This window comes from Prinia subflava, chromosome Z (genome assembly GCF_021018805.1).
Source record: "Prinia subflava isolate CZ2003 ecotype Zambia chromosome Z, Cam_Psub_1.2, whole genome shotgun sequence".
NCBI classification, from domain to species: domain Eukaryota; kingdom Metazoa; phylum Chordata; class Aves; order Passeriformes; family Cisticolidae; genus Prinia; species Prinia subflava.
Window position 1 is genome coordinate 77,241,584 of NC_086283.1, and position 72,089 is coordinate 77,313,672.

General features: G+C 38.8%; 1 long non-coding RNA gene across 1 annotated transcript; it reads left to right on the top strand.

Annotated features, from left to right (window-relative positions):
- The first annotated feature begins 28,035 nt into the window (after positions 1-28,035).
- Positions 28,036-29,351, top strand: LOC134564065 (uncharacterized). The gene is made up of 2 exons (XR_010083466.1): positions 28,036-28,279; positions 28,458-29,351. It is a non-coding gene; the product is annotated as an uncharacterized LOC134564065 (long non-coding RNA).
- Positions 29,352-72,089: the final 42,738 nt, after the last annotated feature.

Here is a 72,089-nt window from a genome sequence, read left to right on the forward strand (position 1 = left end):
CACCCAGACTAATACAGAGCTTTATCCTGTCTGATAGTGAGCGCCTGAGCTCATATATCTCTACAGCCCAGGAACCTTCTGCCTCAAAATATCTTTTTTCCCTTTAAAATCCAAATAGTTAAATGATGAGAGCTATATTTAAGACTCCAATTTCCTGGAAGGGTAGACTTTCCCTTTTGTTGGCTGCCTAATTAGTATGCTTTAAATTTAGATGGCTCGAATTAATTGCTTCAAGAATTTATGGAGAGAATTGGTATTAAAATGAAGTGCACTAAATAGTGAGGTTTTCAGGCATATGCTGGAGGTGTTCCACCAAGCCCTTCACACATCTCTGTGACAGAAAATGTGTAATGTATTATTTTCTTAATTATTTCCCATTTAAGTATGGAAATTATGAGTATAATTTTTATGAATAATAATACCATAGAACAAAAATAGCTAAATATCATGGAGGATTCAGATTTTTTTTTTCCTGGGCAGTGCAATGGGAATTGAAGTTGTCTCCAGCCGGGTGAGAGAAAATGGTCCCTTGTAGGAAGGTTCATCCTACCTGCTGAAGAAATTTCAGGGGGAAGTTCGACAATTCTGGCCTACTATTATTGAACTGAAGCCAGATTTGCAGGAATTGAATCAACATATCCTAATCAGTTATCTATATTTTTCACTGCTGAGAAGAGAAGAAGCCTGGGGCATCCACAAGATTTAGTGAGGTACTGGAAGTGAATTGTGATGAGTCCAGGGGTGTCTATATATCACAGTTACACTTACCCAAAAACACACTGCATGCCAAAGAACACTTCAAAAACTGGGAAGTGGAGCTCTGAGTTTGTTCCTTGAAGGGAACAAATGCTTTGAGAAAGTAAAGCCACCATCATACTTTTCAGCATTTCTAATAACTACTGTCACACTGAAAGTCATTATTTTTGTGAAGAAAACAAAAAAACAAAACAAAACAAAACAAACAAAAAAAAAACCCCAAACAAACAAACAAACCCCCAAACAACAACAACAACAACAAAAAGATTGCCTTCCTAAAATTTGGATGTGGTTTGAGGGGATTTTGGGCTGGAAAACATGTGATGAAGAGGTGGGATCTGAGAGAGAAAAGTTGAGGGGGCAAGCAAAGGAAGATTGAAAGCCTATTGAAGTGAAAGAAAAAAAGATGAAGAAATTCTTCCATCAAGTGTCCAGTATATCTAGGGTTATCCCTGTAGGCAGCTGCTCTATAAATAAAATATAGCTGTTAAAATGAGGATCTTGTGGGTTTTGAAGGCAGATGAGACAAAAAGGTTTCATTTTCTGTCTGACTCTACAGGAGTCGTGCTGCGCTTATCCCGGACCTGGAGGTCACTCTTTGTGTAGTTTGCATGCTGCAGAGTTATTGCAGATCTTTCCTGGCCATATCAGCATTTTGCTCTTTAAAGAGAACATTAGGAGTATCAGCAGAGTCACCAGTGTCTAACTGGTTCAGAAAAATACAAATTGGTTCTTTAGTAATTCATTATCTAATTTATAATGCATGGTAAAAGGATAGGTACTCCAGGAAGATGCTGGGGTTTCCCAGCATTGCAGCCTTCTTCTACCATTGTTGGGAGTAATGAAGGGTAATAAAACAAATCATACCGTAAATAATAAATAACCTCTTCATCCTGTATTTAGAAACAGAAAGCATGAAAGAAAAGCCTCTCAAAACATCTGAAAAGCTTTAATAGTTTTTGTTGCACCAATTGTTGATTTCTGTTGGAAAGAGCCCAGTTGCTATAGATTCATTTATAGATACAAACAACACAAATCATGGAAAAATATGAAAAGAAAAAAATAAAAGTTGTCAAAATAACAGACTAAGAAGTAAGGTAATAAAGCATTCATTTGATGAGGGACAGTGATTCATAGCATGTGGGAACCTCAAGGGTATGCAAGGGCACAGAGGAAGGAAAACTCAAGCAAACAGTCAGGAAAAAAAAAGGTAAAGCATTTAATAATAGTTAGAAATGTTTTTGCAGCTGGAGCAAAAAATTAGGGTTCCAAATACTTGTCACGATGGAAGATCTGTCCTTTTTCACAGGAAAGAATTTATTCCCTAAGCGGTTTTTGCAGAAGTGAGTAGGGTAAGGAAGTCTACTTGCAAAGCTAAATTGCCCTGGGAGTTTTCAGGAGAGAAAATTATTCTGTTATTCTCTTTCTGCCCCTTTCACTCAGTATCACTGCAGCTGCAATGCAAATATAGCTGCCGTGCTCCATTTCACTGGGCCTTCTCTTCACTGAATTGGTAAATATATTTTACAAAGAGATCTGGGATATCTCAGGCCAGCAGGAGTAGTTTCAATATTGGGGAGAGTAAGGTTTTGGAACACGTAGCCCATACACTGATTTCTTAGTTGATATAATTTTTGTATCTCTGAGCTTAGCTACCTTGGTGTGTTTAGCTTCCACAATCATATTTCTAGTTTCAGAGGTGGATCCAAATCCTGATGGAGACCTACAGGCTCATCTTGAAGAAGATGTAACAGAACCGTGGAATCATAGAATGGTTGAGTTTAGAAGGATCATCATCTAGTCCAACACTTTTGCCAAAGCAGGTTCACCTAGAACAGGTTGCACACAATTATGTCCAGGTGAATTTTGAGACTCTACAAAGAAGGTAACAAAGATGTGTTTTCCAGAGAAGCTGTGGCTACCCTGTCCCTGGAAATGTCCAGGGTCAGGTTGGACAGGGCTTGGAGCAACCTGATCTAGTGGAAGGTGTCCCTGCCTGAGGCAGAGGATGGAACTTTGTGGTCCTTTCTACCCAAACTCTTCTATGATTACATGAAACACAAGGGCCGTGTCAGGTAACCCCAGAAACTGTATTTCCAGTTTAAAATATTACTGCCTTTCTCTGTGTGACTTCACCAGGGATAATCCCACTCTGTCAGAGTCACTAGGGCAATGCTATCATTATTTCACCTGGAAACAAATTAATCCATTAATCAGAGAAAATCTGTTCAAGGTATGATGCAGGACAGGAGAGTTGATGAGGTATGCTCATATTCTGAGCCAGGACTCTGCTACACTATACAATTATGAAGATAATGGCTGTTTAATCAGTATAAAGGGAATTTTCACAGGTTTTGTTTGGGTACCATAGAAGCTTGCTTTTAGGAAACAGCATCAGCCACTTTTTCAGGTTTAAAAGCAAACATTATCTGGTAGATTTCTCAAGTTTGAAATCCAGAAGCCCACTATTTCAAGTGAAATCATGTAAGTGTCATGCTGTAACTTCGAAAATGTGAACCATTGCATCCAAACAACATTTCTCTTGCCTTGGTTTCAAAATGCAAAATGAGTGAAATACCTTAATGGTGTTTGCAATCTCCTGCATCCTCTCCCCAGACTAGGAAACTAGAGACTGGCCAAGTGGTCATTATTTTTTCATGATACCTTCTCTACTGTCTAATTAGCAATACTAATAAGAAGTGGTTCTGTACTTCACTGAAGGAAATAATGTAACAGTTTCTTTTTAATTACAACTGAACTACTGCCACACACAACATTGCCGCCCCAAAATATAAAGTGAAGTAAGGTTCTCACTGGGCTCTCTTTGTTAACCTTGGTTCAGCAATATCTCAAAGGGCTCATCACTCAGTGGGTTTATTAACTCTGTGCAGGAGTTTTGTAGAAGGCTTTGTATAAACTGTGGTACAGCAATGAAAACTGCCATTTCCAAATGTCCAACAACATCATACATATTACAATGAGTCATCACTTAACGTGGAAGAGCTCTGTTGTTTTGCAGCTCACATAACATGCCATAGAAAACTTCTTTTGTACTGTGAATTCATACAGATGGGCGTGCCTAGGAAAAAATATAAGCAGACAGCAAACCAGTGTTGTCTTAAGCCAAACCTATTTTCAGACCTGGAAGAGTGTGGTGTTCATCCACCCTTATTCTAGTTATCTTTGTGATGGGCTCTGCCAGCTCATTTCTAGCTGGGAGAAAGTTGATAGCACCAAGGATATCTGGACTGAGAGCCTGGCTACTGATGGTGAAATCCAGAATCTGAGAATCACCAAGCCCACACTAGGGCAGAGAAATGGACTTTGAGACCCTAAGAACTGAACAAGCTGTCAGCATTGGCAAAAGTCTGATTTTTGGTAGTAAACTGACATATAGACATCCAGGTGTTTAGGTCTACTTTTATTTGTTTGTTTTTCCAACTTTTATTTGCCCAACTGCACGAGCTAATTCCCACCCAGTTTCTATTTATGTCCTCTCTCAGTAATCTTACCAAAACTGTTTGCCTTCCTGGTATCCAGGGAATTGGATGGGAAGCAATCCAAAGAGCTGTGCATATGGCTAATATATATTTGTGTAAACAGATTAACTAGCTCTGCTCATGGAGTTCAGCATTTGAAAAGAGGTTAAATCCCCATGATTACCAGATAAATCTTGGATTAAAAAGCAAGCTATGGAGCAAAGTATTTTATACTTATAATCCTAGATGGCATACTCAGAAAAAAACCCTAAAATATTCTTAAAGGATTACTTTACAGAGACAGAATAGTCTCTGAATCCAAAGACCACACCTGAATAGTGTATTTCTGCAAAAGTTGAATCAAATCTCAATCTCAGAGATCCACCAAAGTGTTGGATTGCCTCAGATCACAGAATAAAAAGTATATTCATCTGCCAAGGTATTTTCCATATTAATCAAGGTAACAGTGTATACCATCAGTACTCAATTTTCCACTGTGATTATAAAAGTTACCTCATTTGTACTCAAAACTTACTGTATCAGCAGTTTTCCATTGTGCTTTATTAACACTGTGCATTTCAATGGCTGGTTCTGCTAATGAGATTTGGAAGTTTTATATTAAGAGCACACAGAAGGGAAATCATTAACTGGAAGAAGGCTTTTTTCCTGACATATTCATAAAACTACACGCTAATAAAATACAAATATAATTTCAGTAATTGCTAATAAAAATTAATTTTCATATTAATAATTCCATACTTTTATTCTGGGAACAAAAGTTAAGAGTCAGTGTATCCATTCTAAGAAGTAAGGACAGATCACTGGCACTCTTGCTCAATGAAAGGAGTAGGAAAAGGCAATGGTCCATGATGGTGACCATTCTAACGTTAGACATGTTTACCCATGTTTTTATGCTTTACTCCTTGTTCTGTCAAGATGACCTCATGCAAAGAGACAAAGTGGAAATTCTGGTCACTGCTTGTGGCCATGATCCTGCCAAGTGCTTTCCTGAAGGACTATAGGAGATAATTTTGATGCCCTGGCCTCTCCCTCAAAGAGGTGACCAACCCGCTACACAGCGTCATGACATGCCAGGGACATGACTTATTTTACTGTCTATCACTGGAAACTCTTCAGTGTTGAACAAGTTTCAGATGCATTACTCTAATCCAATGCTGACATTAATCCTTTCATGTAGATATAGCAGACACTTGAGTGATTTCTGACAGGGACATACTTAAATACTTTTCACCAGAAATTGTTGATTTAATTAAATCAAAACATTTTGAGGCAATGTGTTAGATTTGTCAATAAAATTGATAGGAATTTAAGTATGCACTTTTACAAAAAAATTAAATAGTTAAGCATGTATCAGATCACATGGGCCTGAAATTTCTACTTTTTGTTCATATTTAGGCATGGCAGTTTAAAGACAAATGGACTATATAAGTGATTTTCAAGCTTCCCAGCTTCTGGAAAAAAAAAGAGTATTCCACAGATACATTCTAATAAAATCTTTATCAATTCACTAGCCAAGATTACATCCTTGTGACCCAGTCCCATCCTATCAGGTATTTGGTATGCCTCAATTAGGTGTGCATCTGACTACCGTGTCTCTGTAGTCAATAGAGAATTGCAGGTATCACAAGAGAGTGTTCCAAATCTTAGGGCATGTACTGGAAATGGGAATAGATATTGACCCAAGAATTAAAACGTAAGGTGTTTAAATCTGTATGAGTATATTGAAGGTTCTGGTGTTCTGCTCTGTGCCTAGCCAAAAAATACATTTTTCTTTAAATATGCAGCAGAGCTTGCAAATCTTCTACTAATAGAAGCTATTTATTAACGTGTTTCTCCCAGATTTAATTTTGACTAGATGGTAATCATCATTCAAAGAGATGTAACAGAAAATGGGTTCACCTGAAAAAAATATAAATGATTTGGTTTACTGTAACTTAAAGTTTTAACACAAGATCATTTCCTCTCCAGTCATGATTGGAGGAAGTCAGATTGGATGGCTACTCCAAGAAAGTGACCTGGATGACTACTCTATGTTCATGAACCATCTTCTCAGTGGCAGAGGGAGAGTTCTTTGCTTTCTTGCTCCTTACACTGCTCAATAGGGTGACTGGAGACTGTGACAACATGAGACTCAATTCAGGAAACTTAGCTCAAAAAACAGACTGTGTTGAAGATATTAAATATTGTTTTGCATATTTTCTCTGACTGAGACCTACCTTTCAAGAATTTGTTTAGGAATTTTCTCCCTCACACTCAATAATGTTATCATCTTTTTTACAGTTCTGTGAAGGATGCCTTACTGCCCTGAACAATATGCTAGCACCAGCAGCTTACTATTTCCTTGACTCTACTCCCATCTGTTGGCAAAAGTGAAGATTGTTCTTGGGAAAACTGAAATAATACAAATATTTGGTTTGGGTTTCCTGAACATACAGAACGATGAGTAGAAATCCTGAACACCTGGCATGTGTTGGAGCTTTCTCATAACTTGTTAAAATTTTTTATGGTAAACCCTTAAACCCTTTTAATATTTATTTAACTATTAAAACAAAACAAGCACACTATCATCCAAACTCCCAATGCATAAAGAAGGTCTTTCACAATTAAACACTGCCATTTCCCCCCCTTAAATACATACACTGGTGTAACAAAAAGCCAGATCCCCTTCTAAAAGTCTTACACCCTTTATTTCTTGAAACCACCACAGCTGTAGAGCAAATCTGCTGTAAGCTGTTGTACACCAGTTGCACAACAATCCTGTCTGCTGTCTCAGAGTTTTAGACAAGGGGCTTTTCTTTCATAAAGAAAACATAACTTTTATATAGAATTATCGGCATTGCTATATCAAAGTATTCTGCATCTATTCACAAGGTTGATACTAGTAAATTAAAAGTTTATTTTTACTTCATATTGAACAGATTGCACTGATTAGCATGTTCCAATTAAATAAACAAAATCATAATTGATAATTCAGTTTGTGGCATCAGAAAATCCTAAATTTGGATCAGTATCAGTTTGTCTGCTAATTTTAATCCTGCCTTCTTTAGGCAGATATTTCCCACATGGAGCTATTCCTGCAGAGCACCAGTAGCATTTGAGGTTTAGACAAAACTCCAGACTTTTCACTGCCATTCTCTTTGTACTTTCACAGACTTGTACACTCCTCAGGAGCTCTGGTCAGACCTCAGACTCTTCATTTCCCCTTTATCTGCTTTAGTGTTACTTTTGATGCTGGCAGTTAAATTGTCTCTGGGTTTTGCCATATTGTCTTGACTTCCTTGTCTGTTTAGTCTCTAGGGCATCTTTTCATGTCGGAAAAAAAATCATCTTATTGAACATAAATTTCCCCTTCAGTCTCTATGGAAATTTCTTTTCTTTTTAACCTCTGTATCTTACTGTAGTTAATCTCATATCCTAGCATGATCTCCATGGCAAAAAAAAAAAAAAATCCCTAAAATTCTATTTTTCTCATTCTTTCTGCTTTTATGTCTACAACAGGACCCTTCAATTTCAGACTAAATAAAAGATATTGTATATACTGACCTTCTTCAATCTTCTCCTAAACCATCATCATCCTTATTAACCATGGGCAATACCAAGGTCACACAAGGCAGCTGGGGCCCTGGAAAATGTCAGAGGCTCTCTTCACTCATCATAGGAATTAGAGGTACAGATATATTTTAGGTTAATGAGGTCCTCAGTTTTGTAGATATCAGCAAACCACTCCCAAAATATTGTTGCTTATTTGTCTGCAGCATTTCAGGGCTAAGCCATTTCTTCTCAATATTGTTAAAACTCACTTGTCCTCATCTTCTCTGCAAATATCTTACTTGCCTGATTATTTATGTAGTTTTTGGTAGTGTTTGTGTCTCCCAGTGACACTAGGGCTGTGAGCTCTTATTCAAGTTATATCACATCCTATGGGGGAAAAAAAATCAAAATTATTTCCTATCCAATTTAAGGAAAATAAAATATGATAACTCAGAAACACAGCACACAATTTGTGTCATCAGACTTGCAAATTGACTGTGGTTTAGCAAATAAATAGAAAAGCTTTGGTATTTTTCCAATTTGTCTTGGAAAGATGAGGCCAGTGATCACTGGATCACATTTCAAATTATTTTTCTTACTGCCTTTTTATGTGATTATTGTTTAGATATGATGGGCTGTTGTCTGGTGATGCTAACTATTTTGATCTTCTGGAGAGATTGCATATTAAAAGTTGAAAGCTGTTCCTTCTATTTAATATTTTCCTGAGATTAAGGAGCATTTACAGCAAAAAAAAGAATTGTAGAATTTGGAAATTGGGTCTGCTCTAATTGTGATTTAATTGCCACTGATGACTGCCAGCTGTCCAGTGTGAAAGCAAACTATTAGCAGGTCTGCCAGAAAAAAGGAAATTTCTGTCTGTGAAATGATGAGATTCAATTTTAGAGAATTTTCTTCAGCTCTTCAACAAAGAGAACAAACACATTTCATGCCTACTTCAATGGGTTCAGTTGCCTCTGATTGGAAACAGTGACTTAAATCTCAGTCTTTTCCCTTCATAAGAAGGCTCTGAGGAATTCTGTTGCAAAGATAATTTTTGATCTTGACAAAATTGACTTTTCCACTGGTGGATGTTTTAGGACTTATATTGACACTGTGTGAATGAATACAGCTGAAATTAACTGTCACGAGTAGCATTAATAACCTCAGAGGAGTCACCACAAAATGATTGCTATATCCTGACCTTTGAGAACATTTAAGGAGGCCAGGGTTCTGTCCCAAAATGAAACAGAGTAGGAGAAGACTGAGGCTGTGTGCACTGTCATAACACCCTTATTTCCAAAGTTTGCAGCCTCTTCAACTGGAACTCCAAGACACTTTGGATTAAATGGTCTATAAATGCTCAGTGGCAAAGCAGTCCAAACCTTGATCTGTCTTTTGAATCCACAGCTATTGAATAGGCCTGAGTACTGGCACACAGGAGACAAGAACTATGAAACATTTGGTTTTTATCTCAGACTCATTTTATTCCCCAAAGTTCTATGTTCTCAATATGTTTTACCCTATGTATGTAAGCTTTACAGACAAAATATAACCTCTCTTTTCTATCTGCTTACATTCCTGGTCCAAATTATTAGCAGACCTTATAACCAGAGAAGCAATGTTGCTAAACAGACCCAGATGGGGTCTTTTTAGAGTCAAAAGCTTACTGGTATGGAGAGCTGTTATTTATCATATCTGAACAACGGTTTGTTTAAAGAGGGCAGGGGAATGTAGGTAATCAAAAGATAAGAGGGATAGAGAGGGATAGAGAGTTCAGACTGACCTCTGTGCATCTCACAATTGGAGACACATTATGAGTTAAAATGAGAGGCTGTGAGTTAGAAAGAGAGGCTGATGCTACTGGTGTACCACAAGTAGAGAGACTGAACACATGATTCTGGTTTATACTAAAAAAAATTCCTCAAACCCTATCTCAATCCTTTGTCCAGTCTCTAAATCAAAGCCACCACTCCTACCCAAGAACAGTTTGTTTGTTTGTTTTTTTCCCTCACAACAAAACATCAGCTTACAGTTAGTCTTGTTTGTTTGTTTTGGTGGTTTGTTTCAGGTGGTTTTTTTTTGTTTGTTTGTGGGGTTTTTTTGGTTTGGTTTTTTGGGTTTTTGGGGGTTTTTTTTGGGTTTTTTTGGGGGTTTTTTTTGGGTTTTTTTGTGTGATTTTGTTTTTCTTGTTAGTACGTATGTATCTTCTATGAGGGTAAGAGTTATTACCATTTTGATGGCCTTTTTAACCCAAAGCTATTTCAACATTTTAGTAGGGTGAAGATTAGGATAGTGCCCTCATGGTGATGGATGCAGTTTTTGGCTTCAAGGGCAAGCCTCTGTCTTGTGGACTGCAGAAATCCTTCCCACTTCCTCTGAGAATGGAAAAGTAATTTTTTTTAAATTCCTGATCTGTATTTTGGTTTAATCTGCAACTATTTATTAACTAAGGCCTAAGATAATCTATTTGACTATTCTCTGAACTCTTACAGAAATATGCCATGTTCCTAAATTTCTCAGATTTCCCTTTACTATGAAATTCCCTGATAATTCCAACCTCCCTACTACTCTTTTGTGACAAACAGTCAGTAAAAACAGCCAAGGCATGCGGAGATTTTTCAGCTTATTTATTCTTGGATGTTGCTGATGCATCACAGATTTTATCACAGACAAATGTAATCCAGTTTCCCCTCCAGCAACTGAACTCAGAGGGGGCTTCAGTGGCTACAACATCCCTGCAGAAGCAGGGTTGTCCATGAACACGGTGCAGAGGATTGAATCTGGACAGTTCTGGAATACCTGCAGCTGGGGAGACTCCCCAGCCTCTCTGTGCAATCTGTTCCAGTGCTTGGTCACTGGACAGGAAAGATCGTCCAGAATCCTGTGATTCTGTGATATGAGCTCTGCTATGTCCTAGAACTCACCTGTGTCCTAGTGCAGGTCCCCAGCTGAGGCTGCCAGCACCATTTATTCCTTCTCTAATACTCTCTGCACACAGGCCCCCTTTCTTTCTCTCCCTTTTTTGTCTTTCCTCACTGGGAACTCTTAAGCCAGTCTGTGTTTGTGAGAGCTCCTCTTCTTCATGACAATGATTCTTGGCAGCAAAGATCAAAAATTTCACCACTCTTCTCTAATGATATGTGCCTACACATCATAAAGCAACAAAATCAAGAAATTGAAAAATATAGCTGTTAACTTTATACAACTATTGGTTTATATAACACTTTTACACAGTTTTTTATTATAATATTTAATTATTATCATGTAATTTCCGATTGAAGAAGTTCTTTCTCTTCATTTCTCTTTTTCATGCCTTCTGAATTTTCCTTTCTTTTTTTCCTCTTTTCCTTTTCTTTACTCCATGAAAAAAGAAAAGCCTGAAATCCCAAAAAAGGAACAAAAGTTGAAATCGTGTTCTGTGTTGAACTGTTCTTATTTGAATGCCACTATTATTTCAATTAACTGATTGAAATATCTACATATAAGAGGTTCAAAATAGTAAAAATACCCTTCCATGTCTCATTTAATTACATCTATTTCTTTCTTTCTTTTTATTTCTTTAATTGCTGGCTTACTTTATTTGAGTCCCTAAGGAATTTTAGTAGTGATCTGTTAAAAATTATTATAAATTTGATAAAGAGTAAAGCTCACATGTCTACTACAAAAGCAGAAACAGGCATACACACATTAAATGGGAGAATTACCAGATGTTTTCACTTCAGTGGGAGTACCCTTTTAATTGCCAGCAATTTATGCCTCATTTTTCTGGGGTCAAACCCAAATCCCATTTCATGTCACTCCTCAAATCCAGAAGGCCACTGTGAAGCTGATTCCTTTCAGAAGAAGAAAGGGCAGGGTGAAAAAGAGAAAATTGCAACACTGCCCTTGGAAGAAAATTAAAGTAGTTCATAAAATATTTGAATAAAGGACTATATCAATAAGATCTCAGAAAAAGACAAAATGTTCACCAAATCTATCTATTCCTAACTAGTTTAGATGATGTTGTTGACTTCCCATCCCTGGAAGTATGGATGGGCTAGATGGCACTTGGAGCATTGTCTATTGGCAGTTGGAATGAGGGAGTGGAACGAGATAAGCTTCAAGACCCTTTAAACCTTAATCGTTGTGTGATTCTGTGAATGCAGCATAGTGAGTTTACCACATGACACAGAGGTTTCTCCTGTGAGACTTCCTGGGAGGACTTCATCTGCAAGTTCCAGTAGACGCAATGTACAAAGCCCTGGAAAGTCAGAATTTAGTTTTTCCTGGTGGTGAGGACACTATGGTGTCTGTAAAGAAAGCTCTGCTGAGGCTGCCAAATTAGGCAGACTCTTCAAGATTTATTTTTGCTCATGTTGGTGCCACTCTCCCTGCCACACAGATCCTTCCTCAATTCAATCTGTAGCTCAAACCACCATGAAAAAGAGACAATCTCTGGCTGTTCTCTAAATTTTAAAGCTGACACCAGCATATTTAAAGCATGTCTTCTTCATGTACATGCATGCACAGGAGACAGATATCTAAAGAAGTGTTCATCCAGGAGCCAGCAGTGGAGTTTGCAGAAGTCAAAGAGAAGACCTCCTCTCACTTCAAACCTCAAAGGCAGGGTGCAATTGAAGGCAGCAGCAGCAGCAGCTGTCTGCACTTTGTGCTGTTAGGGACAGGTCTGAAGCATATAGCATGCATTTATTGTTGTGAAAACGCCTTGTATCAGAAACCCTGATAAGACCAGGATTGAATGTTCCTAACAAAACCCTGAATGATTTGATTTTTTGAATTCGCAGGATTAAAAAGTCTTCTGTGCCTGGGAAACTGTGCGACTGGAAGGACAGAACCAGATGTTGTCAAACCATCACTGATATTTTTCATCTATATATATATTAAAATGGGAGCTGAAACAGCTCACAATCTGGAAGTTTGGATTTGGATAATTTTATGGATGAGTTAAGCAACATTTTTCTGGTTTATTATATTGTGAAGCTACATAAAGCTCTAGTTAATTAGAAGCTGTGGATTGTATCAGGATCTCAGATGCTTTAGAAGAAAACAACAGCAGTAGCGGTTAAGGTGCTACTAATAGCAGTAGCTTACCCCCCTCTTGTATTGTAAATATTACTGCCTGGTGACAAAAAAAAAAAAAAAAAATTAGGGTTTTTTTTTTTTTTTAAATTATATATTTTTAGAAAATATAATTTTATATTAATTTTCTATCTTTCAAAGGTACATTTTGAGATCTTCTTTTGCCTCCTAAGCCTCCTCAGTGACTGTCCAGAAAGGATTATTCTATATTCCACTGAGATGAACACATAACAGTGTAGAAGACTTCAGAAGTGTAATCTCTTAATTTTCTGAGTTTGCTGTTAGAACCCTTCAGGTGTTTCTTTATAGGGTACACTTAGACATAGAAAGGCCACCACTGGGATCAAACTCTGTCTCTTCCCAAGGACTACATTGTTAGAAACCTTTTAGCCTAAATTTTTTGGAGCAGGAGTTAGTAGAGGTTTATCCTTTCCTTCCACATTACTCGGCCCCAGTATTTATTTATAATGCAAAAGTTTCCTGTGATTTAAAGGTTTACTGGCTCCCCTCCTATGTGAATAAGGATGTCTGAGGGAAGTTTATTGCAGTGTTAAACAGGACAGTGCAATGTGTTGGACTCAGTGACCTCAGAGGTCTGTTCCAACCTAATGGACCTATGATTCCACAAGTACATGGGTAGGAAAATTATTCTCTTTATGATGGGAACCATTAAGAGAATTACATGAGAAGCCAGGTGCTTTATACATGTGGCCTCTAAGTGTTTGCAGTTAATTGTGCCTGTTAATTTTGAAAAGAAATTTTTTTTTTTTTTTTTTTTTTTTTTTTTTTTTTTTTTTTTTTTTTAATGAAAGAAGAGGTGTGTTAAAATCAGAAGTACACACTGAGTCAGAGATGTTAATAAGGCAAAAGTGGAATTTTGAATAATTCTTTTTTTGTTGTTGTCATAAAGTTTTAAATTATTTTTATAATGTTTTAGTCTAATAAGATGTTTCATTTCATCTAAGACCAGTTTTTTCTATTTAATTTTTAAACTTCATCGAAATAAATTAAAAATAGAAACACAATTTCTGAGACAGCATAATTTCAACTGATAATTAGAATATTTTACTTGACTATGCGTTTCAAAGCAAAATTAGGATTCTTTTAAAAACAAACAAACAAAAAATTTTTTTGCCTCAAAGGGTTCAGCAGAACAGATGTTTATTTCCCCAATATTCTGATCAACTTAAATATACATTTCTGTGCTTTTATTTTTTGGTAATAATGTTTTGGGTAAAACCAAAAAGTGCTTGCTTTCAGCAACAAAACTTTTCCTCCTAATTTGTGGACAGATGGTGCATTTCATGTGTGCTCCATTTTCTACTTCTCTTTTAAATGAATTTGCTTTTATTTTTTTCCCTCTTGCAGAGTTCAATAAGTAGTGATACTCACCTTGGATTTTTCCTCCTGCTCTGATTAAGGCAGAGGCCCTTAGGAAATACTGTGGGTGCCAGAGTTCTGAGGGAAACACCCGCAGGTTTTGATGAGACTTGCAGCCACCTGCAGACAGATCTGACACACACACACGGGAGGATCTTTTTTATCCCTTCTCTTTTTATTCACAGCATCTTTTGCAGAATCTTTTGCTGCATTGGCTGTCGTTGTCTTTCATCTGCATCTTCCTTTATTTATAAGTTCAGACATAAAAGCGCCTGCCTTGGTGGTGGTCCTTGCCGTCATCCTCAGTGTGAGCAGAGGTAAATCCTTCTCTTTGCACTCGAGCTCTTTGCACAGACTAGTCAGATCTTTCATACTGAAGATGTTAATGGGATCCCACATAGCTGCAGATTTGTGAAGAGAGGCACTGCAATGCCTTATTACAAAGCATCCAGCACCATGATGAATAGTGGTAATTCCCACACGTGACATTATTCCACAGAAAATTGTGCACCCTGGCTGGACGGAGCATTCATTCCATCCCACCAATTGCAACTGAACTTCAAAGTTTACAGCAGGTATACAGGAATTTATCCTGAGGTCTGTAGAGCAATATTCTGGAGCATTCAGCATCTAAGCTTGTTGAAAGCTATTTTGAAAACCAGGAAAAAAAAAAACACAAACAAAAAACAACAAACCACCCCCTAAAAAACAACCTGCTGAAAAGCAAGTTGACACTTAACACTTGACACTAGACACTAGACACTGTTTATAGAATTCAGAATAACAAACCTTAAAAAATAATTTATTAAAATAACTTTGTAAAGGTCCTTAAGATCTGTCTGCGGCATAAGCCATCCCAATGTTTCCAAGAAAATCTGCCTGTAGAAAACACCTATTTATTGATTTTGCCCTCTATAACATCTTTAAATAAACAGCAAATATTCACAGAGTTGGCATCATGTACCCTGCTCTATAGTCATTATTGCTAATGTAGTGAATAAGATACAACAACAGGCAGTGGGGTTTGGGTTGGGGGTATTCTGGGCTGGCTTGTTTGTTTGATTTGACGTTTTGTTGTTTGGAGGTTTTTGTTGGTGATTGTTTGTTTTTTGTTTGTTTGTTTTTGTGGGGTTTTTTTGTGAGCTTTTTTTGTGAGGTTTGGGTGGTTTTGGTTTTGTTGGGGTTTTTGGGGTAGGGGTTTTTTTGGTTGGCTTTTTTGTGGGTTTGTTGGTTTTTTTTTTTGGTTGTTGTTTTGGTTTGGTTTGGTTTTGTTGTTTTGTTTGGGGTTTTTTGTTTGTTTGTTTGTTTTTAGTTTTTGAGAGAATTTGGTTGAAAACAAGGATCGAAATATGCACTCAGATAAAGAAGATTTCATTTCCTCACACTACACCTTACCCACTAAACTACAGGTTGGTGAAGCTCTCTAACATCTCTTTTTTTTTAAGCAGCACAAATATCTTATGGTCAGAAACTGTGCAGAAGAAAGTGTGACCCAGGATTTCACTGATATACCTGCAAAAGGAGTCACAGAGGTATTAATTCACTTACTGATCAAACTGTCCCCAAAGAAAATACATGACGATGACAGGCACAAAATCTGGCACATGAATCTCTCTATTCCTACCCTGAGGGTCCCTCTGCAATTCTGGAGAAGATTCGTGTGCTCACTCCTCATCACTCTTGCTAAAATAGACCCAGGCTCCTTAATTACCTCCCTGAACACAACAGTGAGATGCACAGCAAAGAAATTCTCAGGGCACAGGCTGCTGAACAAAGAGAGGGCTGTGTCAGTCATAAGAAGCTGTCAGGCATGGCCCCGTGCCACAGTTTGAGACTTGACACCCATTTTCTGACATTTCGGCTATTTGACCACAGACGGCTGGAGCAACTTGTATTCATTGTCTTTTAAAATAGGAGAGATTACTACCTCTAAATATCTTGCTGGACTCTGAGCCCCAACATGGTTCCATTTACTTTGGCAGCTGACTGAATTTCTTTAATTGCCTTTGGCTGAATTCCAGTTCCTCAGCTACAGGTGGCTTTTTTTGAAAGCAAGGTCTTCTGAGGAGTGAGCAACTGCTTTAGATTTCTAGGGCACAAAAAAGACATTTCATGGATAACTTGCAGATGTTTATCAAGCTTCAGAATTTTTACGATGCTTTAAGGTGATTCAGATTTCTTAAATGCTAATGGGAAGATGTTGTCGAACCCTGGAAAGACTGGGGACTAGAGTAACGTGAGACTAAACCAGTATGGTTTCTAGCACGAACTCCGCTTTATTTCGCGAGATGGCCGGTTAAGTACAGAGCAGATAGTTTACAGTAGCAGGTGCATTGTGATAGGCAGTGAGCATACAGAAGTATGTAAGCAATCTAGGATTAAGGTGGCTACGGAGATCTAGTGCCATTACCTCCATGCTGCGAGTGGCCATACCTTAACACATACCTAGTAGGAGATAAGTTTATCTGCTACTACGTATGCTGAACGTTCTGCGGCCTACTAGGCCCAGGCCTGAGGCCTAGTTTGGCCTAGTCTGGAATAGCTCAAATGGTATCTGTGAGCATATCATGCCCACGATACCTGAGAAACTCGGCCACAGGAAGAAAACAAACAAACAAAAATATCAAACCCCCCAAACCCCCATCACTTCTGTGTGGCTTTTTGAGCACCTTGGTCAATCTTACAATCTGACCCTATCTGAGACCTGCTCAAAAATAGGTTTCTGAGAGGCAGATCTGGATGAGGTCAGAAATTGGATCTCAACAGAGGCAGTAAGAGTTCTTATGGCAGGAAGTAGAATTACTCCTTTTAGGTCAGAAATGTTGCTGGTTCCAGGTCAGAGGAACAGAAAGTAATTTGGGTCAGGAATGCAGAGAATCTTTTTTGAAACTCAAAAAATTATAATAATCTTATTATTGATTTAATAATAAAAAGAAATATTTGGTAAAGTGGATCTGTTGAAGCTTTTTCCTAGAGTTGTTTTCATCCTTTAAGGAATTGCAAAGTGAAATAGTAATCCTCTATCAGCATGACTGATCTAAGTTTAGTGAAATTAAACCATAATAAAACTTATTGAAAAATATCATAATGACCCAGCTGGAAAACATGACACAAAATTCATAAAATATGGTGCAAGAGTAACGTTTTGGGATGTATTTTGACATATTTCCCACCCCCCCCCCCCCGTGCAACCCGCTGACATATTTGGGAATGTGACTTATTATGTTTCCTACAGGTGAGGTTAAGATAAACATGGTAAATAATCCCTTCAGTTTTGGAAAGAAGATGTGTTAACTCTGCCTCTTTAATTTTGGTTAATAGACCTGTGACTTCCTATAGTTATTCCAGGAACTATTCAGAAAGGGACATACCTGAGTTCAGTGTTTTGTGTTGACCAGGATAATATCGAGTAGGTGTGTTGACTCTTCCATAGATCTTTAGCAACCATACCAGAGTTCCTGTTTTCCTCCAGCTTTAATATCTGATCATTTCAAATGGGACAAAGATTAGAGACTCCAATTCTCCTGTGTTTTATATATGGCTACACTGTAGGGCCACATTAGAGAGAGACTCAGAGCAAGAGGAGGTCTTTATTTATTAATTATTAGCCAGACACCAAATAATTCTATGGTTTCCCAGAAATTTCAGGCTATGATTTAAAGAATCACAGCAGAGTTTGGGTGGGAAGGGACATAAAGCTCATCTTGTTCCAACTACCTCTCACAGGCAGAGACACCTTCCACTATCCCAGGGTGCTCCAAGCCCTGTCCAACCTGGCTTTGGACACTTCCAGGGACAGGGCAGCCACAGCTGCTCTGGGCAGCCTGCTCCAGGGCTTCACCACACCCACAGGACAGAATTCCTTCCTAATAGCTAATCCAAACCTCTTTCTGTCACTTTAAAGCCATTTCCTCCTTCGCTAGCCACTTCAAGCCCTTTCAAAAATGTCTTTCTGACTTTCCTGTAACCCTTTAAGGCACTGGAAGGCCACAATTAGGTAATTCTGGAGCCTTGTCTTCTCCCCTCTGAACAATCCAAATTTTCTCAGCCTTTCCTCATAGCCACACAAATAACTTAATTATCTTTTATTCTTTTCCTTTCCATTTTAGTTCCCAGGAAGCAAAAAGGGCATAGCACGTAGAAATCCTTGCTGCTCACCACTGCAGAACCCTATGCTTTAGAGCTGGAGCTGCAAGATAAGAGCCAGTGGATGCTCTCCGTGAGAAAACCAGCTCTGCCGTGGCACTAAACTTTGCTGTCTTGACGTGCGTGTTATGAGTATGTATTTATCATCCAGGAGCATGGCTTTCTGCCCTGCAGAGAAATATAAATTGTCGTGAGCGAGGGTCCATGAAATAACCTGCGAGATTAGGCACTTTTCTGTCGAGCCTTCGCGGCGCTCCCTGAGCCTCACACCGCTAGATGGCACCGAGCATCTGCTGCATCCTGCGCGCCCGGCGCCGCTCTCCGCGCCGGCCCGCCCTCCGTGCCCGCGGGGCTGAGCAGCAACACAGACACACTTTCGCACTCAGAAATAAACCCGCCGTGCTCAGTGAACGCCAAACCAATCCTCTTCCTTTCCCCATGCAGCTAAAGGGTTCCGGAGCAGTGGGCGGGGGATGGTGACAGCACCCTCCAGGCTTGTTGTCGCCCCTGGATCTGATATGCAGAGAACAGTGTTTACCCTAGCTGAGCAAGCCCAGAAACAACACAGATGCACTTTCAGAGTGCTCAGAAGAATGTTATATACAGGGAAGTGAAATAATACGTAAGACATATACATAAGTATAAAGAAACCTGACCAGCAGGTCAAGGAAAGTGATTACCCCACCTCCATTCTATAAGACCCCAGCTGGACAACAGCATCAAGCTCTCAGGTTCCCATCACAGGAAGGACATTGACCTGTTGGAGTGAGTCCAGAGGAGGCCACAAAAATGTCCAGAGGGCTGGAGACAGGCTGAGGGAATTGTGGCTGTTCAGGCTGGAGGAGAGATGCACGGAGAACTTAGATACCCTTCTAGTACCTTAAGGACCTCCAAAAGAGCTGGAAAGGCACTTTTGATAAGAACGTGGAGTGATACCATAAGGGACAATGTCTTCAGACTGTAAAAAGGTAGTATTAGATTAGATATTTGGAAGAATTTCTTCACTCTATGGGTGGCAAGCCACTGAGACAGGTTGCCCAGAGAAACTATAAATGACCTACCCCTAGAGGTGTTTAGGAGCAGGTTGGACCGTAGAGCAGTATGGGCTGGTGGAAAGTGCCACTGTCTATGGTATGGGGTTGTAACGGGATGATCTTTGAGGTCCTTTTGGACCCAAACAATTCTATGAGCCCAGATTTCCAATTACACTTTCTTTCACCTGCCCAGAAAGATCTTCTCTTTTCATAGAATCATTTTTTTTTTTTTTTTTGTCAGTATTGGCCACTGAGAGCCAGTAGCTTTTCTGTAGTGATGTGGGAATGTCTCAGCTTTGAAGCTGCTTCCTTGTAAGGGGGCAGCTGTTTTGCAGAGACCTTTTAAGATAAGTCCAATAAGACATGAGAGTAGTACAGTAGGATTTTATCTGTGCAAGCCCCTTGAGGATTAGAGGAATTCTACTGATAGCACCAAGTGAAGGGAATAGCAGTTTTGCCATGGAATACTGACAGATGTAATAATTGTTAAGAACGTGCAAAATGAAAATGGTTTGCATCAAGGTGCAGACACTTTCACCTCCTAATTTGCAAATCTGTCACTTGAAAACACAAGGTATGCTTATTTTGTAGACAAGATATGGAATCATAGAAGTCATAGAATCCTTTTGGTAGGGAAGGCATTTTAACATGATTGAGTCAAACCATTAACCTAAAAATGTCAAGTCCACCACTAAACCACATCAGTGAGAGAGAAACCCCATGATTCGATACACAGGTAAAATATTAAAGATGGAAAATAAGGTAAAAATAAAGTAAAAAATATTCCCCAGCTCAAATTTTAGTACTATATGGTCATAGATAACATGCTATAAAAACAGTCTTCCAGTATTACATGAATAAAACAGGATGAAAACTATTTGCTTAAAAGTGGGAATGGTCCACATTTAAGAGAGGTACTATGTGAGGATCAGTGAATAAAATGAACGATTAACACTTCTTTTCCTAACACAGAATCATCATAAAATCATAGAATCATAGAATCACAGAATGGTTTGGATTGGAAGAGATCCTAAACACCATCTCATTCCAGTCCCTTCTGCCATGGGTAGGGACACCTTCCACTACCCCAGGTTGCTCCAAGCCCTGTCTAACCAGGCCTTGGACACCCTCAGGGGTGGAGTACTTTCACAGGAAGGTAGGTTCCATTTTCAAGATTTAGCTTATGATGCTCTATTTTTTGCTTAGAATCTGTTTTGCTTCCCTCACAACTCTGCAGCTACAACCACTGCAGGCTGCTAATTATCACAGAAAACCCTAACTGCAACCAGCTTCTGTCAAGAAGAAAACTGGTGTTAATTTTGCACTGGATGATACCATTTAATTCCAATACAGAAAAAAAAAAAAAAAAAAAAAAAAAAAAAAAAAAAAAAAAAAAAAAAAAAAAGCTACTCATTATATCATTATATCTGCTTGTTCATGTGAATCAGTATTTAGGAATTTCCTTCATGCAAAGTATTTAATGAAATTATTCTGATTTCATACCAAAAATACACACAACAAATCTGACACTCACCAGCAAACAAGAATAACAAAAATGAAAATCAAATACAACCTGATTTCATACATCTCTTTCTCCCTTTCTCTCTCTCCAATTTTTTTTTTTTTTTTTTTTTTTTTTTTTTTTAGTGAAACCTCCAGATCTGTTCCTCAGAGGCTTTAAACAAGCCTGTTCACAACAATAGCTGGGTTTCTTCCAGGCATGCATTAAGCAACATGACTGTACTGTCACATATTGTTTCTCTTCCCTGAGGTAAAAGCATCATATGCAATGGAGAGACTCATTTTGCTCCAGTGTTCGGTACTAATTGGCTTTTCCTAAATACTGAAGGCATCATGCCCAGGAACATCATGTTCCTGTAGAACAGCTGAGAAATGACATGGACTATCTGAGGCCAGATCCCTTTTTGTCAGGACCAGACAGAGTCTCCAGGCATTTTCAGTTTTCCACCTTAATCTCATGATGAAACTGTACATTATTGTAGTCAAAACCAAGAACAATATTTTGATTACTTTTATATTTTTCTTTTCCTTTGTGGAATTATTCTGTGTACTCAAAGCCAGATCTGAAGTCCTTCATGAAATGCATTTCCCATGCAAGTGAATTTGTTACACATCACTTCAGCTCTATTATACTTGGCAGATGAACTTTTACTCACTTTTAACCGTAAATTCCTCAGGAGTTTTATAGACAGTACTTGAAATGGTAATTCAGGCACTCTGAAATGAAGCTGGTATGCACATGCAAAGAACTGGAATGATATATCATTATAAACAGACCAATTCAGCAATTATTTGTGAGAATAAAAGCACAAAACTGGGGTGTCAACACAGTGCTTCTTTTGAAAAACAGCCAATATCTTCCAGAAAAACATGATAATCCAATACTCTGTTGTACTTTTTCTGAGTCTGCTTTTTAAAACATCTCTGAGTCGGTTCCAGAGATATTGTGCCTAGATCTCTTACAGGAATTTTACCTGTTAAATTTATGACATTTAATTCTGTTTTTCTTTCTCCCATCCCTTGGATTTTCCTATCATCTCATGACAAATTTTCTGGATTATTTAACTCTTATCTTGATTTGAAAAACAAAGATAGTCATTATTTCTTACTTTCTATTCTGATCCAAACCCAACCCTGCTTATCAATCTGGTTTTTTCAGCCAGGAATGGATTAATTTTTCAGCTCTGTAAAGTGACAGACCTTTCATCCTTAATAGCTTGAAATGGCAGTATGAGAATTAAGTATCAATGTCAACAAAATGGGCTCAAGGTCTCTTAGAAGTATTAGCAAATATAATTTTGTGTCTAGTTTGAGGATCTAGAACAGACTCTCTGTGCTGAAGAAGAAAGAGGCAAAAAACATGCAGAGGAATTGGGATATGAAGCCAGCTAAAAAGCTTGCAATATCTTCATCAGCAAGTCTGATTTTCCACAGCTCCTTTATATACAGAGTAGAAAATTATTTGGTGGTCTCTCTGTTGCCCTGTGATCTGTTCCCTTGGGATTTGAGCTAAACGAGGGGTGCCAGAAGTATTGAAGGACCACTTAGCAAAGCGAGAACATATCTATCTAAAGTGCTACTAATCACTGCTCTGCTTTGTAGTAAAACCAGACAACCTTCAGCTCTGTGACATGAAAAGTTTCACTGGCAAGTTGGTAAGACAAAAAACAATTTCAATACCAATCTCCAGACACAAAAAATGTAAAATAACTTCTCTTTTTTTGTCATTTTTATCACATTTTTCCTATTCTGTAAATTTTTTATTACATTGATTTACTTTTTTCATGAACAACAACAACAAAAAATTGCTATGAAAGACTTCCCAAATTACATATTTCTAGAATGTTGAAAGAAACATGTACAATTTATAATATAGGAAGTCTGCCAGTTCATACCTTTATATCTTACCCATTACAAAGGTCTTTAGTATATACTAATTACTGCACACTGACCAAAACAGGCAGTCAAAGTCCTGCATCACAGGAGTGGCCTTTTTTCCTTTTATCAACATTTAAAATCCTTTACCCTTCTTTACAGGATGTGAACATGGTGTGCCCAGTAGCAAAATGTGTCCAGATGCAAACAAGGTATTAGACATGGTGCTAACTCATCTGGAAGAGGAGCTGAGGACCCACTGCATGTCTCTTTCTGTCTGCCTATGTTGCAGTCTAACTTCTTGGGTTTAAGTTCCATGCAAAGGCATAATTCATACTTTTCTAGTTACTCACTAGACTAAACAGAGAGATCTGCATCTGACTTAGTCACTCCACAGTCCCAGTTCTAGTAAATGGACCCCTTTCCAGTGTGGTCAGTGGAGACTAGATGTGATTCATTTCATTCTAAAATAAAAGATAAAAATAGGCCAAATGGGCCAAATGAGTCACTCCCAGAATTTCCCATTTGTCTACACAGACTAAAAATACGGTCTTTGGAGAGTAATTCTGATTGAGACAACATCTTTGTAGATTATTAATAATGGATGAGATTGGTCTTGTTGAGATGTCATTACACTCAAGGCAGGTTCATATTAAATCATATTTGTCCACTCAGCCAAAGCCTTACCCAGTATGTTCCACATCAGCATCCCTGTAGTCTGCACACAGACACCCAAGTGCTGGCTCAGGGGAAGGGGGAAATAAAGCTGTGTGAAAACTGTTTCTGCCTCCAGAAATTCTGATATCCTGGCTTTGTGCAGGCTTATGGCAGCACCTACAAGCCCAAGTACAGAGTGGTTTCAGTTGGAAAGGATCCTAAAGATCATCCAGTCCAACTCCAGCTGCCATGGGCAGGGGCATCTTCCACTATTCCAGGTTGCTCCAAGCCCCATCCAACCCCAATTTCCAGGGATGAGGCAGCCACAGCTTCTTTGGACAGCCTGTGCCAGGGCCTCAGCCAGAGTCTCAGGAAATAATTTCTTCCTAACATCTAATCTAGCCCTGCCTGTAGAGAAATTTTTAGAAGAGCGAGGTCATGATTTATTGATAGGGGGTCTGAACAATCCCTGCTACCAGGGAACAGTATGAGAGCCTGTACTGTTCCTGTGCTGGTCTTGTAGGCCTTGAATTAATAAGAAAGTAGTAACTGTAATGATTTAGTGTTCCTTTTCACGAATGCTTTCTCACGGATGCTGAGGATGTGTAACAACTTGTTAGGCCTTCTCATGGATGTAGAAGACAGAATGCTATTCATCAGGTAGAACAAAGACAAACTATATGCCAAAAAACGTGGACCAATGAACAGTCATTTAATGTATATACATATGTACTTTTAGCCAATCACCAACTGTTTAGCTCTGCTTGCTTTATTTTCTATAACCTCATAAAAGTAGAAAACAAGTAAAAAACTGGGAGATCAAACCTAATCATATTGATGCCTATTTGATGCTCGGCTCCTTTCTCGCAACACATGCCCTCTGGCATTCCCTCTTGTCCTGTCACTCTTGGCCCTCTCCAGCTCTCTTGGAGCCTTTTTAGGCCCCAGAGCCTTCTTTTCTCCAGGCTGAGCACCCCCAGCTCTCTCAACTCTTCCCCAGAGCAGCATAGCTACAGCCCCCTTGATCTGATCTCCAAAGAAATAAGCATGAAATTCCAGAAGAGTGCTAGAGAGCTTATAAGTCTAACAGCTGCAGAGTAGAAGTTATACTGGGAATGCTTTTTATTACCACATCTACTGATGGCCACAGATCAAACTAAAGTGCCTTAGATTCAGGGCATCTAAATTAGAAAAGCTAGAGAATTAAATATTTTCACATGACACCTTTTTTATTAAGCAGAATTATATTAGTGATCAGATGATAGAAGATCTTTGCCTTGAAGGAATGTTCCTCTGCCATTTTATTCCTATCCCTCCAATGTTCTCCCTTCTTGGCACATTTCATTCCTCATATCTACAAATTAAAATTTGGGGCAAAAATTGTCATGGGATAAAATATGATCACATTCTACTATTTTTTTATCTTTAAATCTCTTTTTCAGTATTAAAACTTATTTTTGTTAAATTTATAAAATTATACTCCTTACATATTCCATGAAATATTCAAATTGCTATTTTTTTAAAAAAAATCACTAGACAGTAAGTTTTATAAAATTTGTTCTTAGTTATCAGTTTATTAAAGTACTTTGTTTCTTCTCTAACTGCTTCCCTGAAGTCTCTCATCTTTTATTTCAGGAACAGTAACTTTTCCCCATCCCAGAGAGATAAAAAAAGTGATGCCCAAGAAATTTTAAAGGAAATGCATTTATACTTGCAAAAATGATGAAGTATTTCATTATTTTTATGGTTCCATTTTAAAGCTAGCTTTTGCAGAGCTTGGGCAGCACCCTACCTCATGAAATAATGATTTAACACCTAAGGGAATTGGGCTGGTTAATAAAGCCCAGTTTGCTTTCCAAGAAGTTTCTTTCAAAACTCTACAATGGAAGTGCAAAGGGAAACCAGGTCAGTAAGTTAGTTGGTAGAGTCCTGACACTAATTGAAACAGACTTGAAAGAGCAGAAGATCACATTTTGGTAATGGTACTGTAGTATTTAGCTGTATGAAATGTAGGTGTAGAATGAAGGCTGCCTGAAGAGTTAGAGAAGGTGGTAAGAATAAGTGGTAGAATAAATGAAGAAAAGTTTGTTTCAAACAAACATTAAGTGATTCACGTGGGGAAGCAAAACCCCAAAAGCCTAATCTTTATGTTAGAAGAAATGTACTCTGTGCTAATTATTACAGCTCAGAGATGAAATTGGAGTTTATAATAGACCATGAAACTACCAATGTAATGTTCAGCAGCATCCAAAAAAGCATGTCAAGAAGAGGAAAAGAAGGAGAAAAAGAGCAACAAACATTATTTGGAAAATAGTTAAGTATATCACAGTGTGTGTTGCATCCTGAGAAGGTGGGATTCTCAGTAGACAGGTAGCTGAAATAATCCAGGTCATAAATTAGTGAGGAACAAGACATGCAAGAGGGAAAAAAAATAAATGGCCCGTGGAAGGTACAATAAGATTCACTTTGGATTGCTTTTCCAGTTAAATCACTGAAAGCATCAGATGAACTTCATAGGCAGACAGTCCAAGATAAAAAAACAGATGTGGTTATTCAAACAATCTATACTGAAGTGTGCTGAACAGTCCTGAGAGGTGCTCCAGGTGCTGTAGTCTGCTTTGGTTCAAGGACAGAATGGACAAGACAATCCATGAAGGCAGCTAACACCACCTACAACACATTCAACATCTCTGGAAGCTCCCAAGTGACACATGGAAGAGTATTCAACAAAATTATCACTTTGTGTTTTTACTGGGCATCATTTTCCCCTCATACCTTTGACCCTTTGACCTACTCCAGATGCAGAGGTGGAAGCTTAACTGGATAAAAGGATGTGGTCTTAATTTGTGCAAAGGGAGGTTTATATTTAATATGCAGAGACTATTTCTTCAGTGAAAGGGCTGTCAAGGATTAGAAGATGTTGCACTGGGCAATGGTGGAGTCAATGTCCCTCAAAGTGTTCAAAAGTGGGTAGATCTGGTGCTTAGGATCATGGTTTAATGGAGAGCCTGGCAGTGACAGGTTGATGGTTGGACCCAATAATGTTACAGGACTTTTCCAACCTTAATGATTCTGCAATTATATGAATATATGGATCTTTGACCAAAATCAGTAAGGCCATTTCATGTTCTTTCTCTAAGCCTTCACCATCTGCTCCTGTACCTCTCAAAAGTGAAAAACTGGAAATGGGTCTTGCAGATGATACTGTGGCAGCCCAGGATGTAATTAGTGAAAAAATTTCTTTAGCAACAAACCCAGATGGCACTGGCACAAGTGAGAGGAAAGCAACCTGCGTCACGGGGACTAGACCCATCACCTGGTGTCAAAGGAAGCAAATCTCTTAAATGCCAAAAAAAAAAAAAAAAAAAAAATTGTACAACCCACACCCTCAACAGCACAGACTGAACTAAACTGACACACTCTTTACTTTATTCTCATTATTGTAAATCAGAGAATTTCAACAACAACAACAAAAAAAAGACATTAATTTAGGGAAAAAAATACAGATTTTGTAGAAATTTCAGTTCTGTTAAAAGCATCTCCTTACTCTCTCTCCTTCAAAAAAACCTAAAATTTTCAGGTGGAAGTTCTGAATAAGTACTCACCTGCAAGTGTGAGGGAGTTTAGGTTAATACAGAGAACAAACCCTTGCATTTGGTTCCTTATGGCACCCCAAGGTCTGAGAACAAGGCTGGCAGTTCCAATAAGCGGATGGGTGCTGGGTTGCAAAAACACTGGAGGAAGACCTCTGACTCCCTATCTCTTTCATATGAAAACAACAGTATTTCACAGGTAATGTTGAAGGTGTGGGAATCACTGAATTATTTAGGTTAGAAAAGATCTCTAAGATCATTGAATCCAGCCTTTAACTGATCACCACCAGACAAGAGCACTGAGTGCCATGTCCAATCATTTGTTGAGTATGTACAGGGGTGGTGACTCCACCAGATCCCTGGGCAGCGCCTTCCAGCAACAGCTTCAGAGAAGAAAATCTTTTTGACATTCAGCCTGAACGTCCCCTGTCACAGCTTCAGGCTGTTTCCCCTCCTTCTGTCCCTGTTCCCCGGGAGCAGAGCACCCCCCCCGGCTGTCCCCTCCTGTCAGGAGTTGTGCAGAGCCACAAGGTCCCCCCTGAGCCTCCTTTTCTTCAGGCTCAGCCCCTGTCCCAGCTCCCTCAGCCGCTCCTGGGGCTCCAGCCCCTTCCCCAGCTCCGTTCCCTGCCCTGGACACGCTCCAGCCCCTCAGTGTCTCTTGTCCTGAGGGGCCCAGAGCTGTCCCCAGCCCTGGAGGTGCCTCAGCAGTGCCAGCCCAGGGGACGGGCCCTGCCCTGGGGCTGTGTCACACCGTGGCTGGGACAGCCCAGGGGCCATCGGCCCCTTGCCCACCTGGGCACCCCTGGGCTCCTCTCCAGCCGCTGGCACCAGCATCCCCAGGGCCCTTCCCAAAGGACCCATTCCAGCCCCTCTGCCCCAGCCTGGAGCTTCTGGAACTGGTGAGACCCAAGGGCAGGACTTGGCACTTCTCCTTGGTGCCCCTCTGTCGTGGTTTGAAGGGAAGTGAGTTTTTTTTGGAAGTAGTGGTCAAACCAATCAGTCCTTAGGTCTGAGTATTGGCACCTTTGTTGGCCACTAAGAGGTTGGACACGCCTCTGAGGACACGAGGGGTTAAAAGCCGGATTTCCCAGCAGGACTCTCTCTTTCCCTGCTCTGCTTTCGGAGAGGGAGCGTCTTCTCCTCTCCCCTGCCTGGGCCTGGCTAGGCCGGGTGGGGGAGGGGAGCAAGGTGGGCCTGGCTGAGCAAGGTGGGCCTCGGGGTGGGGAACAGAGGGAGCTGGAGTGGAGCTGGTCCAGCTTCCATCTAGAATGGAGGGGTGGAGGGAGAACTTTGGAGGTGCCTTCCGCGTCCCCCTCCCTGTTCCATCCCGTTCCGCACCCCCCCCCCCCCCCCCCCCGGTCCCGTCTCTCTCCTCCCCCCCACAGAGAGAAGGTGCCGAGCTGGAGCTGCTTGTGAGAACTGCAGTGTCTGCGATCGCCTGTGCCTGACCTTGGTGGTGGGAGATAAAAGCTTTTAACTCTTTCTAAGGCAGAAGAGAGTTATCCCTGGACGCTGAATTCTCATAGTTGGTAGTTTTAGGAGAGAGAGGACAGCCTGGGACCGAGAGGGTAATGTGAGATGAAAAGAAGCCCCTTCGATTGCCGGAATGAAGAGGAGTGGCCTATTGGGCCAGACTTTTCCTGCATAATGATAGCCATAGACGGACCCTGGACCCTCCTGACTATAAATAAGACTGTGTTTGGGTGGATGTTTTTGGCTCAAACCCAGAGACGTTCTGGCCTGCTTCTTGGAGCCCCCGGCCCCAGGGGTAAATGGGGGGGACCTGAGTCCCAAAATGAGAAGATGGCTGGTTTTTGGTACTTGGCCAAAACATCCTTAAAAAGAGCCCTGTTGCAGTGCAGGTCCATGGACGGCAGTGAGAGTGCCGGACATGGAAAGGAGGGTGTCACCCTGGCAGACTCTTCGAGGCAGTGCCATGGGTGACGTGGGAACACGGGATGGTGGACCTGTGTTTCCTGTGGGGGGGGGGTCTGTGGTGCGAGAGAGACTCCTCTCGTCCTGGATGGAATGTGGATTGTCTGAATTTTAAAGGATGATGATTTGGATTAGGAACCCAGGGTTGTTGAGGGATTAAGCAAGTAGATGAAGGTAATGTGCTGGAGTCAACTGAGTGAGCATGTATGGAATGGAAATTGGGGGGAGGAGAAGCAGTGTTTTTGGGAGGTTTTCTCTTCTGCTTTTGGGTGGTTGGGTTTTTTCTTTCCTTTTCTATTGTCCATTGTTATGTAGTATAATAAATTGTCTGTCTGTTTCAAGTATTAGGCCTGCTCTGCTCTGTTCTTGACCACATCTCACAGTAGTTCATTAGGTAAAATATACCCTCATGGGTGCATTGGCATTTTGTCTAATGTCAACCCATGACACCCTCACACCACTGGCCTCAGCCCATGGCCAGCCTGTCCAGATCCCTCTGCAGAGCCTTCCTGCCCTCCAGCAGATCCACACTGCCACCCAGCTTGGTGCCCTCCATGAATTTACTCTGGGTAGACTTGATCCCTTCATCCAGGTCACCAATAAAGCTTTTAAACAGGGCTGGGCCCATCACTGATCCATGGGGACACAGCAACTGGCTCCCAGCTGGATGCAGCACCATTCCCACCACTCTCTGGGCTGGGCCATCAGCCCGTTCCTAACCCAGAGAGGATTGAACCTGGCCAGGCCCTGGGCTGCAGCTTTTCCAGGAGATGCCATGGGAGACAGTGTCAAAGGCTTTGCTGGAGTCCAGGCAGACACATCCACAGCCTGTCCCTCATCACCAGGCAGGTCACCGGAGACCAGGTTGATCAGGCAGGACCTGCCTTTCTGAAATCCATGCTGATTTGAGTCTCATCCTTTGTTTGTCCTGTACAGTGTTGTGGGATCACACTCAAGATGTTCCACAAAAGATGTTTTGTCAAGGAACAATAGGATGTGATAGATACTCAAATGAAAAGGACTCATGGATCACACACAGTCCTTGTGCCAGCAACTGAACCATGATGGTTTGACTTATCCACAGGAATAAAAACATCTTTCTTAGTTTCCAGTGCAAACTTTGCAAGAACTAGCCATGTAATTTTTATTAAAATTCTCAAATTCCAGTTAATTTTCAGACACAATGAATGCCTTTGCATGACAAATGATTCCCCTCAGAAAAACAGCTAGAAAATAGGTAAGCACTTCAAACACTGATATGCAAATAAATGGCAACTAATGTCAAGCAAGCTGAGATTTTGAAAACATTCCACCAGGCTACCTATTTTTTTCTGTCTTAGATTTGGATAAAACTTAATAAGAATTAATTCCAGAGCATTTAGGGAGGATTTACATTTAGAAAAAACTTAGTGTGCAAAAAGTTTTAGACAAGATCTACAGCTAATGAAATGTGACATCAATGTAATAAGGAAAAGTAAGCAAGAGAACATCTAGATGTTCCTGAGCCCTTCAAATTCACCTATCTGGAAATTTCAGCATGAAAATTTCAGCATGAAAGAAAAAAGACAATGTGAATGTCCCTTAAAGAAGGTAGAAAAGACGTCAGGCTTTCTAAGTGGAGGAGAAATTAATATGCATTTGCTACAGGCTGGGTCTACTGGGGCTAAGCTTATCAAAAATTGTTCCAGTACAGACCTTTAAACAGCAGAGGTGCTTAATGTAAGAATTATGTCAAAAAAAAAAAAAAAAAAAGGCAATTAGGGATTATTCCTGCGACCTGAGTTCTGGAGTGTTGCAGAATGAGGACTGACATCCCCAAGGCAGTATCCTGGTGCTGTTTGCAGTTAAAGTGTTGTTTTGGAAGACATTTGCTTCTCCACCAACAGATCTAGACCCAAAGGAAGAGTGTACTTTAAGTACCATTTTGCAATTTTTCTGTGCTGTAAAGCTGTTGCATTAGGGAGGGTTGATGTTCACTAACAAAGAGAAGGTCTATCCAGCACCACCAGCAAGCGGAGACGAAGACAAAAAGTACAGAGTTCAGGTGACTGCTGGAATCAATGGCAGTATAAAATAATTTTGTCTCTGAATGCAGAATGTTTATCATTTTTAGAAATGCAAAAGCTGGTTTTCATTGCTGATTTTAAATCAAATACAGAAAATGTTGTCTGTCGCTGTTTTAAATTGTTTTGAATAGTAAAGTACCCTGGGACCTTTGCTGCATGAAAGATAGTACCTCAAAGTGCTTTATTGTTGTAATTTCCATGGAAATTAACATTTACTTGCATGGTTATCACACTTTCTGTGTAATGTAGGGTATAACAATCTAAATCCCTTTGAAATACAGTTCCTGAGTTATCATTAATCTGACTCAAGATTTGTTCTACTTTTCTGCTTGAGTTTGCTGAATACTTTTGCTTTTCCTCCTGGAGTTCAGCTGTACAAGTTAATGCTGTTATGAACTTTAAAATTCAGCAGCCATTTGCTTCTGTTTGGTTTTATTCCCCCATCTTTTCTCTTCACTTTTTAGCCTATCCCTCTTTCTGTGTCTACTGCAGGCGGATAATAACTGTGTGCTGTTTACAGCACCAGTGGAAAGCCACCAGATGAAAACTCTCAGGGAATTTCACCCACGGTCCACACCCAGGCTGGCAGTCATCTCAAGTTGAACAGGGGAAGCTTAGAATAAGAATAGATATCAGGAAAATGCCCTGGAACAGGTTTCCCAGGGAAGCTGTAGAGTCATCATCCCTAGAGGGATTTAAAAGACATGTAGCTGTTGCTGCACTCAGGGACATTAGTGGTGGCTTGGTCAGTGCTCAGATGGTTGGACTCAATCATCTTAGAGATTTTTTCCAGCATAAATGATGTTATGATTATATGACCCAAGTTCAGAAGTAAGCACATGTATGACCTAACCTTCAGACAAGGTGATTCATCTCCCTGAATTTCTTCGGGCCTTCCTTCCCTGTGCTGCACCACAGGCACATGCAATACACCCAGTGTGGACGTATCCCAACACAGTGACTGATAAAATTTAGTAAAACACCTATGTAAAATTATGTTTTAGACTAGATGACTTTTACTGTGCAAAGAAGGCAGACATTGGGTGTGCAATTCAACAAACATTTTGTAAGTGAGTGTGAGGGAGAGAAGCTCTCAAACAGCACACTAATTTCTGCTCAAGTATCCCTTCACTGGGGACAAAGTGGGAGATATTTCCAGAGACAAGGAGGAAATTAAAGAAAGAAGCTGTTAAATACATCTCTGGAGCTCCTTGGAACAGCAAACTGATGGTGTAAGTTAGCTCAGTAATGAGCTAAAAATTTAACTAATACGTATCTAGAACCAAAGCTACTTCTGGTAAGTCTAAGTTTGATGCTGCATCACACTCTATGGTCTTTCTATAACTGATTGAATTTCTGTAAATCTGTATTATTGCTTGATGGAAGTGGATTTCTTTCTTTATCTTGCAGTAACAAAACCAACCTCCAGTTCCAGAACACTTTGTTTTCTATGTCTAGGATTACAGTCCAGAAGACCTAGTCTATGGAAGTCAAGACAACTCAAGAGACTGATGGTATATAAGGAACACAAAATACAGCTGGAAAGTTCAAGGTATTCATACAGCTGAGTTCCTGGTTATTAATTTTCTTCCTTTGTTTATATTGTCTTCATCTAGAGATTTCCATCTAAAATTCACTATTTTAAGAACATCCATATATGTTCGCTTTATCTTCCCTCTAAAAAATAAGTACTAATGATGATCCTTATGGAATAGCATGTTGTTTCAAAGTATTGCTTTAATTACTTTTATAACACACCAATAATCAACTTCGCCAAGGACTAGATTTTTTTTTTAAATTAATTTAATTGGTTATTACCTAGCTGTCAGTGAAGGTGATATATCTGATTAAAGGGACATTATTTGAATGCAAGTATTTTGAAATTAAAGAAAAGTCATGGAAAAATAGGATGATATCTACATTGGACAAAATAACATTAAACAGCATTAGCAGCAGCCAATAGACCAGAGCTAGGACTTCGCAGCTCTAAAGTCTACATGGTAAATGACATGAGAGACCTTGGACAAGTCATGCCTCCCCAGTGTACTTCACTTTTCTTGCCTGTTAACTGGGTGCTAATACTTAAAAGACATAACAAGTCACGATGAGTTGTAAAGTGCTGGAGAGCTGATAGACATCCTCATTAGTGACACAGAGAAATAAATTGGCAAGAATCCTGTGTCTCAATTGCTGTTAATCTGTACAATGAAATTCAAAATTCCCTAACAGGAGGTGTTATAAGTGGCCTTACCTAGAGCTGCTTTATGCATCTATCAAAGCATCAAAGGAAGAACATGAAATGGTAGTTAAATTTCTGCTTATTTTCTCTGGTGTTCTACTCTAAGTTAGTGCTAATGTCAATTAGGTATATTCATCAGCTTTGACATTTTGTACTTGACAAACTGATGAAGGTTTAGTAATGCACTACAATTTTCCTTATCAAAACTTTTTTAAAAAAGACTTTTAATTACTATGCATCTTAATCAATATGGGTTTCACTTCTGATTAAAGTAACTATTGAAATCATGACAATGCTTGACACACTCCATCTGAATTTAATTAACTTTTTTCTTTACTGGTTTTATTAGCTGCTGTGGAGGAAAAGAGCATGGAGAAGCAAGAAAATTCACCTATAGAGAGTATACAGAGTTAAAGATGCACTTGGTAGCATAACAAAATTCTGACTTTATTAACTTTATGTGACTACCCAAATTAATCAATACTTAATACTGAATTCACAGTATTTCTTCTAGAGCTGGTGGAAAAAGTAATGAATCAAATAATCTTGGAGTTAAAACAAGATTTTGGTTTGGAGGGACCTTAGATATTGACCTCCTCCCACAGGCAGGACACCTTCCACTATTCCAGGTTACTCCAAGCTCCATCTAAGCTGGCCTTGGACACTTCCAGGGATGGAGCAGCCGCAGCTGCTCTGGGCACCCTCTGCCAGGGCCTCCTGCCCACCATCATAGCCAAGAATTCCTTCCCAATATCCCATCTAACCCTGCCCTCTGGCCGTGGGAAGCCATTCCCCCTTTTTCTGTCAATCCAGGCCTTTTCCCAAAGTCCCACTCCAGCTTTCTTGGACTACCTTTAGGTACCAGAAAGGGCTCTAAGGTCTCTCTGAAGACTTCTCAACAATCCTCTCTTCTGAAAAGTCCCAATTCTCTCTCAATTTAATGATTATGGACATGGCAAGAGGAAATCCTTATGAAGCACAATTATTTTATTTATATTGGACGTTTCTAAAGGGTGAGGTTGTTCTTTCAATAACCATAACATTTCAGAGAATAAAAAGAATCTGTCCTGTATGAAATAAGAGCAATCACAGAAATGCAGAATAATGCATATAATAACTCCTTAACAAATTCTCCATCATACCCACTTAACTTTTAATTTAAAATACAGCTGTCAGAGAAGATGTAAGTTTCATGATTAAGAGCCAGAAAGTTTGTAATATTCATTCATATTTGAGTGTGGGATTTTAGAATCTTGACAAAGTTGTGGCTGTATAGTATGGCAGCTCTCCAGGGTTTCACCATACCAAATCATCATCAGTGAGGGATATACCCTACAATAAATTTGAATCACTTCTTTTGCCCCCTTTCCTCACCAATCACAGATTCAAGAAATAAAATGTTATTTCAAATTTTGAGAGTCATAAACAAAAGTAGAACGTTTCTTACTGTGTCTAGCATTCCATTTTTTTCAGGCTAGTATAATAGAATTTTTTATGTTTGAACCTTAGTATGTTTCTATTCCAGCCTTCTGCTTGAGGCAGGATTGCCCCGAATTCAGACAAAGTTCCTGTCCGCTTTCAGCAGTTCAGTGTCTTCCTGGCTGGAAAATTTCACTGCTTTCTTGCATAACCTGTTCTAATGTCTGACCATTCTTGTCTAGAAGAATATTTCTTTATGTCAAATTGCAACCATCCTCATTCTAATTTACAGCAATTTTCTTTTCTCCTCCTTCCACCAACCTCATTAAACACTCTCCACCTACTCAGAAACTCCTTGCAGGTAGGGAAAGGATGTTGTCAGATTCCCTCTAAGACATTTCTGCTCATGGTCAGTTCCCTCACATTCTCACAGGGAAAATGTTCTGGACCCAAATATTTTGTTGGCCCTTTCAGAATCACTGCAGTTTATCAATGTATTTCTTGTATCAAAGTTCTCAAAACTGGCTCATCACATGTAAAAAAATATATATATATTTATCTCTTTCTAATGCAATTTAAACTGGTCTTGGCTACCTTTCTAAAGCTCAACACTTTGCAGACTTTTAGCAATATATGATGAAGGAAAATATTTCTAACTTGAATTTACTTAATTTTGGTGCACAGTTGTTCTCTGATTAAACACAAGTTTCATGTTACACAGGAATTAAGTGTAACACAATTAAAATCAATATCAAATCCACAATATATCAACTTTAACAGAAAAATCTCAGTAAGATATCTCTGGAGATATTAGCTAACCCTATGCATATGTTATATGATTACTTATTTTTATAAAATACATGAAAACAATTGCTTGCTGAATCTTGCCTTCATATGAAAGGTGAAACCTTGCTTCCTATCAACATCCATTGGAGATTTTCCATGAACTTCAGCAGGACTCCTAACTCCTCCAAAATGTACAAATACTGCTTCTGTCTGAATACGAATTCAATCACTAATCTACAGATAATAAATGTAAAATTTGAATTGAAAAATGTGCAAATGTTTTACAAAATATGATGCCTGAATCACTTCTTAGATACTGTATGACACACAGCCCAGAGTGACTTAAACAACCATGAGATACTTTAGGATCTTCTTAATTTCTGTAGGAGATGCTGTCACTCATGCCTTGAATCCAGCTATTCCATTCTTGTCCTTGCGCTTCACATTTTTAAACATCAATAGTAGCACGGCTTCTGCAGTAAGGATGATGATTAACACTGCTGATAGTTGCTTCTGATTTACACTTTTATTTCTCTTCCTAATTACTGAGCACTATTAAAAATGCTGAGACCTCTATAAATGAAAATCAGACAGAAAACTTCACAGAGACCTGGAACTTTTGCAAAATCATATTAAAGTGAAACAAGGCTGCTAACACAGTGAGTAAATAGAGACAAAAATCTGAGGTTTTACTGTAAGAAACAAACCCAGCTATTACCAATTCTCACAATTTCTCCATTGAGCTACCTGTTCATCAGGAGGTGTGAAGGCTTTTATTCAATACTATTGTGTTGACTTTCTAAGAATCAACTACAAATACTTAATAATAACAATAATAATAATTATAGTGCTATTAATAATAATATAAAAGCAGCAGAAGTACTAGGACTGATTCTTGAAAGACAAAGCAGAAAACTGATTTTCTCTGGCTGTTCACTGCTGTTTGCACAAAACCTCCCCAGCTTTGTATCCCAGGCTCTGTTTTGTCCACTTCACATAGCTCTTCACTGAATTTTGGATCCCTGAATCTCAAGCAGGATCCCTGAATCTCAAATTTATTTGATTTAATTCTTACTCTTTCCTCTCTCTTGATTTCTTTCTGGATCATTCCTCAAGGCATTGAGTCATAGATGTTTACCCATGAGCAGGTCTTGACTGTTCTTGAAATCAGTATATCTGGGTGAAAAAAAATATTGCCGGTGCAGTGCTGTCAGCAGAAGGCCAGTGCATGAAAATGTGAATTTTTTCTTGAAACAATTCAGTAAGAAAGAAGCACAATAAAAGCTTTCTGACTAATTTAAGACTTTCTAAGGGGACCTATGTGAACCTCGCACCTCAGTTCCAAAAACAATGGGGCCATGGAGCTGCTAGTTGTCCCTGCCATGGAGGCCATGGCAAAGCCCTTGGCCCTGTAAGCTCCCTGGTGCTGTAGGAATCTCCCTGGTTTCTCCAGGCAGAGAATTCTCCATCATCACATGTCACTGCTGGGCTATGGTTCAAAAGCAATGCTCAGCCTCAAGGCTACACAGAGCCACATTCCCAAATCCATCTGTACTTTTTTCTGTAACCAAAAGAAGTATCTTTTGCTAGTCAGATACAGCATTAACAGCAGCTGAACAAGAAAAGAAGGAAGATGAATCTTATTTGACAGCCTAGTTCATGTATCCCAGTTGTTCCTGGCTGCCTCCCAGAAGCACCATAAAATGTCTTTCCTGAAGGATCCAAACATCCCCTTCCATTAAAGGCACAGAACACAAGAAGTTGTAACTAGCAAGTGTTACACACTCTGTGCAAGCATGATTGAGTATAGACATCAGGGTAATGGGTAATAATGAAAAGGAAAATCAGCAAGCAAGTCTCTGTAGTCATATAGACCAAACTGACTATGTGACATTTCAATTTTGAATGAATGTCATAAACCATAGAAAATACAGGTTTAATGAATATGCCTACATAAAAGCATAAACAAGACAAACCTCTTCACTGTGATGTTTATATTTACAGCACATAAGTCACAAATTAAATTTACTCTGGGATGTGCTTCTAAAACGAATGACTTTTTCGAATGACTGTAGAGAAATATTATCCGTAATCATCAGATCACTGAGAGCAGGAAGGATCCATTAGTGATGTTGGGGATGATGAACTGAAGTAGTGTTTAGTGGGTTTTAATTACGCTAAAAGATGAAAGTGCTCAGGCATTGGTATATGTCATACCAAAGGGAAGGAAATGAACTGACTTTATTTTAGTAAGTAGACATGTTTATTTCAAACAATTTTAAGCTGATTGCTTATTACATTAATATGTTTTAGGAAGCTGATCTATTCCAGTACTTTGCAGTTACATTGTTTAATATTGGCAGTCAAAATATTGAAAAACTATGAGTCTTGGCTATAAAGTTTTTAAATTATGAGCTTAAAAAATATGTACAAGAATTTTTCATATTTTAGCTGCAGAGATATACAAAATCCTCACTGCAATCAGAATATTATAGTTACCATTATTTTCCAAAGCAGGTTTCCTCAAAGGCTCACAAAATCAGACTCTAAAAATGGTGCCAGGGGTGAAATGCTGCCCTCTCCAATGTAAAGGGAAAATATACTATTAATTTCAAACAGATTTCAATTAAAAAATCATAGCATGTGGATTCTCTTCTGCCTTTAAATTAACAACATCTCTCTGGTAGCACATTGCAGCCTGGAGTTTGATATAAAACTGCTTAGAGTAGAGTGGGCTTATAAAGAACCTAGGCCTGGTTTCGTCACCCTGTACCCCTTTAAACCTCCAGTAATTACATTAATACGACTTTACAAGTGCCAGACTTGTGTTCCTTGTCAGGTCACCCTGAATCAATGTATTCTTCCAGCCTTCTGACAGAGACACAACTCCTGTGTGCCGCAGCCCCAGCACAATCCCTTGGCCATACATGTTACAAGAGAACATCTAGCCATTGCTAAGAGGGAGAAGAAGGTGATAATTATCCTGTGGCTGCCTCAGAAGGTTTTCTTCCTGCCCAAAGACCCCTAGGTCTTTACTGATAGCAGAATGACAATATACAGTATAACATTCATGCACACAAAAGGTCTATTTTACACATCGATACCTTCACAAACAGAACACCTTTTCCTTTTGTTATCATTGCTGAGGTTTTTATGGATAGGATTGTGCAGCTACTTGTTGAAACCAGCAGTGTGCCCGGAGAACAAACATTTCATTGTTACTTTGTACATTAGCTGACACTCTAACCACGAGGTTTTTTCCTTCCAAGGTGTCTCATGGTACTTACATGCGACAAATAATATTTTGCTCCTGTTCCTATTTCGTTCTTTAACCTCTGTTAAATCAAGTTCTAACTCATTCACAGCCCTGTACCACAGGTCCAATCAATTTTCTTCCAATTTTCATCGCCAGATCTCCCTCCAAAATGTAAATTACTAAGCAGCACTACTCATGAAACTTGACTTGGACAAAACTAGTCCTTTGGCTTGCAGAACATAGTGGTCATCCCACTCCATTACTTTTATCTGTATACCTGGACAAGAGCTTGCACTTGTTTTGTTGAGTTAGCAGCTTCTAGGATTAATGTGCTTTGTTAATATCCCATTTTTATAACCTCCCTTCAAAGGTTTCAATGAATTGTCCCAGTATGATTCTAATACTTCAAAAAGTGTTTTTCTGAAGGCTTTGTGAGCACAGGATTTTTTGCTTGGCCATTCATGCTAAGGTATGCTTAAATATTATGAAGTAATATACAGAATAAAAATATGATGTCTGAATTACGTGCAAAATAGAGTATTCAACCCTGGGCTGCAGTGTTATCACAACTCTAATAAGACAAATTTTTAATTGGACATTAAGCATCACTTTCCAGTCATCCACTAATTGAAACTCATTAAGGCTTTTCAATTGGGAAAATCCCATATATTTTCCCCAGAAAAAATCTCACCCTGCTTTTCTCCTACCTTTCAGCTTAACACCTGAGTAGGCTTTCTGCTCTGCAATATTGAATTTCTGATTACAGATAAGGGGTTTAAAACACAAATGATACTTATGAGTAGTGCATCTCAGAGCAAATTTATTTTGTTTCTGCTGTGCTGTAAAAAAAAGAAAAGAAAAAAGAAATATAAACTCAATCTTGTTTATGGTTTTATAAAGTCACATTCATTAAATCCACATGCTTGGCATTTCATGTATTTTCTCCACTACAAAAAATGTTATTTGTGATTAAGCCTATTTGATGATAGTGATTTACCTCCTAATTGTTGCTCTTCATTACCAACAGTTACCCAGGTCAGTTCCTAATATTCAGAGGTGTGTCTTGCTCAAATCCCTGTTGAATGTAAGGAAAAGGTTTTTAGCTGGAATAATACCAGCATGGTAACAGAGTGAGGGGACCAATCTTGTTTAATTGGACTGACGTACATAGTTTAATATTAAGACCTAATCTAATCCTGCTAATGGAAAAATTTAATATTCTGATAGAATCACTTAATGAAATAGAATATTATATCCTGTGTTAAGAAAGAGAGAAAAAAACTTTAATTTGCACAAGCTTGATAGCTCAGTATGTATTTTTCATTAGCAATCATATGATTCTAATCCTTAGCCCAATCCCAATGTTTTCTTTTATTTGGTGGTTTCAGATAAAGCCTCAGAAAATCTTGTCTTAAAATAAAGTCATATTTTGCCTAGATATGGTAAATTAAATAAAGTATTGTTTGCTACTTGATGGCTTTGCTGGCCAAGATGGTGCTGCAACCCCTTATATTCAGACATGCTATGGGGTTCAAACACAGACTCACAGAATCACAGACTCATCACAGAATCACAGAATGATTTGGGTTGGAAGGGATCTTGAAGGTCATCCTATCCAAACCCCTGCCATGGGCAGGGCCAACTTCCACGATCCGAGATCACTCCAAATCCCATCCAATCTGTGGACACTTCCAGGAATAAGGCAGACACAGCTGCTCCGGGCAAACTGTGCCAGGGCCTCACCACTCTTGCATATCTGACATAGTCATATATGTATATATGTATATATATATATATATATATATATATATATATATATATGTATACATAGTCATATATGCATAGTGAGTTAAATGTTGTAGGATCCTGAATTACTTTTTTGATAGGTTAATTCTGCTAGGAACACTATTCAGACCAGCTTTTGACTGCTCTAAAAGAGCTGATGGGTCCTCAATGTATAAAAACACAAAGAAATAAATGTTATCTTCTGTTTGGGCTTGGGATGGCACCTGGCATTAGTCAGCAGTGGTGAACAATTGTATTGTGCATCACTCATTTGTTTTTTCCTTTTTTTTTCTTATTATTTACTATTATTGTTATATTTTGTTTTGTTTTTAATGATTTAACTGTTGTTAACTTACAACTTATACTTTTGATTCTCCTGCTGATTCACTGGGATGTGGGGGAAAGTTGCCAGCTGAGCTTACACCATGACACCACCTCAGCATCCTTTGATCCTGGTGGTCAGTGCGTCCATGATTCCTTTAGCTCTTCTCTATTTAGACACAGAGACCAGTTGGTAGGATTCACAAGATAGAGAAATAATGGCTTGTGTTCAAACTTGGGGAAATCTGTCATATATATGAATGTCATAAATGTCAGCTAAAAAGCACAAGAAGTGAATGTTTTCAGTTTTTTAAGAGACAAAGCAGTTCAGTGTAAGAATGCCTGCTGGCAGTGCTGGTAGTTTCTAGCTGGTGGGGATCACACAGGTGGGTGCAAAATGCACCTCCAGCATGGTTTTCTGTTCATGATTTGTTTTCTGCTGGAGCATGCATTGTTTGTGCTTATCTCAAAGCACAAACATTTTACTAATGTAGAAAGTTTTTGTGGAAATGGACCCTCCATCACCAGGTAAAAATTGCCCATGAGCTCAGCCATAATGTGAGGATAGAAGTTTCAACCATCTGTTCCCTACCTAACAGGACTTCATTACTGTCTCATGTGAATCTTGAGAAAAGAGTTTTATTATATTTCTTCCCATTAATACTGCTGTAATTTTAGTGACTACCACTGGAACTAAGAATTGCTGGACAGAAGTAATTATCATCTGTCAGCAGAACATGATTTAAAAAAGAAAAAAAAAAAGGAAAGGACAGAGTGGTCATGTCAGTGTTTTTCATGTATGTCCATAGGTTCTGATAATTTTATGTTAAAAAACCTTAACTGAATATTGAGTCTCACAGAGAATTCTCAAGTGTTTTCTTTTCCACACAAAAAATCCATTATCACACCTTATATATACAGTTGAATTAATATTTCCTGTGAAAATGTAATGAAATTTAGTTTTCAAAGGCTCTATATCCCATCTCACTCCTATCCTAATATATCTTGATCAAGTCTTTCATGTAGACAGCTATGTTGGAAATTCTATCAAACATATTCATAGACCAGTTATTACAGATACAGTAATTGCTGCGTTACATGCTCCACAAGTTTTACAAAATATTAATTTCCTACTATTCCTATTGCAGGTGGAAACACTGGAAAGATGGCTCCCTCCTGTAACATCATAAACTCATTTTCAAGTTACTTTATTGCACTGTGAAGCAGAGATATAAGCACTGAAACCTAGCCCAGTCTCAAGCTACACGATGCCATTCTGAATTTCTATTGCCTCAAAGTTAAGATTTTGACAACTTTAAAGTTATTAAAATTCTAAAAACAGTGAGGTTTTAGTCTTAAGTATATCTAGATTGTGAGATGGGTACATGAGAACAGATTCCTCAGGCTATATACAGATTTTCCAGGCAAGAGACTATGGTCCTGCACATGTTTTTTGTTGTTTTTTTTTTCCCCATGGTAATAAGATCATGCATTCATGGTCTTCTTCTGCCATGTAACTAAGGTATATTCAGAGTTCATCCCTGTTGTATTGTGTTCACGTAAGAAAAACACATGGATTAAAAAAAGCCAGAAAATTCCCATGCTAAAGGACTTCATCCACATGTATTACATGGAGAACAGTGGTCAATAAAACATGTATGAATAGAAGACAAAGCTCATTCTGAAAGAGCCTGGAAACTGAACAGTTAGAAAAGGAAATAAATGTTTGTGTCCCTATTTGTTGATAAATACTTGAAAGAAGTGTTGGGAGGTTGGACTTTTGGAAGGAACACTGAGGTTGTAGATTAATTAGGGTTTTAGTGAGAAGCGATTTAATCTGTGAAAAAAACAAGTTTTAAAACAAACAAACAAAACTTTAAAAAACCTAACTCTTTTCAGCTGCACATAGGCATCCAGGCCCCTGTATTGGACAGCATTTACTCCACAGTAAAAATCTTCTAAAATTCTAAAATTTTTGCAGCAAGAGTATCCGGTCTCCAGGACCAACAACATCACCCTTCTTTCCACCTGCATTACTTCTAAATGTTTGAAAGCCTTGTGGTACAGTCCTTGTGGAGATCCTTGATTACACAGTTTTAATTCTTTCCAGAACACTAAAAAAGGACACCAACAATCTGATGATCTGTCTAAAGTATTATGTCCTATGGGCTGGATTCATGTACAACATCAGTTGTGGAAGTGTCTCTGAAGAAGACTGCAGAGATCTCAAAAAAAGAGATTACACATTTCAGAATTGTCAAGCAGCTGAAAGTGGATGTTGCTATCTGAAATCATAACCCCATTGAGGTAACTCTTGCAGCACACTTCCGTGAGATGTGGATATTTATGGTTACCTAATCTGGCTCTGGAGTTGCCAATTTAGGGACTGTCTAAATGCAGACACAGGGCCTAGTATAGAAAGGAGACATTGTTTATTCTGCTCAGGGTACAAGGTGGAGCACATTGATTGTTAAAACTTTAACTATATATGTATTTCAGCAGACAAAGAAATCACAGTTCATGGGCTACAAGTTACCTAGTTCTCTCGTAATTGATATTCTACTACCTGTTTTTTAATGATTCTCTCTTCTCATGCTGATTAATCTGCATACTCAATCTCCCTCTTTTTGGAGTAGGGGGTTTCTTGGGTCAGAGTTGATCTCCCAACTGCAGATTCGAGATGCTGTGAATTGGCTGTGATCCCTTGCATCACACAGAGCATGGGAACCTCTGGTGCAAGCCAGGCGACAAGAGACAGCAGGAGCTGGCACTCAGCAGGAAAACCCCAGGCTGTTCAATAAGACCCAGGTGGTCCTTTGTTCAGCACCCTTCCTTTGAAGTTATGAGGCCTGTTTCTTTGGAAGGCAAGAACCTATTTCACACTCCTACTCTTTGTAACTCACTGGGGGAATTTTAAACTATTTCTTACCTTCGAGATGTCGGCATCACTGGAAACAATAACAATCACAGAAAAAAAAATCTGTTATGTGGAAAATACAGAAATAAATCCTCTCTTCTGCAATCACAAAAAATTACATAGAGCACAAAATGACAGTGCAGAATTTAGGCAGTCCAAAATTAGACATTTCAGCATTAGAAACATGAGTCTCAACACCACCAAAAAAAAAATCAAAATTACCCTTTTATTATTAATGTATGTTTTATAAATTCTCTGGGAAGAATTTTGCTAAAGCAGAAACAATGAGACAAAACCCTGACTATAATCCAAATTCATAGAAGAAAGTAAATATGTCACTATACAGGCTATAGGTATGAAAAAAATTGTCTGTTTTCTCATTTTTAATTGTAGGTCTGGTGTCTGAAACAAAACAAATACTTAACAGTGCAAAATTTCTGAAAGTAATCTCAAAAGTTACATACAAATAATCTCTTGAGTTATGATTGATCTGCTGGTCATTAATGTTTATGAAAAATCAAAAGCTAAAGATGTAGCTGGAAAACTGTAGATACTTTTGGGATTTATTAAGAGTTTCTGTGTATTTAATGTTGCCAGAATCCAGAAAAATATCATCATGGAATTACTGAAGCAGCTACTGCTGTTTTCAGTCTTTGCATCCTTGATCTTTGGTGTAGTCCTTGGTATAAATTGGTACAGTCAGCTGTAATCCAGCTGACTTTGTCACAGCAACAGAGATCTTAATCTGTTGGTTATTTTATATTGGGCTTAGATATAATTAGCTGGAAAAGTTATGACCTTCCTTCAGGGGGGAGATTCTACACTTTTTTTGTTAATGTGGAAACAGACTTCAATTAGCAAAGAGGGAAACGTGGATCTTAACTTTTTTTCTCTTTCATATAGAGGATTTTTAAGAAGACATTTTTACTCATATGAAGTTAATCTTCTTGGACTTCATTTAGAAGTTTTGGGCATATTCACTTTAATTCTACTAATTCAGGAAATTTCCTGTAGAAGTTTGAGGGTTATTCAATTTTCTGTTAATTCAATTGGTAGATTGTTCCTGGCACTTAGAAGTTGTCTCAACAAAAGGAAGATTTTTTTGGGTCTTTTTACAGTTCAGATCTTCCATTACTGTGATCGACCTAATCAACTGTATTGATCTACTGCATTGTTAGAATAGCTGCAGTGCATTAAGGGCTCCAACAGGGTCTTAAAGTGTATTTAAATTTAAGGCAATTTACATCACTGATCTACTCCTAATGGTAAAGGAATAATTCAACAAAATCTTACAAAGGCTTGAAGATGTAGCATTAAAAAAGGCTTTTCTGAAAATATATTCTCGGAACATCGTGTAAATCTTGGACAACATGAGAAATCCTTTCCAAATTTGTGCCAAATTAACCTGTCAAATTACCTGTCATCTATCTGAAAGTTAAAAGAGAAGCTTTTCTCACAGGGAATATGTTCCTTGGTTACCCCTGTGAACACAACTCACTTCTGTTGGCAAGAAATTTGTTAATAGGTTTTCTCACTGTCATCGAGCAGCAGAATTGGAAGAGTTAACAAAACTGTGTATGTTATGAATCAAAGACGTGCACCAAACAGAGGAAGAAAACCCTGAATAATGTGGTCAAGCAACTCAAGGAGAACTCAGAAGTTTGCCTAGCACATATTTCCTTCATAATCACATTGCTCATCCGATTCTTCCTTCCCTGGACTCTTTAAATTGCATTATTACTTTTTCAGTCATAAAGAATAAAACAGGGAGGGGAAGGGAAAGGCCAAGCAACCTTGGGACACATTTTATAAAGACTTTTATTTAAGTTTTATGCAAAGTTTTGATTTGTTCTGGTACACAATATGAAATCAATTCTATTTTTAAGCTTATGATATAAAGTTTTCTTGTGACTACACAAAGTTCTATCTTCCTAAGTCTTCCTGTAATAATGTTCTGTTTTAAAAACTTAGAGGAAAACCCCTTCTTTGCTGGAAACAAGGTAAGGATTGCTACCTTTTTGAAGTGCATTTTTTGTCTTTATATTTTCAAGAAGAAATGTTTTGTCTAAGTCAGAGACTTAATGGCTGGTGAAAAGCAGAATAGCATATATTCTGCTTCTTACAAAATCTGGATTCTAGATTTGATTATAGGCATGAATTTAATTTCTTTATTAAAATAGAATGCAATAAGCATTTTCTAAGGCACTATAGTCCCTTCCTCCCCACTATATTGATTCTTTTGTGTTCTCTTTGAGAAAACAATGACACCAGGAAAAAATGCTTAGCCAGATCCCCAGTCCTGCAATTTTAATACATGGCTCATGGTTGGAATCACCAAATCATAGGCTCATTAAGATTAAAAAGACCCTCTAAAATCATGGACTCCAACCAATAAGTCAGCACCACTGTTTTCACCACTAAATCACATCTCCAGCTTCCCCACCCGTATGCCCTTTGAACACTTCCAGGAATGGTGATTCCACCACTTCCCTGTTCCAAGGGAGCAGCCTGTTCCAAGGCTTTGCAATTCTTTTGATGAACAAATGTTCATATAATCACAGAAGCACAGAATATCCTGAGTGGGAGGGGACCTACAAGGATGATCAAGTCCAGCTCTGCACAGACACTCCAGCAATTCCACCCTGTGCATCCCTGAAAGCATTGTCCAAAGGCTCCTGGAGCTCTGTCAGTCTCTGAGCTGTGTCCATTCCCTGGGGAGTCTGTTCAGTACCAAACAACCTTCCTTGAGGAAAAACTTTATCCTAATATCTTTCCTCCCACCTTGCTGGAGGGATACTCCAATTGTGTTTCTCTTGCTCAATAATTTGCAAGACATCTCATTAGCCCATTATAAAATGTTAGAATACCTTTTTCCTGTTCCAATAGATAAACAAATTATGATTATTCTCTGCCCTTTGAGAAGGTGCTTCCCATGCTCAGCATGGACTATGGATCGTTTCCAGCTGACCTACTGAACTTCTTCATTCTTTTTCTCCACAATGGAGTTAACGTGCTTTGTACAACTATTAATAGCTTCAGATTTGTCCTTTCCTACCTCGTCAAATATCATCCAGTGTATCCATTTACCTCTTTGTCTTTCTATATCTTTCTAATTTTACCTGTATCTGATTTCTCTTTACCCTGGCAATGCACTTTGGATCCAAAACCAAAGAACAATTCTTGTATGTTTCATTTTGTGCCTCAGTTGTTACTTTTTAACCCTATTCCTTTTTCTCCATTCCCAATTATGGTGAAAAACTATGTCTCTACCTTATGTTTAGTCATTTTGATATCCGTTTTATCTGATTTGTTCAATTTAGTTTCTCTTTCCCATATAAAAGCAATATAGAATAAAGAGACGGGTGTTGTTAATAAAACCCACAACCAGCAAAACCAATATAAAATACCTCCCCATTCACTTACTAATTTCCTCCTTAATATTCCAAGGCATGTGAAGAAAAATAGATAGGAACTGAATTTATTAAGATTCTGTTCATGTGTGCTAATCTATTTTTTTAATACTAGGTAATTCCCAGATGCTTCTCATAATTACCTCTCATCATTTAGTAGTAGCACAGGAGAAAGCCTTGCAAATTTTCTTGTATTCACATGCAATTGGAACAAGGTCACTGCCTAGACCCAAGGACAACAGCTGACAGTAAAACCTTTTTTTATTTCACTTTTCTATGACTAGGAAAAAATAATACTTACATTTTGGTCTTTGTGAGAAATAAGTGAAAAATAAGATACTGTATTACTTCAGGCCTTTAGCAGAGTATTTAAAAGCCTAGGGGGTTTGCTTTCATCCTTTTCATTTTTCCCAAAGTCAAAGTGCAGTGTTTTCATAATCTTAATGTCAGAGGTAATTCTCTGTGCTGTTTGAGACTTGAAGTCTTACAAAGTAGGCCAAGTATGCAGAAACTGAAATAAATCAACACAGAAAATAAAACTAGATAATAAACCTGACTGTTTTAAAATGCAAAGTGTAACCAGAGCTGCCATGATTATTAAAAAAAAAAAAAAAAAGGTAAATCACTTAAGGGTTATATATCTGACCTAGCTTTTGCAAGACATTCTCTCTTATTCCAGTAAAGAATTGGCCACTAAAATTCTAAACTTATAAATTTAAGAAGATTTTTTTTCATCATTGTGTACAGTTTTAACACAGAGCATTAAAAAAAGGAGTTATGCTGTTCATTAATTCCTGCAAATGATCATTCACATGGCTTATTATAACAGACTGGAGGATATATGCTCTTCTCTCTATTTGGAGATGTACAAGAATCAGCCTCATCAGGACTAATGGCAATTATGAAGGTATATATTCTACACTTCCTGTTTTAACCTGGGTGAGACTAACAGCCCATTAATATTAATACATCAAAGGCATGCACTGTGCAGATTAATGGAGATAGTTAATGTGGAAAAACCCTGTCTTCCTTTTGACCTTAAAACAATACTTATCTTTAATGCACTTAGTAATTTAAACACTTTATATGGTCACAATTTTGTATAAAACATTAGTTTAAATTCTTGTTCATTCTTTATTGAAATCGTTGAGTTTCTATTAATCTTTGGAGAAGAAGGTCCTGAGACCAGGAGAGGGAAGTGGCATGGACAGTTCAGATAGATTCAAGAGAACATTAAGGAGGAAAAATAAGAGTCAAAAGTGAGAGTGAGTTGACAGGTGTACTCTAACAAAAGTGGCATGTTGCACAAAGAAACTTAAGTTTGTGGAGTCCACAGCTGAGAATAGACCTTAATTTCAAAATTACACTGGGGACAAGGGGGATAAAAATTTAAGGAAAGACCAAGCCAGAAAAGGGAAAATCTTTCCTTAAATTGGTGAGATCAATGAGGAGGTCCTCAGATGACCATCTTTTGTCTGCCCTTTGCAGTGTGGTAGTTGGTCAGCCCAAATATTTTTCTCACAGTACCTATCTAGTTTCCATCAGAACTGCTCATTAGCTTGTGGTGCCATCAGCACTAACTGGACCACACTTGATCATATCCAGGTGTTGCATGATGACTGAGCAGCCTTGTCTGGAGGAGAATGTCTTTGCGTAGCAGCAAGGCTGGAACTAGGTGATTTTTCAGGTCCCTTCTAACCCAAACTGTTTGTTAATTCTATGATTGTTTGTTGAACTTTGTGCCTGCATATAATTCAATAATATTTAATGGGAATGTACGTGACATTGGTCACACTATCTAGTAGATTTTAACCTCATAAAGTCTGGAGACTAATGCTACAATGCAAGGCATGAAGATATAGAAGGAAAAGAGCAGCACACACCAAAGTAGAAACTACAGGTTGCAGAACTGAAGGCAGAGGGACAGAACCCTTGGCTTGGCCCTGCTCACCAGCATTCCAAATCCTGGGCTGGGTGACACATGAGAGACATGTCACCTGCTGGATGGCACCTAAATGACCTTGCTGCCTATAACAAGATATCCCCACTGTGTTCTGCCTGTTTTCTTGATCCATGCACAGCCACAGAAACACTGCAGCAAGAAAGGAATTCCTCTGTGGCCCCAAACAGCCAGCTGTATGTGGTGTGTTTTGGTAAATAAGCCTTGCTCAGTCTGCCCATCAAAAGGTAAGGTCCCATCTGGACAGCTTTTTAGTTTAACATCATGGCATTAGGGCTTCAATAGCATACATTATTAACTACTTGGATGCATTTTGCATGTTCAGTATTTTCCTTAGCCTCTTTTCTGAAGCTGATACTCAGATTACACATCCACTCAGAGTCTATAGGTTCCAGAGAGTAAGCTGCCTTCATTCTGCCTACCTCTCTACCATGTTCGTTAGGACTCTGGGAAAAATGTGCCTTCATCTGCTGCTTAGACTTTAGAGGTTTGCAGCTGATCTGCAGGACAAGACGTATTTAGATCTTTGTTTCATTTGAACCTTGGAAAGTTATCGATTTTCTATTCATATGCTGCAGCACCATGTACCAAATATCTCTGGGATTCACAGGTTTCAGAACAGGTGAGCATTCATATGCAATGTGAAACTTCTTTCCCACTGTGATACTGGCAAGTTCATAATGGTTCTTAGGACTACGTGAGAAACCAAAAAACATTAAATACACTGTACCTTTTTCCTGACCATTCTCATAAAATTCCTACTTCCCTTTTCCTTGTTCTCCTTTACCTCTTAAATCAAATAAAACATTTAAAATTCATGCATTACAGATTTTTTTTGTATGGAAATGGGCGGTATAGGGTAGGCACAGTCAGCTTTGTTTTCATGCACGTGAAAGGGCCACTCCTCTGGCCCATCTTGAGCAGAAACCAAAGAAAAGATATCTGCCATCAGTTTGGTCTGTTGTTTCTTTTCAGTGTCCTTAAAAGTTCATGCAAGTTCCTGAACTAGGTCTTTTGCCGTCCTTTCAACACTGATATCCTCAGAGAAATTTATAATGAATGTAGGAATACCTCTTCCCTGCAGGATTTATTATCTTCTGCTTCCAGGGACCCATAAGGGTTAATGGGAATTGTAGTATGATCCTGAGCCCCACATGGGAGTTCTCCTCCAAATTCCATCTTTCTCTTGATGCACTGTGAAATATTACCTTCTGAGCTGTTATAATGCTTGAGAATACTGCTTTCTCATCTGTCTTCTCACCTCCTCAAGAGAGGCTTTCATCGTATCTTTAGCATCAATAATCCTAATTTGTCTGCACAGTTTGGAATATTTAAATCTAAAGGCACATTTTATGCTGGATGACTACATTGCATGACTGAGTGGTGAAGCAGTGCCTGAGCTGTGTTGTTTTCCACAAACCCACGCTGTTTTGCTGAGACCTTATTTTTCTTACTGGCTGTGGTATTATCTGTCTAAAATGTGATTTCAGCGTGGTTCCTGCTAACTCACACATTTGACACTTATGGCTTATATCTTGTCACATATTTTGCTTAAAATGGTTACTGACTCTGTCTTCCTTTCCCATGACTCAGCTTGCTTTAGGATTTAGATCAGGGTTTTTGTTGTTGTTGGTTTGGTTTGGTTTGGTTTGGTTTGGTTTGGTTTTGGTTTGGTTTGGTTTGGTCTTTATTCTCAGTGTTTAATTAATTTTCTTACTGATGTCTTCATGAACCAAACTCGGGAAAGGACCCTTTAAAAAGTTTTGTCTTTCAATGTTTTTTTCAATTACAAGTTGAGGGCAGTCTTCATGGGATGTCTTGAAATTCTCATCTCTGCTTGTTAGTAAGACCCCAACACCTTCATCTAAAGTCCAGCCTGTTACTTCTAATACAGAATTCTCCCTGTTCTCATCCAAGCTTTTCCAATGAGATCTGGTAAAGGTTTCATTCTTTTCTGTTCCCCTAAATGTAAATTTACTTCTAATACAGAATTCTCCCTGTTCTCATCCAAGCTTTTCCAATGAGATCTGGTAAAGGTTTCATTCTTTTCTGTTCCCCTAAATGTAAATTTAGGTCAGTTGTAAATATAAATTATGTTCTTGCTTTCCTCTCTTCTGTTTGCACTTGCTTTGTTTACTTTAGAAATCCCATTTTTCCTATTACCTTAATCTGGCATGATGGTTCTGTTTCTATTCACAGCCTTCTTTTATACACAATTTTACTGCCTGCTTTACTAGAAGTCTTGTGTAAATTATTAACTTTTGCTGCCTTACATGCACCTCCGAATAGGTAGAAACACAAGATAACTCCATTACATCTAATTTGCACTTCTTCTTTGGTGAGCTTTTGGTGAGGGAACTATTTCTAGAGAGGTTGTAATCACAGTTAGCAACCTAGGTATGCCAGAGGAGACTTATCTCTTACTGATGCTACTGGAAGTTCTTCTTCCCTGTGACATGTGTTCCCTCCTAGTGCTGAGTTTTACCACTCCCCAGTCATTTCTCCTGCATTTCCATCATAGCTGTGGAATGGCTTGGGTTGGAAAGGGCCTTAAAGCCTGTCTTGTCCCAGCCCCTGCCTTGGGCAGGGACACCTTCCACTATCCCAGGTTGCTCCAAGCCCCATCCAACCTGGCCTTGGACACTTCCAGGGATGGGCCAGCCACAGCTGCTCTGGGCAACCTGTGCCAGGATCTCATACTGCCCGAGTAAAGGATTTCTTCATAGCATCTAACCTTTCTATCCACTAAGGGAGATTTACAGCAGAAGGAAACGGTGATGTAGATCACCACTCACCATTTAAGCTCTTGATGTTACATCTCCTATTTGTGATCATGCTGATTCCTTCAACTGGACAGAGGCAGATGTCAGCAGAAGGTTTTGTGTGCACAGGAACTGCCTGCAAGGACAATTCATGATTAGGGATCTATAGGTGACCTTGCTGGCTGCCTTTTACAACAGGGCTTGGGTTTTTTTAATAAATAAATCACCCAATGCCTGGTGCCATAAACTAATGCAAAACATCACTTAATAAAAGGACAAGTATGCTAGGATTAAATGAAGATGATGTTGGCATGCATTATTTCTTATGTGTTTTCATTCATAGATTTGAGACAGTGTTTACCCTGCTAGAAGAAATATCAAATTTCAAGAACAGGAAAATAGTATCATTTTCATGTTTTTTATCAGAATTAAATGTCATTTAGTTTTTTCCTTCCCTCAACATGAAATAAATATTTACCCACATGGCAAAAATCAAATGCAAACCCAAACCTCAGACCAGAACAACGACAACAACATACAAACAAAATCCATCACACCCACAAAACCCAAACCAACCAATCAAACAAAAAAATAAAACCCAAACCAAATTAAACAAAAACAAACAAACAAATGAACAAAACCCCAACCAAACAAAAGAGAAACCAAAAACCCAACCAACCAAACGAAAACAAAAAATGAAAACTACAAAACAACCGCAAAAAAATCCCCTACTAATAGCTGAAGACAATTGCATCTTTTTGAAGGACTGACCATAGCAAACTGAGCAAAGAAAATTAAAGACATTGAAAGTGCTGGTAATGGCTGAAGCTGTGGGTTTCTCTGCTATCCACATTACTCTTAAAATGAACAGGACATGTGATTGTAATGGATATATTCTCACTTCAATGAGCCACGTAACAATATTGAACTAAGACTGCTTAATGCAAGCAGTCCTTGGATCTTACAAACGTGGTAAATTGTTGAAATAATTTTGACTTCTGAAAATCTCTGATTTGCTGAACCAGACAGACAGGCACAGAATCTTAGCAAGTGCATGAAATTAGGTGCACAGGAAATTTTTGAAAGGTATTACCCATAGGGGGAAGCAAAACTGGACACTCAATAAGAGCTGAATATTTCCTCCTTGCAAGAACACAGTTCCTGAGATTTTTTGTGATATTTGAAGTACTTTAGTGCAAGAGAAAAGTCTTTTTTGGGATAAGAACCTCTATAAAACTTCCAAGGGTCCCCCAAAGTTGTGCACAGATATCTAGAGGTGAGATACTCTGTAGTACATCTTATTGTTGATAGTCAATCTGATCTAGCACACAGACAATGCAGTCAAGAGAATCTGGAGAATCACTGAACTCTCCTTAGATCAGAAACCTGGGTTTGTCTCCCTGAAGAGCTTCTTGTACTCTATTCATCTGAATTTACATATTTTAATCTGTAGCTCAGGATCCCACTCCCAGGCCTGGCAACGATCTACTGTGGCAGTGTCTCAGACCAGTGCTGTCTGTCAGAGACATGTGATTAGTGGGCATACTAAATGGTACAGCACCTGAATGAAGAGGAATTTCAGAGATTATGACAAATAAATCAAAAAACTTAAACTAATATTCATTAGAAAACCTCCCAGTGGCTGCTAAAATGAAACATTATAAAAGCACCCATTGTTTCTTAACAGAGTTCACAAATATCAGCAAAGGAGAAAAAAAAACCAAAAACAAGATTTAATATAAGAATAGATCCTAAATGAATCATTATCCCTTTTTGTCTGGTACCAGCATCTCTATCACTCTGTCACAACTGTGAAATTTCAGGAGGAGAACTGTCAATTTATGTATGCTTTCACAGAAACTCTTCACTAACTTCTGGGATCTCTTGTGCTGCTGGACTGAAAAATACATTTAAAGTGGCATACATTAGCAAAAACACAATGGTGTTTTCCACACAGGTATTCTAACTGAACATAATAACCAGAGCCTAAAAGTCCCCTGTGTAAGGACATAAACACATTCATGCATTTCTCAGATCTGACTCTCCAACACAAACACAAATTATTTCCCATAAGTTTTGTGAAAAAGGAGATACAGGGTCATGTAGATTAAATTTACAGGATTTAGTCCCAAGTTCATAGATCCTTGGACACATTCTGGTGATCACCCAATGGCTATCACCATGTTCACATGACAGGTTAGGTTTTCTGAGGAATGCTAAGCCTGTGTTATGGAGACTACCTTTATAAATAATATTTCTTGGGGCATTTTTTATCAAAATGGATCCTGAAGAATAATGAGAATCAGTGTCACATAACTGTCACATTTGAGAAAAAAATTTTTTTTAAACAAGGCCACGAAATACGACCATCAAACTAATTTCAATGGCTATGCTGCTGGTACAATTTTAAAAATTGTGCACACAGGCCAAATGAATTGTATTTTTATGTCATTCAACAGATATCAGCTGACAAGATTATCTTGATGTCATACAGTGAAATATCTTTTCCAAAACTATGAGAATGTTTAAGCTCTATCACTTTTAGGATTTTTGGACAGAAACACTGTTCCTATGAAGAAGGTTATGGGTAACAACAGTCAACCCTCTCCATCTCTCACCCAGAGTACTCTTTGCCTGGAGCTTTTGCTGCATGATATCCCATTTTATTACACATTTGCCAGGAGGACCTGTGAGTTTAAAGTAAAGGCAAACAGATAATAAAGATAGATGGCAAACAAAGAGTTTCCTGTTGAAACTTGTTTGCAATTTAAGAGAAAAAGGCTTATTGTTCCAGTGTATTTTAATGTAAAAATTGTTATTATTTTGAAGCGATTGTAATTTTAAAATATTGGCTCAATTTTCAGTTATCTTTGCAACTTTCTCTATAAATTTTGAGTTTTTACACCCTCTTCTCTAGGTTTTCCTCATATTGAGGCAGCTACATTTTTAAAGACCTACTCTGCAGGCACTGACGTTGTCCTTCATCTCCTTTTCCTTTTACCCATCAGCTGAAGAGGCTAAGGATTATTTTATAGCCTTTCCTGATTTCTGGTTAGCAACGTTATCATCCAGATATATCTGAGTAGTTATAAATTACACAGTGGGTGGTTATTTGCTTTATGGAATCTCATTTGATTAATGTGTCTCTCTTGTGCTTAAAAATGTGTGCATTTTATAATCTGCAAACAAGAAGTCCTGGATGGCCATCTGCATTTGATTTTCATTGTCATTCTCTGCCGTTAGGTTTCCCATGACGTAGTCACTGTGTGTGGCTTTTTGGAGCTTTTATGGAGAGTCACAGAAAGTCCACACCTTGTGTGAGTGGAGGGCAAATCCTCAGGCATGAAACCTCCCCTGTATTTCAGCCAATCTAGAATGAAATACTTTTATACGGGGCTGACTGCTGAATACACACTGGTGACTAAATGGAATTTTTAAATAAGGCAGAGAAGGTGAAGGTAAACAGAGCTTTAAATTGCACATTACCACACAGTCTTGCAAAAGGTTATTTCATGCATCAATAAAGGCATGTGGAAAACAGTATTTAGTTCTGGCAGAGATTTTGCCTCACATACCTGCCAGCACAGGGATCACAACATCTGGTGTGCAGCAGCATGGCACTGTGAACTCAAGGCTCCATCTGCAAGCAAAACAAAAGGTTTGCTGAATCTCTTTCACCTTAGGGCTCAAGGTCTATTTTTGCTCCCAGGCATGGAGTTAGAAGAATACAGTCAGTCCCAGTGGCAGTAAATGACTTTTCCACAAGTATTGTTTTCATTGCACCCTACTGACTTGAATAATAATTAAGGAAAAAATCCCAAAACCTCAAAATATGCAGTTTCTTCAAGCCTAGCCCCATAAAAACATCACAAGTTCACAAAGACAGCAAAATAGAGCAGGAATTACTTTTTTAAACTGGGAGTTAGGGAAAAGGTAATAATGCACATTTTGTTTTGTTTTGTGATTTTTTTTTTTAATTTTTAGATCAGGGAAAAGAAAAAAAAATGCACCAATAAACACATGTAAATCTGGAAAAAGTTATTAAAAATTTATACCTTGTGACAAGGCTTTTAATACTGTAGTCATCTTTGCTTGTCAGCCTAAGAGTTTAGGTAGACTTCAGCACTTTTAAGAAAATGGGCTACTTTTATGTGCTTTTGAAAACAACAACTCCCTCCCTTCCACCCCCCCCACCAATTCCCAACTGACAACAACCAAAAAAACACCAAATGCAAACATGATTAATTCAGGCCTAACATTACTGAAATAACTAATGTAGTCTTCAGATGAGATACATGTCAAGAGCATTATGATAATAAAGACTTATAAGCTCTGGAAAGGTTGAAGATATTTTCTTAAGATAATTTGCATAAATATTCCATTATCTCTGATCTTCATTAATTCACTTAATGACAATATTCAGACGTGGAAACTCTGACCAAAAAACCTGATTAATAGTTACCCATGCAGGCTCTTTTGACATTGTGGGACACATCTTTTAATAACAGCCAACACTGCTACAGAAGATGTATGAAGTAAATTTTCTGGTGCATTTGGGTTAGATTCTGTAGTGTTTATCTACTGCTCTTGCATGGATTTTCAAAAATAGAGAAGTACAGAATAAATGGGTTGTTTGGGTTTCCAGAAGTCAATCCTACTAAAACCCTACAAGAAAGAGTATGTTTTAGGCATTGGATTTAAGCCTTCTTTAACCATTTAACTCTTTTCTGCAAGTCCTCCCTTTCCAGTGCCAAGGTAGGCTAGTATATAATTAACACTGTGAGCCACACTACGAGTCCTAATTACAGTTATATTTTTAAAAGGGAAGAGAATAAGCAGGTAAGTCCCTTGCTATCCAGCAGATATACAAAACCTTTGTTTCTGGGCAGTAGCTTCACAGAAATCCTTCTCCTCTCAGAGAGCTCTTCTGTCTTTCTGCATCCCAACAGAGCAACACCCACCAATTTATTTGTCTCAGCTCCTGGGTGCTGTAGAATATGAAGGCTTCCTTTTTATCTGAGCTTGTAGCTCTTTTAATACATGCCTGGCCCTTGGATCTCTCTCTCATTTAATTTTGCATTTTGTGAAGCCTTCCTAGCAACACAATCTCAGTGTAGGTTTTTGATTTGAGTCAAGTTGGCTTTTTGGATTTGTGGTGCATCTAATGGCACCTCAAAAAGCCAACAGTAAGCCACTAAAGTGCTGCTGGTTTAGACCTAAATGCATAAGGAGATGCCAGGAACTTTTAAGCCTCCATAGGGGTTTGACATTAAGGTCCCCTAGGAACACACAGCAGCTGCAGCCAGCAGATAAAATCCTCACTGCTGGATATTCACAAGGCCATTTGCTTGTCCCTGGTAGCACTGAGCAAATAAACCCTGGATCCTACCCAAGTCCCATGAGGCAGGAGCAGCTGAACTGTGAATTCCTAACTTCTGCAGGAGCTTGGTGCCATCAACATAACCAGAACATACCCACACCATGCACTGGAGGAGCTGCAATCCTCCTTTTTTCCCCTTTGCTTACAATTTACCCCATAGCCAAAGTTCTCTCACAATGTTTGTAAGACCAAGAGACAAATCTGACTCACAACCTGGGGAATCTGAGCCAGTGTTTTCCGCTCTTCTGTGGAGTGTGGGCTGAGAAGAGGGGAATTTTACTCAGTTTGTAGCTGAAATTTGGATGAGCATCAGACAATTTTCAATGTGTAGATGAGTGAATGTTAATTTATCAGTTTAAAATGTCTGCTGTCTTCACACAAGTATTTTACAGTGAAGGTGGTGTAATACAGGCTGCCCATGAGAAACTATGGCTGCCCCATTCCTGAAATCATTCATAGTTTGGATGGGGGTCTGAACAACATTATCCAGCAGCTGTCTCTGCTCGTGACAGGAAGTTGGGCTGGATGAATTTAAGGTCCAGCCAAAACTATTCTGTTGATTTTATGGTCTTTTATATATCTTCTTCTCTTTCTGCAAACAGCAGAACATCCCTTTTCTACCCCATGATCAAAGTGCCTCCACTTCTCTTCCCACTGTCTCAGAAACATTAGATGATGCTGCAGCTTTGTATTCGTATTTCCCAAAGCCTCCACAGCACTCACTGTTCACAATTAAGAATAAACATTTTAAATGTCACCTGAAACCCAGTGGCCTGCAACCACCAGCCGTGATTTTGTTATTTGTTTTGCCTTTTGTCAAACTTATTTGCCCTTCTGCAACTCAATTATTGAAGATGCCTCCTTCAGTTGTCTGGGTATGTTAGCAGATATAGTAAACAAACAAACAAATAGTTAAAGGTAGAAATGGATTAAAATAAAGATTGAAAGGGTAAAAAAAACCAATTCAAGATGAAAATAATAAAAGCTCATCAGAAGTGAGTATTGTAAATCTAGATTTGGAAGGCATCTTAGAAAATTAACAAAATTTAAAACCACAAAAGTTGCAAGACTGACACCTCACAGCTGCAGTTGGACATCTCTTAAGACTTGTTACATTTGTCCTATATAAAAAGCACAGGGTTTCATATTTTTTGTCTTCCATTTGTAAGATGGATGATCCTTTTTCCCTGGAAGTTTTCTCCACCTTTTCATTATCCTAACAGAGGTTTGTTTTCCTATGCCACACAGTGCTGTGGCCCTGTTGCGCAAGGTTCAATTTGGTTACCGTGAAAACAAAACCTATTACCATGTTCCAGGGTGGCGTTGAGTGCGGCCTAGCAAGCATCAAGTGCAGATGTTAAAATTCATACTGAAAATCATTTCCATTGTGTACTGAGCCACAAATCTCTATTCACACTCAGGGGCCCAGGTGTCAGAGGTGAGCACTAGAGGGACTATATCTTATTGAATTTGGGGTTTTTTTTTTTTCTACCATCAGACTAAGAAACAAAGTTTGGGAACTGAGCAAAAGAGAAGGGAGGAAAGCTTTTCAGTCACTAGCAGTCACTGCAAATTTATACAACTTTCTTTGAGCACTATATTTTGAGGCTCAGTAAGGTTTAGAGCGACTTAGATCTTTAAGTCAGGATTGTGGAATGAAGCCGACAGCAAAAACCACTGCGACTTAGGAAGGAGAATTTGTTCCTGCAACTGCTGCTGGTCCAGGAATCTATCCAGACACATACCACATAGATTTTGATTGCTGAATGTCTAGAAGAAAAAGCAACAATACATCCATGGCATATGTTAACTGCTCTTACACTGTACAAGTAACACAGTTTTTTCTGCCCTGAAAGCACGTTTTCATCTAACAGGGAATAAATACTAATAGTACTGTTCCTGCTAGAAAGAGCAGCTTCCATCCCCTAAATTAATTTAATTCTCTTGGGATTTACAGAGTATTAGAGGATTTTATTGTTATTGATTTCTTTTTCAACCTGACTTAGAACAGGACTTATAATTTTGAGGTATGATTGTGCTGATGTGATACTGTTAAATACCTCTTTTTGTAGGGACATTCAGATAGACAAGCTGAGAGTGCTGGAGTTCAGCTTGGAGAAGAGAAGGCTCCAGGGAGACCTTAGACCCCATTCTGGTGCCTACAGGGACTGCAAGAGAGCTGGAAAAGGACTTTGGACAAGGATCTGGAGTGACTGGACAAGGGAGAACGTTGGAATGCGTTTCCACACCAGAGCAGGTGTTTCTATATAAGGGAAAGAGTTCCAGCTTACCTTGAAACATGTAAGGAAGTTAAACTAGAATTTTCTATTGCTTTCTCATTGTAACTGGCTCAGTGCCAGCACAGGAGCACTGATTGGGCTGTGGCAGTGTACCTCAAAGCCTGTTGCCAATTTCATTGGGCGAGGTGCCAAACAGCCCACCTGGACTATTGAGTACTAAAGGGACTGAACAGAGGGGCTCAAGTGCTTTTTTGGACTGCCATACCAATGTAAGAGTGTTTTCTACACTGTGTCTGACTTATTTTTCTTTGCTCTATGATGTTTAATATTTTTATCATTATTAAAGCCTTTTATTTTACAAAGCATGTCCAGAGAAGTTATGAAGTTATTATTAAGCCATTCTGAGAAGTGCTGGACACCCTCAGAGACTTGAAAAGTCTTCATGTAGCTTATTCCATTCTGGCCACATGCAAGATTTTATCAGGAGGAAGGTTCCATATGGCAGAGGACAGGGTTAGATGGCATAGTGGGAAGAAATTCTTGTCTGGCACAGGTTGCCCAGAGCAGCTGTGGCTGCCCCATCGCTGGAAGTGTCCAAGGCCAGGTTGGACAGGGCTTGGAGCAACCTGGGATAGTGGAAGGTGGGATAGTGGCCTATGGCAGGGGGTTGGCATGCCATGTTTATTAAGGTCTCTTCCAACCCAAACCATTCAAAGAATCTGATAATTGTCACTGCCTGCATTGTACAATCTCAACAGATTGGTTCCAGTAAGGAAGTGGTGTATCTCAGTATGGGCAGGTTAAGCCAACTAATAATTCAAAAGAGAGCTCATGTGAGAGATCAGCTGCACCTCATTTCTCAGGGTGGGAATGCAGTGTCATTTACAACTCAAGAATTGCCTATGGAACAAGCCCTAATGCAGTCAAAGTCCTTTGTCATTTTCTTCTACCTTCTCTTTCTAAAACAGAGATTTGATTAGGATGAATCTTTGCTTTGATCACATTAAAGACACAAGTGATTCTTTGTCACATAAGAGGCAGATCAATCATTCACTAAGCTGCATCCAAAATATATATGAATCCAGGAAATAATGAAAATATTGGTTTTGTTCGAGAAGGAAGGAAACAAATTTTCTGGTGCTGTCTCTTCCTCCCACTCACCAATAGATGGTGGCAAAACTCCTTCCTTATCATTGTCAAAGGCTTGGGATTCTATTGAGGAGACATCATGCTTCTTCCAGCATTTTCACCCTCAACCCTGTTTTCTGAATATTGTTAAATATTTTCCTCTCTAATGCTAGTCTCACTTTTTTTCCAGTGTTTCTTAACAAAACACGTAGGAAGTTTCAACTTCATTTTAATCTTCTTTGCGTGTAGTACTCTACCTTGATCTCTTTGTCAAGCAAAACAGGGAAAAAGAACTGGCGATTAATCCCTTTAGAGTTCTCTGACTCTGAAATCTGTGGAGGATTAATCATTTTAACAACCGATGTAGGTATGTGGTGGATGGTTTGTGTCTTTAAAGCAAATTTAAGATAAACTGCATCTCAGGCAAACAATACTACAGGACAACATGGATCAGGAACACTAATTCCTTGGGCTGACATCAGAAGTCAGGGTCGATTATCTAAGTATATGAGGGCCTCTTAAAAAGTCTTCTTGGATAACAGTGGCATTCCTTTAAAAGGAAATAACTTTGAATATGTGGCTTGAGCAGAAGTACACGTAAGAGTTTATCAATGTTACACAGCCCTTTTTTTCTGCTGGAAGTTTTTTCACTACAGTGTAGGAGAAGCCATTAAAGGATGGTACTGGCATTAATAAGCACCATCTTATTGTGCTTCAGCTGTATCAAGCTACTGTAATTGTAACATGTGAAAGTTTACTGTGAAAATATTTTTCTTAAAAATACTGGCCTGTTTCCTAAAACTACCACAAACCAACAGGTCTTCAGAAAGTAAAGTTGTTCTATGAGAAATTGCTTTTCACTCAAACTGACTCCTTGGTCTGGAACAGAACATTAATGAATCACTGTGCCAAGTTTTGCAGCCATCTGCTTGGAATATACCAATTTTTGTATTTTCACTTAGTCTATTGTAATCTGTTTCTTTTTGCCTTTAATGTCATTTTAATCTTGCTGAGCCAACACAGTGGAAAATAGCAAAAATTACTTTTCACTGTAGCCATGCAACAGTTGCTCAGTAAATTGTATTTGAAAAGAAATATTTTAATTTTTTCTGTAACCTCAGTGTGTGAGCAGATCTCTCCCACATTTTGTCAAACCAAGAAAGTAGAGAACTGAAAATGTGAATAAATGTTTAAGCAGTTGTAGTCAAACACACCAACAGGAACGGAGTGAACGACAGAAACAACAGTAATGTCTTGATAAATGTATTACATTGAAATAGTGACATTGTAAATGTCATAGAACCCTCATTCCACCTCCTGACATGTGCAAGGACAACCTCCACTGTTCTAGGTTGCTCCAAACCCTGTTCAGTGTGGCCTTGGACGCTCCCAGGGATCCAGGGTTAGCCACAGCTTCTCTGGGCAACCTGTGCCAGGGCCTCCCCACCCTCACAGGAAATAATTTCTTCCTAATATCCAAATTTCTCATCTTTCAGTTTAAAAACATCTCATATTGTGCTATCACTGCCTGTGTATAAAGTCACTTACCCTGTTTTTTATAAGCTCTCTCTAAGTACCAGATGTTGCTGTAAAATTTCCCCAGAGCCATCTCTTCTCCAGGTGAACAGACCATCTCTGCCAGCCTGTCTCCATAGCAGAGGGGCCTCAGCCTTCTGAGCATCTTTTTGGCCTCCCCTGGGCCCACTCTGAAAGTTCCACATCTTTCTTGTGCTGAGCACTCCAGGCCTAAAGGCTACCCCTGGCCAACTGCGAGGATGAGACGCAAGTAGAGAGGCTGAGACAACTCATTACTTCACTAAAACTTTAAATAAAACTCTCCCACTACAGCCTCATTGATAAGCTGAAGAAGCACATGCTGGCCAGGCCCTGTGATGAGCTGACAATTGTCCAGACTTGTGGTCTCACCGAGTGCTGATCAATGACTCCATGACTGTTTGGCAGCTGGTAACAAGTGGAGCATGACAGGCATCAATACTTGGGCCAATACTGTTCAATAACATCATCAGTTGCCTTGATGCTGAGGATGTGATTCCTCAGCAAATTTCTGAATGATTCAGAGGGAGAGGGAGATGGCAAATCAACAGCAGATCTTCATTTCAGTGAGACCTAGCTGAAATTAAAGATTGGATCATTAGAGAATCCTGGAAGTTCAGCAAGAAAAAGAGCTGCTTCAGGACAGAACAGACCTGCCTATGAACTAGCATGGGCTAGAAATAAACTGGGAGCTCTGCTGAAGCTGAAGCAGAAGCTTCCTGAAGTAACAGTGGGTGACAACACACCTACAAGCCAACAGAACATTTTTGTTGTGAATAAAGCAAACCACACACTGGGCTGCACTAGGAAAAACACAGCCATCAGATCAAGGGGAGTTATGACCCCATTTTGCTTAGTGCTGGTGAGAAGATCACTTGTCAGTACATTTTAAAAATAAAATATAGATATGGCTAAATTAGGAGGTGGGCACCTCACAAAAATCTTGTTTGAGCTTTTGGCCACTGTGTTTTCAAGTAATCTGCACTCTTGTCCCCTTAATAAAATTTACGGGATGAGTGAGTGGGTGTCTGGCTTGTCTCAGTGTCTTGCTACTGCAAGTTTATGCGGGGGAAAATGGTCAATGTATTCAACTCTGAATCAGAGCAGTGGAAAGGGAAAAAAAAGGGATTTTCTTGCGTTGCTGGATTTACATATGTCCTTGGGGAGCAGACATCCACATGCCAGCTGTAGAGGTGTTGGCTGAAACCAGCTAGCTTTGCCTGCTAATACACAGCTTGTCCAGAGGAGAAGGTCAAGGCAACTTGTATTAATTACAATTTATATTAATTGTATATCTGATGTTGCACAGTAGCCATTCAGAAGCACCTGTCCCTAGCAAAGGGTACAGTTTGTAAAAAATGAAACAGTATTCCAGGCAAAGGCAATTATAATAAACACCATTTAAACGAATACTGATGAGACATTAATGAGTACACTGTCAGTATTGCTACTACTTTTGGTCTGTTTAGCCTGCTAAGCACAGTTTATCTGAGAATCTTAAAATTAAAGTCACTAATCACTTTGACTTCACAGAAGCTCTTATGATTTTCTTTTATTTAAAACTGAAATTTACTGAAGGTTAAATTAGAGGCAGGACTAGAAAAATCATGTATAATTGTTACTTCAGTACTTCCCATTGATCAGAAGTACACACTGTTGCACCCAGGACTGGTACCCATTCTCATTTATGTAGTTCCAGCTGTATTTTGGCCAGTGTGGAGCAACTGAGGAGCATCCAGTGGAACAAATGCAGTCAGTGACAGTTTCTCACAAATACACAAAATCAGATCACTGAAGGAAAAAAAGACCCAAAAGAACTAAATTTAAAAAAACAAACAAACAAAAAAAACCCCACAGAAATGAAAATGACATTTGAGTCTCATTTACTTCATGCTGGTTTTATAATTAATATGAAACTTAAATTAAAAACAAACAAAGACTTTTTCCTTGGGGTTGGTTCTATTCTGTTTTTGTTAAGAAATTATTTTTCCTAGACCCTGATGAAGGAAACAAATATATTAAGGATTGAATATTAATGCTAGTCACTAAGCTAGGCTAAAACATTACCTATGACATGATTATATTTAATTGTTCTCCTTCCTTATAAATGCAGCAAAACTAAATTTGCAATCATGTTGTATAATTATTTTTGCAATACAGAAAGCTTTACATATGTAAATAGAAAGATTTACATATAAAATTAAAGATGTAATTTTCATTGTAAATGAAAAAGTTTTTTCAAACAAGCTAGAAAACCACCACACAGAATGACTGAAATCTTCATGAAATAATATGCATTTTGTAAAAACTCATTTACTCAATTTCCAAAGTTCTGATGTATCACAGGGCCCAGTATTTTATTCTGGTCAATGAACATAGGAACCTGTAACTGTTTTTTGGCTGGGACTGTTTAATGTGAATATAAACAACCACTTTCAAATTTTTGTTCTGACTGTTAAATCTTTATTCTTTAACTTCAGCTTGAAATTATTCTGCCTTTTCCTCACAGTGGAATTGTCTGAGATATTTTCAGCAAGACAGTTTAAGGTGGCAGTTCTGTCCATATAGTCATCAGTTAGAAGCTCTGATGGAACAAGTCCAGAAGTCCTGTATTCCTTTTTTTTTCCAATACAGTGAAATGCAATTTAAAAATAATTTGGACTTTTAATAGGAATACAATATTTCAGTAACTTCCTACCTAGGAATATGTTCTGACATCCATGTTTTCCTACAAAATATGGTAGCTGTGGCAACTCTTGCTCTGTGTGCCTGACATATACTCAACATCTGCTCCCACCTATGGGGTTTTGTCATGTTTTGTCCTAGGGAACCCTCACCCAAGAAAAACAGAGCTCAAATTTTCTTCACATGAAGGAATTTACACTAGTAGGAACCATCTCTTCTTTAGTGATTGAAAAGTCAAGTATTTATTTCAAAGGCATCATTTTGTCTTCTACTGCAGTGAGCAGAGTAGCAAGAAACTCTAAAGAGTGACTTTTCTTACCTCTTTCTTGTCTCTCACGGTATGAGCCTGGACAAGCTCTTTAGGAAAACCACACAACTGTAGAGGGATCTAGCTGCCTGAACTGAACCAAATGTTAATTCAGCCTTGAGTATTTCCTGATAGAAGATAGTAGAAATCTTCTCATCTCTTAAAAGGTCATATTGCATGGTTTGCCTTCCTTTGCCCTCAAGATTTTTCTTTTGAAGGTCTGTTTCAGTAAATTTAAGCTTCAAGGACAAAGCCAGGGGCAGGGAAAAAGCACAGTGTGTGTATCTGTAAGATCATTGCATCATACAGTAAATGCTATCTGGTTATTTTACTCACTTACATTACTTCTCTATCTGAATTAAGGCAGTGCACACTGCTGGAAATTAATAAACTAATGGCAAACTACAATTAAAAGCTGATAACTGTTGTTTGCTCTGTTCAGTGCATCACACGGTCATTTTATCTGAAATTGTTGACAGTTACCAAGGCCGTGACAAGATATTTTTTTTATTCATCTAACATGATGTAGTGATTGCCATGTTTGGATTAAGCATGGGATGTTCTCCCATCTTGCAAAAATGCCTTTCTGCAAACATTGAGACTAATCATTTTTAGAAGTGAGACTCTACCAGATAAATTTGGCAAATGCCAGATTCTCTCATTATAACAAATTGATTTAAAGATGTGGTGCAAGTAAAGCATTTTTTTTGCCCCATCAGCAATGAAATGTGTCTACTGGTTCTTGACTGTGAAATAACTGGATTTTTTCCCTGGTTTATTCATTCATTTATTTGGATGGGAGACAAGAGGGAAGTTCATCCTCTACCATTGCACAGTCAGTAGAATGGTCAAGTTGATACAGTTTTACACCAAGATTACTAGAATATTTTCTGAACCCTTTCTCCTCTCCTGCATCCTCATGGCTCAGTAGTAAACTGTCATTCCAAGTGCGAAGGGCACTCAAAGATAATAGGACAAATAAAAATTTCTAGACTCGATGAATGGGTTAACTTTGATGGTTTTAAGTTGTTTAATCTGTCATTTTCTCTCCATCATTCTGATCCCACGGAAAGATGCAACTGCAGGCCAAGGAGCAGACTCCATCAATGAAATCAAATTCCAGACAGAGAAATACTGTAGTGCACTTAAGCATGTTCTGCACAAAGACGAGCTGAGGAGACGAGCAGGAGGCGTGAGTAACATGACCTAAATTTATAATGAAAGCCTGCACATCTACAGTGCCGAAAGCTTTCACTGAGTATGACATGAATTCTAGGGCAATGGATTACATCATTTCTCTGCACTGTGTTTTAGTAAGGCTTGATAAGTTTCCATTAAATGGAAGAAAATTACTGCATCATGTTCCATACTGGCAGTTACTAATGTAACAGAGCAGACTGAAAAACATTCAAAGCGTTAATTCAAATGCATATATATAGGCATATTTTTTAATGAGGAACTTAAAGTGATTTAGGATGTTTGAAATCTGAATTTTTAAGTATAAGAAGGGACTATAGTCACTCTTGTGTTTATATGATTTCTTTGGTTATGGACAACATTAGGAGTCATGTTAAGACATTAACTGACTTAATTCTATGCTAGTTTGCAACAGCTATATATTATCAAGAAGATCCAAAGGATGTGATATTCTTTCCTCTCCCTTGTTATCCAGAGCTGGGTAGTTTGTCTCACATGTCATTTGAGACTGGTGGAGCAGTACAGTTCCTCTGTTAATTATTTGAGACAGGACACTACTACTTTGCACTGGCTCTAAATGTCTGAGAACTAAAATATTAGATTTTATTCTGTGCATGCAGCAGGAATAAGTGCTGAGAATGTGTGTCTTTGCATCAGGTATTTGACTCCAAATTAGAACCCCATCTGTCTCAGTTGTTTGTGTGTCAGTAATGCTGATATTCCCACCTTGTGTCATTTTCTTTGAAGTATCAGTGAATAAGAAATGGAGTACACATGAGTAATGGAAAAGGATGTGGGAAGCACAACGAATTTTATTGCCGCTGTTTTGGAATTAACACAAAACATTTACAGAGCTGCAGATAAGCCTGAAGAGTCAGATAAAGCTAGAAACAAACACAGAGAGCAAGATTCAATTAGCGGTAATTTAGAGTAGAAACTAATCTTCAGTTGTTACCATTAAACAAGTCTGGAGTGAATAGCAAGAATCCATTTAGCTTTTCTGAATTATTACCTGCAAAGTCAATAGATGTTTATTATCCTAGGGAGAACAGGCTTGTTATCAGTTCCTTTCTTAACTCCTAATGGAGCCAGCTGTTTATTTTGGATAATGGTGCACTTCACAGCACATCCCAAACTTCACGCTGAGACGCAGTTACACGCATCACATGTTCCCCTGCTCAGCCAAGTGCTCAGTTTGTTTAGATGCGCTGGATGATTTCACACACAGCTTCAGAAATCAGAAGCCAGTAGGTGATAAATCAGTTTTTTCTCAAACTTTATGACAGTCAGAGTAACAGTTTGTGAGGGTGTTTTTGTGTTGTATTTTTTTTTCTTTTTATCTTGGAAAGCAAAATGGTACCCATTTTGAGTGAAGCAAGGGTGTGCTGAACATAAAGAGATAAGCTTTTCTGCAAGGGAATTTTCTAATTAGTTGTCATACATCCACTTTTATTATCATACATCTGAATTACAAGGGATATGCAAGATAGCTTACCAGGTTACCCTCTAGCCGACTTTCTTACGTGATACACCAGGAACTCCAGATACCTGTTAAAAAATAGGGCAAATTTTTGACACTTCATCTAAAGACAGACAGTCACAGATCCCTTATTCCCAGAGGGGAACCTGAAATCCTCTGTGAAAGGTCCCTGTGGGGTCTGCAATGCATGTCTGATGTCTCAGCATTACCCACATCATTCTGGACCCCTCCCACTCCACAGCTTCAGAATGCTCCCCCAGCACACAGGGACAAGTGGAGATGAACTGAATCTGAGATGATTTTCTTATGCAACAACAGATGAAAACAGTTTATTTTGTAAACAAAGAGATTTTCAAAGTTAAAACAGGCATGTAGGATACTGCTCTTACACCATTGAGGCAGACTGTTTTGAAAGGTGAAGAAACATTGTGTTTTCCCAATATTTTTTTGTTTGGTTGGGTTTTTGTTTGTTTGTTTGTTTTTTGTTTTTATGGGTTTTTTGGTTTTGTTTCATGGTTTTGGTTTTGGTGGGGTTTTTTTGTGAGATAAAGTATTCAGAATGCATGTTATGGCTATAGCTTCAAGTTTTTCTCTCTTCTCCACAGACTGTTTGCTAATCTCAGGGAAAATGTTACTTCAAAGACTCTTTTTTCACAAGCCTTACTTTGGAAACTGCCGGTGCACAACTGGAGAGACCAGAGATAAATTCATCTTTAGGCTCTCATGGCAGGAAAAGTAATCTTGTGTTCAGATTTTTTCTCCTAAATATTTTCATGCATTTTACATTATTCAGCAGCAAATTAATAATGTAAATGGGAGCCAGGGATATTAAGAAATTCCCTACTGGAAGTTCTGGACTGGTTCAAGTCTTACTTAAATTAAAACAAGTCTCGAGAAGAGCTTGAAAGCCTCCATTTTTTGATCCCAGCTGATCATATAGAATTTTTAATTCAGTGCTGTAAAGTAAATAGAATTGTTTATACAAATTAGTTGATTAGTTCATATTGTTAAGTATATTTCTGAAAAGTAGAGTAAGGCAGCCAAGATAATTACTGGAGTTAAAGTGAAATAGAAAAATACACAAATAAAGTCGGGTTGGGTTATAGAACTGACATATCTATATAATTTAATTTCATTAACTCTGTTATCATTATAAAAAGTATTTAATTTTATTAAATAATGTATTCAAACCAAAATAAGATTCATTCCAGCAACTGAAAATGTTCTGAAATATCAGATATTACAGCTTCTACCTAGGGTAAAGGAAGTTGTCTAAAACACCATAATTTTTTGCAACAACTTCTAAACAAGTGTAAAAATAGCAGCATATTAAAACATTGAAATGCATTTAAAAGTGTACATTCTTGTGGGATTGCATTTTATGGAAATGGTTTGCTCTGGCTCACCCTTGGAAAATGTATGGTTTATCCCAAGTCTGTATCCTCCCTGCAGTATCCTGTATCTGTAACCTCATTGGCTGGAGAATGTTACCGCGCCCCTTTGAACCTCTGTGATAAGAATGCTAAGGCAGAAGGCTCTGCCCCTCTTGCCCCTCTTCCCCTGGAGGCCTCCTGAGGCTCCCTTTCCCTCTCCTCCCTTCCCCCCCACTTCCCTTCCCCTCTCCCTCAGTGAATAAACCCTCACCTCATCAGCACCCCACCGGCATCTGAGTCTCTTTGCCTGCAAGCACGGGAACACCACGACCCCATAAGACCCCGGGGGTCTCCGGGGGGCACTCCCTGGGGACCCCCCATAAATTTAAACAACAACACATTCACTTCCTTGCAATTTTTACAAAGGAATCAAAGTAATCAGAATACTTCTATGCTTGTACAGGCCCTACTCTGAATTTACATTTTGAGCAGATAAAAACATTCAGCACTGTTTGGCTTACATTGCCCAGAACTCAGTTCATTGTGAAAATTCTTGAAGTAGGTCCTTGCTGTCTGATTGCAAGGATTGAAATAATTTATAAAAATATTCTTGTGTGAATGTCTTTCATTGAAAGGGGGGACTCTTAATCTCTTCTATCCCATTTGACCTCTTCAGTCCTCCAAGAGGTGACTGTAGAGTTCAGAGAGCTTAAAAACATCTCTTGAGTGAGATATCCAGCACAGAAACATCTTCAGAGCTGATCTGAAAATCTTGAAGTTTACATAAAAATCTCCATGGTTTTACATGAATAGCAGTAACTGCTGTTCCTTCTATAGCTCACATAATAGAAACAATTCTCCTGTGGACTCTGATACATTTGGGTCCGACTCCGTTTACAAGCCTTGAACATCAGTATAGGAACACCAGAAAGGGAAGATGTTGCTTCATATACTTTCTAAGATGTTCTACCAAGTCATAGGTGCCACCTTCCTCATATTTTGTTTCTTGTGAGGGTGGTGAGGCCCTGGCACTGGGTGCCCAGAGCAGCTGTGGCTGCCCCATCCCTGGGAGTGTCCAAGGCCAGGCTGGATGGGGTGTGGAGCAACCTGGGGTAGTGGAAGGTGTCCCTGCCCGTGGCAAGGGGTGGAACTGGATGAACTTTAGGGTTCCTTCCAACCCAGACTATTGTGCAGTTCTGTGATTCTTCTCAAACCACAAAACCCAGAATTAAAATGCTTGTAAACAGCATAACTGTGAGATGGAGCACTGATGTCTAGTTGAACAAATGTGAGGTTAGAAAAAACTCTGTGGTGTCAAACCTGATCTAGATAAAAATGCTGCTGCTGCTGCTGTCTGGGCAGGGATTGACCACCCCATCGGCAAGATTGGATACCGCAAGTCAATATTGTTCTGTGCCAAGGTCCAAATAAATTAATTACTTTAAAAAAAAGGCTTTTCATGAGTGTCTGTGCAACACCTGCACCTTCAGCATGAATCTTCACTCTCTGATTGCTGCACTTTTACTGTCTGGTGGGCAAACAGAAGGTCCAGCTGGCTTCACAACAGACCTACGATGTACTTGGAACCTCCTCTTCTTTCTGGTCTGAGACCAATGATGTGAGCACAGTCCAGTTTTAATGTATCTTTGAATTTTCTGATAGGTTTCAGCACAGCAGAGTGAGATTTTTAAAAACATCTGCATTCTTACTGGTATACTTGGCATGCACATTCACAAATGTCTTCTCACCAGCCACTTCTCACAGTGAAACAGATTCTACGGTTACTAAAAGAATCTTTCTACCATTAAATAAACACCTTCACTGAAACTTAGTACTCTCAATTTTTTGTACCAATTTTTTCTTCAGAAATAAGAGTCTGTGGAAGGCACCAAAATTTCCACCCGTGACCAGGTGAAAAGCTGCTTCTGCAAAGAAGCTGACAGTAGGGAGCTAATCACTAGCTAGAAAGCAAGCTGTGGAACAGTGTTTAGGAATTTATTTTCTGCTAACAACTTTGCCTTTGATTGTGCACATCCCACTGACACCTTTAAGTGTATTTCGCAGATGCTACAGACAAGTAGAGAATAAATAGGTCTGCAATACTTCCTTAAAACAGCATGTATGAATATAAGCATGAAGCAGTGCCATAAACATGCCTCTTGCAATCCTTGCTGCTGAAAATAATTATTCAGAGACAATTCCATATTTATGAGAAGCACCATAATTTCTTTCTCTTCTCTTTTCACAAGACAGAATCATAGAATGGTTTGTGTGGGAAGAGATGTTCAAGACCATCTAGTTTCAACCCCTCTGTCATGGGTAGGGTAACTACCACAAGGTCAGCACTCAGAGCCCCATCCAACCTGGTCTTGAGAAATTCCAGGGATGCAGAGTCCACAGCCTCTCTGGGCAGTATTTGCTCTTAGAACTCACCTAACTATGAAAGGAACTACTTTTCTCTCTCTTTCAGAAGCACATAGACATGTTTTCATTTTTAATTGCCACATCTTCTCTAGACTACACACACTACTGATGTGGTTTATTTGTATGCATTCAGTATTATGTCACAAAACCCATACAAACAGATTTATAGGACAAGATAAAGAAATTACTTGTTCACCAGCTTCTGCTTATAAATGAAACTCACTGTCTAGACACCAGGAGCAATGACATTCTTAATTAGAGCCTAGGCTTCACCGTGCTCTTTCATGTGGCACAAGAGCTCTGCTGCCTTGGAGCTTCTGCCTTACTGAAGCTCTGAGACCTTTTTCTCCTTCAACCAAAGATGTGGGCAGCCCAATTTTCCCTCAGTGAGAA